At 35.9% G+C, this 71,798-nt stretch overlaps 8 protein-coding genes across 10 annotated transcripts in view; 5 read left to right on the top strand and 3 right to left on the bottom strand.

Annotated features, from left to right (window-relative positions):
• Positions 1 to 2,500, top strand: part of LOC103863518 (uncharacterized protein At4g14450, chloroplastic) — a 6,397-nt gene extending 3,897 nt beyond the window's left edge. Inside the window, exon 1 of the mRNA XM_033290762.1 lies at positions 1 to 2,500. This exon is cut by the window's left edge and continues 3,897 nt beyond it. Within this exon, the coding sequence (XP_033146653.1) occupies positions 1,893 to 2,327 (435 nt within the window). The 5' untranslated portion in view covers positions 1 to 1,892 and the 3' untranslated portion in view covers positions 2,328 to 2,500.
• Positions 2,501 to 17,297: 14,797 nt separating this feature from the next.
• LOC103862663 lies at positions 17,298 to 18,362 on the top strand. Its single transcript, XM_033289297.1, has one exon. The coding sequence runs from the start codon at positions 17,298 to 17,300 to the stop codon at positions 18,360 to 18,362; it is 1,065 nt and encodes a 354-aa protein (XP_033145188.1).
• A 4,938-nt stretch (positions 18,363 to 23,300) lies between these two features.
• LOC103863517 (AT-hook motif nuclear-localized protein 20) lies at positions 23,301 to 24,943 on the top strand. The gene is made up of 2 exons (XM_009141259.3): positions 23,301 to 24,012; positions 24,231 to 24,943. Exons 1-2 carry the CDS (start codon positions 23,672 to 23,674, stop codon positions 24,727 to 24,729), a joined length of 840 nt encoding a protein of 279 aa, XP_009139507.1. The 5' UTR covers positions 23,301 to 23,671; the 3' UTR covers positions 24,730 to 24,943.
• A 9,284-nt stretch (positions 24,944 to 34,227) lies between these two features.
• LOC103863537 lies at positions 34,228 to 35,772 on the top strand. Its single transcript, XM_009141277.2, has one exon. It carries the CDS (start codon positions 34,228 to 34,230, stop codon positions 35,770 to 35,772), a length of 1,545 nt encoding a protein of 514 aa, XP_009139525.2.
• Positions 35,773 to 39,420: 3,648 nt separating this feature from the next.
• Positions 39,421 to 41,750, bottom strand: LOC103863516 (protein DJ-1 homolog A). The gene is made up of 8 exons (XM_009141258.3): positions 41,579 to 41,750; positions 41,296 to 41,496; positions 41,062 to 41,211; positions 40,799 to 40,984; positions 40,598 to 40,678; positions 40,310 to 40,510; positions 40,073 to 40,210; positions 39,421 to 39,979 (listed from the first exon to the last, which is right to left on the bottom strand). The coding sequence occupies exons 1-8, from the start codon at positions 41,597 to 41,599 to the stop codon at positions 39,782 to 39,784; spliced, it is 1,176 nt and encodes a 391-aa protein (XP_009139506.1). The 5' UTR covers positions 41,600 to 41,750; the 3' UTR covers positions 39,421 to 39,781.
• A 10,994-nt stretch (positions 41,751 to 52,744) lies between these two features.
• LOC103863515 (rubredoxin) lies at positions 52,745 to 53,513 on the bottom strand. The gene has a single exon (XM_009141257.3). It carries the CDS (start codon positions 53,408 to 53,410, stop codon positions 52,850 to 52,852), a length of 561 nt encoding a protein of 186 aa, XP_009139505.1. The 5' UTR covers positions 53,411 to 53,513; the 3' UTR covers positions 52,745 to 52,849.
• Positions 53,514 to 59,479: 5,966 nt separating this feature from the next.
• LOC117133760 lies at positions 59,480 to 62,811 on the top strand. 3 transcript variants are annotated; one of them, XR_004457760.1, is made up of 4 exons: positions 59,480 to 59,780; positions 59,865 to 60,193; positions 60,279 to 60,943; positions 62,023 to 62,811. XR_004457760.1 is itself a non-coding variant. In XM_033290754.1 (2 exons), exons 1-2 carry the CDS (start codon positions 59,625 to 59,627, stop codon positions 62,317 to 62,319), a joined length of 453 nt encoding a protein of 150 aa, XP_033146645.1. In that variant the 5' UTR covers positions 59,480 to 59,624; the 3' UTR covers positions 62,320 to 62,811. The 3 variants fall into 3 exon arrangements, 2 of the variants coding, with proteins under 2 accessions (XP_033146645.1, XP_033146646.1); XM_033290754.1 differs by lacking the exons at positions 59,865 to 60,193; positions 60,279 to 60,943; XM_033290755.1 differs by lacking the exons at positions 59,865 to 60,193; positions 60,279 to 60,943 and having other exon boundaries at positions 59,480 to 59,864.
• Positions 62,812 to 66,329: 3,518 nt separating this feature from the next.
• Positions 66,330 to 69,589, bottom strand: LOC117133757 (acyl-coenzyme A oxidase 4, peroxisomal-like). Its single transcript, XM_033290733.1, has 13 exons — positions 69,400 to 69,589; positions 69,008 to 69,112; positions 68,800 to 68,906; positions 68,610 to 68,687; positions 68,389 to 68,512; positions 68,188 to 68,261; positions 68,044 to 68,103; positions 67,847 to 67,956; positions 67,447 to 67,606; positions 67,246 to 67,322; positions 67,010 to 67,181; positions 66,783 to 66,875; positions 66,330 to 66,703 (listed from the first exon to the last, which is right to left on the bottom strand). Exons 1-13 carry the CDS (start codon positions 69,425 to 69,427, stop codon positions 66,572 to 66,574), a joined length of 1,320 nt encoding a protein of 439 aa, XP_033146624.1. The 5' UTR covers positions 69,428 to 69,589; the 3' UTR covers positions 66,330 to 66,571.
• Positions 69,590 to 71,798: the final 2,209 nt, after the last annotated feature.

Raw genomic sequence — 71,798 nt, 5'->3', positions numbered from 1 at the left:
CGATAGGTGGAGATATGGAGAAGAGACAAACAGAGCCACCGTCATCAACCGTAAGCTTTATGCGTACGGTTAAGTTTGCCTTCCTCCTTGTTACTTGTTCAGCAATTATTATTAGTCTAATACCAAGTAACCCTAATCAACAAAACGCTGCGGATCAGTAACATAACAGCGTCACGCGGGATAGGCTGAATATGGTAAATATAATATAAAACCCAAAACTTGAGACAGCAACTATAGATGAAATGGGCTAGATATCGTGAATACAATACGAAGCCCAAAACTTGAGACAACAACTAAAGATGAAATGCACAGTTTAATTAACGCAGACAGGTGTCACAACCAGAAGAGAGTATTTGATGACGTGTCTCTCTCACAGGAGAGAAACATATTTTTATATATATAGACTAGGGTAGGCCCGCCCTACGGACAGAAAGTAAAGAAAAAAATAATATTTAGTTTATCTTCAATTTTTGAAAATTATTTGAAAATATATTTATTATTCAGATTTGTTATTTTTGTTTCCACTTTAATTTTTTATGATTTGAAGGATTTTTTTTTCTTTTGCTAAACTTCATTTTATTTTTAAACTTCATTTTATTTTTGTGAACATAAATGTAATAAAAATTCAGAGATTAAGTTAAAAATATATAAAATTTTCTTACTCTTCTTATTAAGTCTCAACCTTGGTGAACATATGGTTCAGGCGAAGTCTTTTATTTGTTGACAGTTGATTTACAGTTTCAGTTATTGTTGTGTGTATTATTGAAAGGATATATATTAGTTTCTTCAAACCAAAGTCTGTGAGTCAATTTCTCCACTTGCATAACCCAGTTAGTTTTGGAAGGTATCTTCTCTAGTTTTGATTGTATTCATGATTATCTTTTCAAACATATAAATTACACTTGAGGGTTAACTGTGTTATGGCTAATCTATACGAATCTGATTGAACCGTTTTTAAAATAAAACTAGAGATCTGCGTCTCCGCGCGAGTATCTGATTTAACTTTTGTTCAACAGAAACTCATAAATTGCTGATTTTATAAGAAAATTTCATGTATATTCTTTTTATGTTTTGTAATTTACATATAGAATAGAATATATTATTTTATAATATAGAATTTTGATAATAATTTCTTTTATTTGTACATAATATTATATTAAAAAATTTATAACTTGTTGTAGTTTGATGTAATTGTACTATTCATATATTAATCTGTTATGTTTTGTTAATTTATTTTAAAATGAAATAACATGCTAAATTTTTTTTATTTTTTGCATTAGTTTTCTATGAATTATTATTAACTTTTTGATATATTTTTTTCTTGAAAATTGAACTCTCGAAATTTTATATTTGACTACATGTGATTTAGTTAATATTCGTAGAATATTAATAATGATCAATATATGAATATCGATTTGGTTAGAAAAGCTTTGGAATTATAATTAATTTAAAATAGTTTTAAATGCAGTGTTAGAATTTGTAAGTAAAAAAATAAATTCAAAAAGGAAGTACTTAATTTATTGCAAATACAATGGTTAAATGTGTAAATAAAAAAATACTAAAAATACTGTTATATATATGTTTCTAAATAATTATCATTTATAATGTTATTCATGTATCCAAACAGTATCGAAAGGTATTTCAGTTAAAAAATATCGATAGATCTTATAAAAATGTACTTCCTATAAAGATGGACCCGCACCTCTTGTTATGTATCTAAACATTGAAACAATCTTTAGTGAACACATCACAAAAAGAAAGGGTCAACGGACGATTATTCGGGAAGACACGGATATAAGGGAAATGAGTCTTTTTAACAAAGCCAAGACAGCTAATTTTCATCTTCAACTCTTTGAGTCTTTGACCGTATCCCAACCGTGTATGTAGTCAACATGTCATGTCCCACTTTTTCCTATATATTAACTTCACACGAAACATCACACGCCAAAACCAATCTCCCTGATACAAAACTCTTATCCCAACAATATTCACAAATATCTTTCCATATGGCCTCAACAATGGCAGAAACAAGCAGTTCAAACGTCAGAGACGAGCGGCCATCTAACAAACTACAGAGACGGCTTCCGTCTTTAAAGATAGAGATTACGTCCGTTACTACGTGGAACGTAGCCATCCCTCTGCTATCGCCGCTCTATTCCTCCCCCAAATCATCCTTCGACCAATCTGCTGTTGCTCCGTCGCAGAACCAGGCTGAGAAACTGGCGGATGAGGTGAAGAAGACGCCGGTTTTCAAGAAGTGGCAGCATCCGGCGTCGCCTTTCTGCTACGACCAGACGACGTTTGTCCAGCCGTTCATCTCGGTATAGAAGGGTTCATCTTAATAGATTTAACAATCCAAGCTTGTTCGTGTGTCTACGCACGTTTAACTATTTTCACCTTTTGTAGAATCTAACAAATCAGAATGTTCTCTTCTAATATCATTGATATTTATTGTTTTCCAATATCATTAATAAGTCAAAAGACACGCTCCACGTATGAATCTATTCTATTAAAAAAGAAGCAGTCTTGAAAAATTACTTAAACAAGGTTGTTGCAACTATTCATTTTAGTCCAACCTATGTTTTTTTTTTTTTTAAAAGAATTTTAAATTTATTTCAATCAAAAAAACCTTGTTACAGATTTTGCACTGCCTCAATCATAAAACATAAAATCTATAAGTTTCTATACAATGTTCAAATCTCCATTAGCTTCTACTAAACCAAACCTCCATTGCCTTCTCATATTTTCCTCCTTTCTTCGTCCTCAAAGACGTGATCCTTGTTCCTGACCAACTTATCCAGTCGAGCAACTAGACAACGGGCAGGCAAAGAAGGTTCACTCACCCTTCTCACGTTTCGTTCATGCCATAATGCATATGCGACCGCTTGAAAACAATAGCGAAGAAGAAAAGTCACAATCCTACCATGGAATCCATTCACCACCACTTGGACCACACTAGACCAATCACAACTTCTTCTTTTACCTGCTAGGTTCTTGATAGTCTTCAACCACACTTCTTGTGAATAATCACACTCAAAAAACAAATGATCCCTCGTTTCAGGTGCCGTTTTACACAACCAGCATGTAGATACAGCCTGAGGATTCCATCTTAAAATCCTGTCTCCTGTTGATAGTCTATTATGTATTGCAATCCATATGAGGAAAGAAAACTTTGGAGTAGCACCAGGAAACCATACTCCTTTGAACCAAGAGACACTCGGTGACTGAGCTCTAGTAATGTTCCAAGTTTGCGCCGTGGAGAAACCTTCTTTAAAAGCCCCATTTTCTCTCTTCCAAAGACATATATCATCCTGCTGATTCAATCCTCTGTTCTTCAACACCCCAATCTCTTTATCAATCAACTGAAGAATGGATATTCTATGTCTCTTTGGCCGGTATAGCTGTATAGCCCTTTCCACCGTACTATTTATAGGAATACCCAGATCCATTGTGCCTCGTTCCCCTGTTAGCTCAATTAGACTCCCCAGCGGCGACCAACTATCAAACCAGAAGGAAGTGTTGGAGCCACTATTAACATCCATTCGTAACATCTGCTTTGCCAATGGTCTTAGTTTCAGCAACTTCTTCCACATCCAGGACCCTAATGAGCTCTTCTCATTAACACTCCAATAAGATCCTTTCCTGATAAGATACTTCCGGATCCACTTTACCCATAACGAGGACCTCACAGATAGAATACGCCATATTAACTTCAAACAGGACACTCTATTTGCTTCTGCCAAATTCTTCAGACCTAAACCTCCCTCTTCCTTCTGCTTACAGACATCAACCCAAGCTATCTTAGCTTTTTGAGTAGATAGAACCGGCCCAGACCAGAGGAAAGCTGAGCAGATACTGTTAATCTCATGAATACATTGACTTGGTAATCTGAACGCTGACATCCAAAAAGTCGTGATACTGTAGAGTACCGATCCAATGAGTTGAAGTCTGCCTGCAAATGAAAGGTGCCTCGCCGTCCAGGAAGAGATCCTATTCCTTACTCTAGAGATGAGTGGACTGTAATCATGAACATTCATTCTTTTGGTAAGGAGTGGAAGCCCAAAATAACGTACTGGAAGAGTACCAGCTTCAAACGGGAATTGCTCCAAAATAGCTTCACTATCAGCCAGATACAATGACGACTTCTCCAAGCTGATATTAAGGCCAGATATCCTTGCAAACTCTTGAAACACTGCTAGAATACCCTCAATAGAAGACTTCTTTCCATCAGAGAATATCAAAACATCATCCGCAAAACAAATGTGTGTCAAGCTTAACTCCTTGCAGTATGGATGAAATCCTATTTTCTTTTCTGCTACAGCCTTATCGAGGAGTTTTGATAACACTTGCATACATATTACGAAGAGATATGGAGATAAGGAGCAACCTTGACGCAAGCCTCTTTTGCTATTGAAATAGCCTGCCAACTCCCCATTAACCTGCACTAAGAACGAAGCCAGCTCGATACACTTCTTGATCCATACTATAAACTTCTCCGGAAAATTCAGAGCCGCAAGCACTGATAACAGAAAGACCCATTGCACCGAGTCAAAAGCCTTTGACACGTCAATCTTCACTGCGCATCGCTCTGTTACCGTATCTCGATGATAACTTTTCACAAGCTCCGATGCCAAAAGAACGTTCTCCATAAGTAGCCTGTCTTTGACAAAAGCATACTGATTCAAGGAGATGAATAAAGGGAGCAGACCTTTCATGCGGTTTGCCAAAATCTTTGAAATGACCTTATAGATCACGTTACAGCAGGATATGGGGCGATAGTCCTTCATAGATAAGGCATCTGTCTTCTTAGGAATAAGGGCCAAGATAGTAGAGTTAATATCTTTTGGCAGGAACCCTTTATCGAAAAACGACTGAATTGCTACCACGAAATCCCCTCGAACAATACTCCAAGACGCCTTAAAAAATTCACTTGTATACCCGTCTGGCCCAGGAGATTTATCAGCATGCATGGAGAAAATAACTCGCTTCACTTCCTCCTCTGTTACTTCTCTCATTAACATACTTCTATCCTCCTCTGAGCACTCATAGTTGATAATCAATTTCAACTCCTCCACGCTAGCTTCTCTGAAATCTAGGGGAGTGTGAGTTAATAAATTATAGAAGTGATCTACCTCTTCTTTTTTAATATCTTCTTGAGTATCTGCCATCGTTCCATCCAACCTCTTTATCTCTCTTATCGAATTTCTAACCTCCCTTACTTTTGCAGCTCTGTGATAACTCTTGTTGTTTCCATCCCCCACCTCTAACCAGTGAATTTTTGCCCTTTGGCTAATTACTATTTCCTCCAAAGTAGATAGAAATAACCATCTTCTATATGCAGCTGCCTCAGTCTGAATATTTGTCTGATTAGGATCAGCCAGAGTCGTCTCTTGAGCTACACAAAGCGTTTGAAAAGCCTCCCTTGTCTTTGTGATGATATCCCCCACTTTCTCCTTACTTCAACTCTTCAGGACTGGTTTCAAAGCTTTTAGCTTCTTCGATAATCTGAATAAAGCCGAGGTAGAATTAAACAGAGGAGCAGTCTCCATCCAAAAACTTTCAACCCGCTGAATAAACTCTGGCATATCAGACAGAGCATTTACAAATTTAAACGGCTTCTTTGGTTTCATTAGCTCTGTCTTTATTATTATCCTGCATCTTTGGTGATCTGAGCATCCTCCAGCTTCAAATACACAGTATGATTGAGGGAACAACCTCATCCAAACCTCATTCATCAGTGTGCGATCCAACTTCTTGCAAATGAGTCCATTCTCCCTTTTGTTACACCAGGTAAAACGTGGTCCCTGATACGACATGTCTATCAGCGAACAATATTTCACAGTGTCCTGAAAATCCTGCATCCCCAAAGACCCATGATGAACATCCACCACAGAGTGCTCACTTCCACTGAGAATCTCATTAAAATCACCTTGCACTATCCAAGGAGATTTTTTTATTAGAGAAGAATCCTGGTGATCCCTCAAATCCTTCCAAAGCTCCTTCCTTTCTTCCTCCAGATTCAATCCATATACAAATGAACAGAAAATCTCCTCTACCGCTCCCTCCAAAAGAACTGAACATGTTATCAGCTGCGCACTCTGAAAACATGGAGTAATTCTCACCATTGGACTCCATACTACCCATAGTCTGCCCCGACGACTATACTCATAATTTGTAATGTAAGACCATCCAGGAAAAACATCTTCCACTATCCTCTTCACTTTATTCTCCTTCACCCGCGTTTCAATCAAACACCCAAACTGAAAACCACACTTCTTCACCCATTCCTTAACTACTTTATGTTTTGAAAATTTATTAAAACCCCTAATATTCCAGTAAAAAACCAGACATATTATTGGCGATGGGGTTTCTTCTTGTTCAGATAGCTTGGATCCACGTCCTGAGCTTTCTGACCTGGCCTATCTTTGAGATACCGATGATTCATCTTTGATTCTCTAGGGAGCTTCTGCCTGGGAATCACTCCTTCTGTCTCCTTTGATATCTCGTCTATCTCCTCTTCCCTCTCATTTTCATTATTTTCTTCTTCTTGATCCTCTGTTGGCGTCAGCACAGAGAATCTTGAATTTTTAAGTAAGGAGACCTGCCCAAACTCCAGTTCCTTTCTTATAGGGGAGCGACTAGCCTTATCTGGTGAGACATCCAGCCACTCATTTTCCTTTAATAGCGTCTTCTCTGTGTTTCCTTCATTTGTTTCCTCTATCAATGTAACTCCTATAGCTACTACCTCTTCCTTCTTGCTTTTCTCCACTTCAGTTATTTCAACAGAAGAAGAACCTTTCTCCAGTATCTCACTCTGTTCCACTCCTTTTGTTTCTTGATTTGCTTCACTCTCTATCCCCTTCTCCTCATTTTGTTTCTCATTTATTTCTCCATCTTCCAAACTCTCCTGCTTTCCTTCTTGATCTACTTTATTCCTCAAACATGTTTTAGGATTATGACCCCATGTATCACAAGCATGACACTTAATTGGTAACCTCGGATAGAGATACTCCACCAGGACCTCCTCCCCTATTACATATTACATATAACCAAATATTATAACTAACCCCTAATATAGCAACCAAATAATATCTCTAACATTTAAGTAAATCCACTTTAACTCACTCAATCTTTTTACATAAGATCTTTCAATATACCACACGACTATACAAACATTTAATATAAACCTTATCAAATATTTCAAATAATTCACTAAACCTTTTGCTTAAACCAACTCCCTACAGTACTTGATATAAACGATATTAAAAAAATTAACACATAGGGGTCATGTCAATTATATATATATATATATATATATATATATATATATATATATATATATATATATATATATATATATATATCATCCTCTTCCATTATATCAAATACTTGCAATAGGCCGGGTCCTGTTAAAAAAATATTGATCAAACAATATTCTAATACATCAATGTCGTTTATAGAATGTCATGACTTCATAGAAAATTATCGGTTCTTTTAAAATTAATCCGACTTCACAATAATAATATTGATTATTCACGATTTTGAAAATTATTTTTTAGATACTATACTTTTATAATACTTTTCACTTAAAAATGAATTATACTATTAAAATTCTTTAAAAATTCTACTTATAGACCATTTCGTTCGACTTAACTATTTTTTTAGTCTTACTTTATATTACTCTAACTATATAAATACTTTACATAATTTTCTCTAATTTAAATGAACTCATTTATTATTCTTCCATAATCTATTATATAACTACTCTAACAATAAATCTCCATTAATATATGACAGATTATTCAAACATGTTAACACGTGACGTGATCATTACCACATATAGTTCCATTAATAATATAAAATTTTCAATGGTTTAGTTACGTTTAATATAAGTTGTATGAAGAATCCTCTGGTGTATAACATTTTTTTTTTCATTTTTACTGTGAATTGAAAAATAAAAGCCTTAATGTAAACTATTCAACTATGAAACATTAATTTAATTAATTACATGCAATAAATTATTAACATTGGATCTTACATTCTTATATATGAACTAAATGATTAATTTTATCATAAAAAATATTAAATGGTTCTAAACGGGTTGGAGATTTAAATAGAATTAGTAAAAGAAAAGATTGGTTTAAATAGAACATGTTTACTTACTTTACAAATTCTAACAATGCATATGATACGTTTTATTGAATTTTTAAAAATTTAAAATATCTTAGGCTGTTTGAAAAAAGATACAGGAAAATAATTAACTATTAATTATCTGAATAAAAATTATTCGAGTAATTAATTTTTTTTTGCATAACTTGGTTTATAAATAGTATTTTAGGATATTTAGTTATTTAGAAATTAAATATAATTAATATTTGTAGGAATATAATTTGTATTTTAAAAATTAAAAACTCATTGGGTCTCAGTTTGGTTTCTATTTTTTCGGTTCCAAAAATATAAGATATGCTCGGTTATTTATGAAATTCAGTTTAATTTCGGTTTTTTTTTTCAGTTTGATATGATTCAATGCATTTGGGTAAATGTACCCAAACCTATACATTATCTTAGATAGAAATTATATAAGAAGAATTTATATAATTTCAAAAATAAATCTGCGTTTTCTAAGCACGGATCAAAATCTAGTGGATATTTAAATGGAACCGATTTTCTTCTGGCTCCATGCATGGACCGTTGTTTTCATTCATCTAATGGATTTATATCCACTACAATTTAATATTACGAAGAACGAGTTATATTTGCTAAGCACATCAAAATTGGGCTACAAATTTATCATATCCATGTTTTCTTGTAATTTTCATTTGTTCTAAAATACAAATAGAATCTTAAGCATTTCTAAAAAGGTGTTACTTTGTAATTCAAAACGGAAATAAAAGAAGGAAAAAAATCATCTAAATGCATTTGAAAATGTTAATATATACTCCTTCCCTCCGTTTCAAAAAATCCACGTTTTAGAAAAAATATTATTTTATAAGAACAGACATTTTACATTTTCAATGCATAATTTAATGATAAATTGTAAACTTCAAAAAATAATTAGGTTTATTAATATTTTATTGATTAAAAGTTATGAGAAGTAGTTAATTACAAAAAAAATATATTAATAAACACTATTTAATATATTTTCTTAATATGTGTAAAAATTCTAAAACTTACATTTTACACATAGGAAATATATAGGAGCACATCAATGATAACTGACCCACTTAGATTATCATATGAGTAGAATATTTATTGATTCAGTTTTATTTAAATTAATAGTTAAATTTTAAACTAAAATAAAAGTTCAGCGAATGAGACAATGACAAACAGTGTTAGGTCTCTAGTAAAATCTTGAAAGTATTTCAGTAATATGTTTCTCCATTGATCAATAACGCTCTCTCTTTCTTCTCTCTCTCCAATTTTTTCAAAGAGAAAACATTATTAGTTTTATTTATTTTAGATTTTTTTTGTGGTTTAGCATCTTGACCATCAGACTTTTGTCTCTATGAAGCGGTGGTTCCTATAGCACCAGTTTCGCTGGCTTTTGACTCCGGAAAACGGTGTCTCACATAGTTCCGATTTTGCCAACTTTTCTGCAGGGATTTTTTTCCGGGTTTTGTTCGATATTCTTTTTTGTTTTGTTGTCTTAACTAACTCTTGATCTGATCCTTTGATTGCTCTTTCCTCCTCATGGATAGTGCCGGTTCATCTTCAGGCCTATCTGTATCATTTGAGATGTTTAGTCGTTCATGTATGAAAATTGGAGTGTGTTAGATTGATTGAAGACGGTTAAAATATCCGTTCCAAAGCGTCAATCCACCAGAGTAGACTCCTCGACTTGAACTTTTGTGAGGGATATTTTATTTGAGCGGCTGCTTCACCGGTTCGACTTCACTGATAGCGGAGTTCTATCGCAGCTCTTCTCTGACTTTGGAGAAAGGAAGTGGATCCTCGCCTTGACACATGTCTCTTGATTGCTAGACAATCGTACATGTGATGGATGACTGATCATGTGCTATTGTTTCTTCATCTACGGTTTTCAATTGTTAGACCTACAGACTCAATTTGTATTGTATAGTTTGAGTCCAGTTGTTTGGATTTCCTCTAGTGTTCTCGTGTTGTTGGGCCTTCTTGTTAGGTTTCTTTGACTTTTTGTTTTTTTTTTTGCTTTTTTGTAATCAAGATTTTGTTAAATAAAATATTAGTTGTCAAAAATTTATATATGTTTTTCCATTTTGTTTCATTTTTTCTTATATTTTTCAATAGTTTTTTTCAAAAAACAAATACAATGCCCTGATAGGTCTTTTTTCATCCCTAAAGATGACATTATATTTGAATATCTAAATAAATATATAAAATATTTGTAAATGTATTCCAAATTTGATTTTATGTGGTTTAATAATAATGTTTAATATCCTTTACTGCTTTAGACAAGAGACAAGCATGATCATGTCTGCTATTACGTTGTTTGATAGATATATCGTGAATGATTGGTTGGATATAATCTCACTCCTTAGTTTTATTTATATTTTAAATTATCAAACCTTATTAATCATGATTCTGCTTTATTTTCAAAAGTTATAACTTACATCAAATTTTCTATTAAGTTTTACCAATCATGTTTTAGCTTTATTTATAAAGTAAATCAATTTTTTTTTAATATATGTTAACCAAAAGTTCTATATCTTTATTTTTTAAACCGTAGAATTTGTAAGAAAAAAATATTCATAATATCAAAAAATTAGATAATTGTAAGTAAAATTTATTACTATTTAGATATTAACTTTTACTATAATTTCAAACTTTATTGATAAATTTATTTACATTTAAGTAAAAAAATATTATTTTTAAATAACATAAATATTATTAACATATTACATCAAAAATAGTAAACTTTGATACTTTATATTTTATTTAATAATAAAATTATTTAAATGATAAAAATATTTTTTATATCTATCACATGTTTTTAAAAAAAAATATCTACAACAAAAACTCACAAATACAACCAATTTAACTATATCAAAAAGCTCTCCAAAATATCAACAACAATAAACTTACAGTTATAATCAATTTACCTATAATACAACTTTTACAGCTAAATTTTCATAGTTACAGTCTAACCATTCATTCCTATTGATCTCATGTTAGCAACTAGAGATTCATAAATCTTGTAGCCACCAAAGTTAAGCAGTAACGAGAAGCCATTTAGAGTTCTACCAACCTCTTTTGTGAACTATTATACTGTTTTATAATAACTATTATCTCTTTTCTTTTAAAAAACTATTATATTGTTGTAGACTTGTAGTTACTAAATAGCGAATAAATCTTCGTAGCAAAAAAACAATGAAGAGTGAATAATCCAACTCTTACAGCAACCATTATTGGGATGTGTAATGTATTTGTCCCATAACTTAAAAACACATGCATGTTCGAATTCATGTCACCCCTATAACAAAATACAGCAACCATTCGAGGTTTAGCTCTTACCGAAAACACTAGCTGAAAGTAGCATAAAATATGTTTGAACTAAATTTCCGTACGGACACATAGCCATGGATTTATAGTTGCTAATCAAAAGATAATGCGACATTAGCTAATGCGATTTATGTGCAAATATTTCTCTCCAAACAAGAGTTAATTAGTAAGAAGGAAAAAACTTGGTTCCTCATATCATTTCAAGGCTATAATTTGAAAGTTCCAAACCGAAAATAAATTACAAAGATGAATGTTTAAGTTTTTTTATATGCCATCTGCTGATACAAAAGAATTTTTTTAGTGCTACATATTAGATTTGATATCACATTGCTTAATCCGAGTTTGAAATGTTTTACGACTAATATCAGGAGATAGCCATATCGTCTGTTACCAGACTACTATGTAAACGACATTGGCCAAAATGCAAGCCCAAACAGGTCAAATAGCAGCGACTTTGTTCCCAGAGTGTTTAAGTTATTTATGATGGTGTGATTCCAAACAGTTAGAGAAGCATGACGGTCTCTTTATTCTAAACTCTAAAAGGCAACACCGTCGATTCAATCCTTTTTTATGGATCAAGCTAAATCTCAGTCCATGATGAATGAGTGGATATGTCCTCATCAGCGATGAAGACTTGAAATCTTGAGTTAGTGTTTGGCTTCATGTAAAAAAGAGAGGTCAACAGTTTAGGATAAGTAGAAAGAGGTCGCTACACTCCACGTGCACATTGTGGGCAACAAAAGAGTTCAGTGTTTTACAATGAGAGAAGAAGAAAGTTTGTTCTTCAAGTAACACTAGACGGACTGCAAAATTAACGTTTCAGATTGGAATTTCTTTTCTGAGAAAACTATATATTATACAATTCAAAGTAGAAAATGATTGGATTGCGCTTAATCTTCTATGTACCCATATGGGCCGGCTGAGCCCAATCTACACTCCCACTCTCCTTCTGTTTCTCTCGGGACCTGCAAACACGAACTGAATCAAGAATTGAGGGCCCGTTCGCAATGCTCTGATCTTTGTATGATGGTGAGCGAAGACGAAACATATGATGGTGCAAGACATGAATTACCGAAGGTTTGATCTATGCTTCATTTTCTCTGTATCCAATACAGCCATTAACTTGAGGAAGGTCGCTAGAGGGCATCCTCTTCGTATTCTCATGATACAAGTGAACGCCACAATGATGAAGCACTGGAAAATCTTCAGGACAGAGTTTCGCTTCTCAAGAGAGTATGTCCTTTTCATACTCAAAGATCATTACTACAAGCATGAACATTAGGATCTATAAATGTCCTACAAGCTCTAATTCTTGATTGTGAATTGGCTTCTGGTGTTAATGGTGGGGCACTGATCTTAATTGTTAAGAGTTTATCAACATTCCCAGAAGGAATTGACTCTTGAGCTATGATCTTAATGTATTCGAAAATTTAAGTCATAAAGACATGTTTTGACGGGTATCATCTTCCTCCTACTCTTGTCAAATCTAGCTTGCAATAAACCATTAACTTGAGATATTTTTTTTTGAATGAATGTTAAATTTATTCATAAAAAGCCATGCAGTGCAGTACAGCGAGTACTACATTGTTGGAGTGCTATAGACTATACAAAAAGATAATGACTATTGTCTGCTACCAAATCAATACAAGAGAATGTTGTCATATCTCTTGTTATTGGATTGCGTCAATAAACTGAGACCGTTTCGAACATTCTTGTCAATGATCTTTCCGGAGTTTGCTAAGGCATAGGGGCCTCTCCATGTTGTGTCAACAGTGTTTTGAAAACAACATATGATGGTGAGTTGCATATTTCTGTCGAGACTTTTGTCTGAGATGATTTGAACAATTGCTGGCCACTGGTTCGTGAATTTGCGTTGTAATATTTGTTTGCTGAGTGTTTCCCAGATCTGAGAATAGTAGGAGCACTCAAAGAACATGTGGTTTCGAGTTTCCATATTTTGCTGACAGAGAACACACAGCCAGTGTTAACACCTCTGTTCCAGTTTTGAATTTAATCCATTGTAGAGAGCTTGTTGAGAGTGGCAAGCCAGCTGATGAATGCGCATTTAGGTGTGGCCTGAGGAAAGTAGACACATGGAGCCTATTCACACTTCGGTTTCTCTTCTCTTAATAGCTTCCATGTCTCTTGAGTGGAGAATTTGCATTTAAACACTGAGCTTCTCTTCCAAGGGTGCGTGTCCTCAACATTGTTCCTCTGTTTTTGTCTACATAAACTAATATGTCTCTCCACTTCTTGCAAGATACCAGAATGATGTCGGCTACTTCGTCTTCGATTATTGCTTAACACTTCATCCACAGTGGCGTTTCTTCCTATACCCAGGTCGATGATCCCTCGATCCCCTAGAACATCATAAAATATTATAAATTTCAGTTTGTAAGCTATGTTTATTAATCAATTATGGCTTAGTGGTAGGAAAGTGCAGCAATGAATCCACAAAAAAAATTGGTTTGATCCAGCTCATAACCCTTTAAATTACCTTTTTCACATTTACACAAAATTTTATTTATATTGTGAATTTGTGATGCAACATAATTTTCCTGCTAGGTCCGTCACTCGAACAACCTTTTCAAGTTGGTATCTCAAATAGATTGTGTAGTGTTCATTGTCCTTTAACTTTTTTCTGCATCACCCCTTTTGTATTTAGCAATTGAACATATATCTAAAAAAAATGGATTTGAACACCACAGGTCTTTCAGAAGAAGTCTAATCGAAGAAGTTGCAAACTTCATCGCCTGTTTTGTGCTCTTCTTCTTCATACAGTTATCCCAACACTTGACTCCTGACAGTTAGTTTTTACTGTCTGGTTCAAGTCCTTGTTCTCCGACTTGAACACAGCCTCTGTAATTACCATCCCAGACCGGGATATATGCTTATGGCACGAAATTCACTTGCTTTTGCAGGCTATTAGACTATATCACTACTTGTTCCGTCTTGGAATATGAGACATTAGTTTCATTTTTGGGTTTCTCCTGATGAATGATACATTGAACTGGTCAAGGGACCCATATAAAAACACGACAAAGAAAGAGATTGTGAAGGGACTGTTGAACCGAAAGAAAATGATTGACCGAGACGCTTGTTTTTGTCCTAAGCACAATCATCTCATGTCATTTCATGTAATGTAGTAAAATCTTCTTTATGATCTGTCAACTATTTGATCACAAGCAAACAAGGTGTTGGATCGTGTGAACAATCTTGTCTGCAAAAAGCTTAATTGATTGATAAGCTTAATTATTAGGTTTCCGTGGAAAAGTTTAGCGCATTAATGCTAGTGTGAAATCAATCAATCTTCCGTGCATACTGATTTATGCTGACCAAAAGTTTAGTTTTTGAATATTGGATAAAAATCACAAGTTGACAGCACACACTACAGAACAATTTGATTTTTTTTTCCACTTTAGGTAACGAGTTGACAAACATTGACAAGTTGACATGTACATTTTCCAGTGGTTCGGTTTCTGGTCATATCATCTGCACGTTTTACGTAAGCTTATGTCTGGATAGGTAACAACAATAAAAATAGTGAGGACTAAAGAACAAAAGAAAAAAATATGATTCCAATTGGAGTGGTTAAGCTATATCATTCTCAATTAGTTCGGTCCTTAACAGCGTTATAATTCAATTAAGGAGTGAGAGGACAACGGTTGGGCTCAAATCCTGATAAGGCCCAAATAAAACTTTGTAAGAGTCAATGTCGATAACTGACCCAGATGCTTACTCGAGGCACGAGAAGACAGAGCCAACGAAAGCACAATACCTCGGTCTAGAGGAAGAGGATGAGGACGATCTTAAGGAATTATTGGTGGGCCTTTATCCCGAAACCATCAAGATGTCATGCCTCGAGCTAAATAGATCTAAAGGTCGAGTTCGAGCCGGAGAGATGATAAAATGTTCGAGGTTGGGCTCGAGCTGAACGAACATAGAAGTCGACGACCACCGAATCCGAATGAAAGCGATGAGACTTGGTCAAAGAGACGATGCTCCACAAACTCCTGATATTCGCGGCAACCACCAAGTCCCCGAGATTGTCGGGATCACGATGAAGAAATAAAGGAGAAGATATCGGACGTAAACTTGAGAAACTTTAAAAGGAGGGAGAGGCCAGAAGAGAGAGATATTCACAATCGTACACACACTGACACACACTTTACAATCGACCTCGAGCTTTTTCAACCCTAAACATATCGATCTCCTTCTTTTTGTTCTTAGTCTAGGTCTTGTTTCGTTTACCATTAAACTCGTTTACATCAATATGTAAATCTATTTTCGTCCATCTAAGTCTGATTACATCACTGTATTTTAAGATATGGTTGCCCAGGTAGTTTATTTTTCCTAATTTGCAAATACAAACACTACTAAATTTTTAGTGTGGGTTTTAGGATTCACAAAAACCAATCTCAACATTTAAATTTTAGCCTACATACACTAGGGTGATACGGTTATTGGCAAGGCAATAAAAGAAAATATTGCCTACCAATTCATTGTGAACTGTTTGTTATGATAATGTGGATTGCTAGTAACCATACCAAGGAATAACCAACCATGTAGGATGCGTCTAGGCCCAAGTCTAAGACCACATCTGGATAGGAGAGAGAGGCGGCCAAAGCATGGACCGATCTTAGGGATTAGAAGTTTCCTTTTTCTCTTTCATGTTTATCTTTAAGGATATTTCATATTTCCTTTAGCTTAGGATTTGTACTCTTTTCTTTTATCCTTATCTTGTAATCCCCTATATAAGGGAACACTTTGATTCAAGTAATAACACACGATTTTCCCAATTATTCACAACACGTTATCAGCACGATAGCCTCTAAATCCCTGAGACATAAAATCGAAACCTAAAAGCCTAAACCGGCGACTCAACCAAAAACCCTAGACGGTCCCTGTTCGTTCCAAAACCTTGACGTCCTCAACACCGAACGTCCTCAGCTTCCTGATCGCGTCCTCAGCTCGCACACGATAAGAACGCGTCCATCCGAGAACACCTCGCACCCGAGACAGCTCGCATCCGTCCTCAGCTCGCGTCCGACTACATCCGCGACCCGATAGGAGGCAGCAAGCATCCGTTCGTCTCAGCTCGAAGTTTCATCCATTCTCAGGTGGTCCGGTTCTATACCTCTACGAAACAAAGGTATAAACATAATCTGAGAACCTAGATAATGAACATAAACCCTAAATCCATTATTATGGAAAATATGCTCATGATGAAACCTAAAAGAAACTACACGATTAAAATCGACAAATCTTAAAACTAGAAAGATATATGATTCCAACTAGAACATGATTGTATGTTTGATTGATTAAATCTGAAACATGACAAACCCTAATGAAGGAATCGAAAACCCTAAACCCTAAAGAAGCTAGAATCCGATTTTAAGATTGTTCTTGCTTGCTTGATTTCTTGTTCTGAGGTTTAGGATTGTTAGATTGTTTGAAATAATCTAACTAAGTATACAAATACTTAAGGCCTTGAAACCTTAACATAAGGTTGATAGATTTTAAAAGATTGAAAACCCTAGGTATTATAAAAAGAAGTAAGTATAGTTTTGATTGCTTTACATGAATCCGAACATGGTAGTGCATTCATAACTGATTATAACAAGATCGACATGAACTTAGGTTGCTTGCATTAGTAAACCTATATGGCCGTGTGGCTTATGATTGATAGCACCATGGTCGATTAGTATTGTTTTGAATATCATAAATGCGTAAGACATGTTCTGGCCGAGCTTGCTTATTATCCTGCGGCCACATGATCACATTGTGAACCTAAAACCTTAAATGATAATGTGATTCAGATGTCGAAAATAGCAAACAGAGACTATGCAGCCCTTAATCTCTCCGGAGACAATTACTTGCAATGGGCGCTAGATACAAGGATCAGTCTAAAGTCTAAGGGACTTGGTGATACTATCACCGAGGACAACAATGAGAATGAAAAGAATAGATACAGGGCCATAAGCTTTATGCGCCATCATCTCATTGAAGGTCTGAAAGATCAGTACATGACAATTGAAAATCCACTAGACCTTTGGAATGCTTTAAAGCATAGATATGATCACCAAAAGATGGTGTTACTTCCAAAGGCTAGGCACGACTGGATGCATCTAAGATTCTTAGACTTCAAGTCAGTGGATGAGTACAATTCAGCCTTGTTCAAGATAGTTTCAATACTAAGGCTTTGTGGTGAAGAAGTATCTGATATGATGATGCTTGAAAAGACCTACACGACTTTCAATCAGTCGAATTCAGTGTTGCAAGAGCAATATAGAACAAAAGGTTTTGCCACATATACTGATCTGATCTCGTGTCTACTTTTGGCCGAGGCAAACAATGAACTCCTAATGAAGAATAGTGGAGCCAGACCGGTCGGGGCAGCACCATTACTCGAAGCCCATGAGGTTGAAAAGAAAGATCCCAAAGAGACCTACTACGCCCAAGACAACAGGAGACCACACGGCAATGGCCGTGGTGGATACAAGAGGCGTGGGCGTGACAACCCGAACGGCCGAGACAGCTACTCGACCGGCCGAAAACGAAACCACAATAACCGTGGTCGTGGTTCCAATTACGGCCGGGGTCGAGGCAGTTACAGCCGCGGACGAGGTGGCATATCCAAACCATCTTACACGTCCAAGTCAGTATGCCACAGATGCGGGATGGACAACCATTGGGCCAAGAATTGTAGAACTCCGAAACACTTGTGCGACCTCTACCAAGAGAGCCTCAAGAACAAGAATCCGGAGGTAAACATGATCCAAGAAACCGGTCATGATGACAAAGGACATGGATATGATGCTGACAAAGAATCCGACCAAGATGATCTAATAGACTTTGAGACTTCTGATTGTCTAAAGGACTAGTTTTTCGAATCACTTGTCTTATTGCTTTATGTCTTTGATTTGGTGTTTTTTTTTTATTTTGTGTTATGATATTTATAATAAAGAAAGTTATAAAGATCTTATGAAGTCTCTAAGTTTAGAAATTTTATTTATAGAATGAATGATGAGATGAGTATACTTGTGGTGGATAGTGGCACAAGTCACACAATACTTAGACACAAAAGGTACTTCATGAATCTCATAATGCAAAGTGCAAAGGTACATACCATTGCGGGTGAGGCTAGCCTGATTGAAGGTCACGACCAAGCCTATGTGTTGATGCCTAAGGGCACTCACCTAGAGATCAAAACCGCCTTGTATTCCCCAAGCTTTAGAAGAAGCTTATTGAGTTTCAAAGATATGAGATTGAATGGTTTCCATCTTGAAACATGGGAAGAAGGAAACAAGGAGTTCCTTAATATAATATCGATCACCAAAGGTAATAAGAAGATCCTAGAGACTATACCTGCAATGTCTACTGGTCTATACTATGCAAGGATCAGTATGATCGAGGGCACACGTTTAAAGGAGTGATCCCACAAAATCTCACATGTGCAGCATGTGCACAAGGGAAACTCATAACTAGGCCATCACCAGCCAAGGTTAATAAAGAAACCTTAAACTTTCTGGAAAAGATTCAAGGAGACATATGTGGACCAATACACCCACCTTGTGGGACGTTTAGATACTTTATGGTCCTCATTGATGCATCGACCAGATGGTCGCATGTGTGTTTACTATCCACACGGAACCTAGCCTTTGCACGGCTGCTTGCTCAGATGATAAGGCTGAGAGCACACTTTCCAGACTTCCCTCTTAAGACTATACGTCTAGACAATGCTGGTGAGTTCACGTCCCAAGCGTTTAATGAATACTGTATGTCCATGGGGGTAAGAGTAGAATACTCCGTGGCACATGTCCATACACAGAACGGCTTGGCCGAATCCTTCATTAAACGTATCCATCTGATAGCCCGGCCATTGCTAATGAAGTCTCAACTTTCGGTATCAGCATGGGGACATGCGGTTTTACATGCAGCGGAACTGATTCGCATCAGGCCATCTAGTGAGCATAGATATTCACCATCCCAACTACTTACGGGTCATGAGCCAGACGTGTCCCACATCAAGACATTCGGATGTGCCGTCTACATTCCAATTGCTCCACCACAGAGAACTAAAATTGGACCACAAAGGAGGATGGGAATATACGTAGGATATGATTCCCCAAGTATTAAAAAGTATCTTGAGCCAACAACCGGTGATTTGTTTAAGGCCAGATACGAAGACTCACAGTTTGATGAGTCCACATATCCGTCCTTAGGGGGAGATAACAGCCGGTTGATCATTAAAGACTTGGAATGGTTTAGACCATCAACATCTTGGCAAGATCCTCGGACTAAAGATTGTGATATAGAAGTCCAAAAGATTATACATCTTCAAGAGCTAGCTAACCAACTGCCAGATACATTTGCTGACCCAAATAGAGTAACAATATCACACATCCCGGCTTATATCGCACCTATAAGATTAGACGTCCAGAAGGGACAATGTCAAGTGGCTACAGAGTCTAAGCAACGTTTAAAACGTGGTAGACCAATTGGTTCCAAAGACAAACAGCCTCGGAAGTCCAAGAGAGGTGATGGATCCGAGAGCATCAAGGAAACCGTCTAGGACATAGAAGGACCGGTCGAGCCGACCAGGACGGCCGAGCCAAGCGTACCGGCCACACCCAATGATCCGGCTGTTCCTCATAGTGAGGTCGGGACGCTGGGCTTCACGGGACACAAGAGCCGGACAACCAAGAGATCTCTATAGACCATGTAATGTCTGGAAAACAATGGAACAGAAAAGATATCAACGTTGATGATTTATTTGCATACAAGGTAGCACTTGAGATCATGGATAAAGATGAGGATCTAGAACCCACGTCCATACAAGAATGCATGCTAAGATCAGATTGGATCAAATGGAAAGAAGCTATAAACGTGGAGTTAGAATCATTGAGAAAGAGAGGCGTTTTTGGCCCTATAATTCTGACACCAAGTGATGTCAAACCAGTGGGATACAAATAGGTCTTTGTAAGGAAGAGAAACGAGAGAGGAGAAGTAGTGAGATACAAAGCATGGCTTGTAGCACAAGGATTCTCACAAAGACCAGGAATAGATTATGAGGAGACTTACTCCCCTGTGGTAGATGCAACTACATTAAGATATCTAATCAGTCTGGCCGTGAAAGAGAACATAGATTTACGCCTAATGGATGTAGTAACTGCATACTTATACGGACCGCTGGATAATGAAATTCATATGAGAGTTCCAGAGGGTATTGAGCTCAAAGATAAGAAAGGTTCTCGAGAACAACATTGCATTAAGTTGAATAAAGCCTTATATGGCTTAAAGCAATCAGGTCGAATGTGGTACAACAGGTTATCCGAGTACCTAGTGAAAGAGGGTTATAAGAATGATCCAATAAGTCCATGTATATTCATAAAGAAATTCGACAGCAAGGGCTTTGTGATAATGTCAGTTTATGTGGACGACCTGAATATAATAGGAACCCCTGGAGAGATTTCCCAAACTGTTGAATGTTTAAAGAAAGAGTTCGAGATGAAAGACTTAGGGAAAACTAAGTTTTGTTTGGGATTACAGTTTGAGTATATGGAGAAAGGAATCCTTGTGCACCAAGAAACTTATACAGAAAAGATACTCAAGCAATTCAATATGGACCAGGCTCACCCCTTGGCGAGTCCTATGGTCGTGAGATCCTTAGACCTTGAGAAGGATCCATACGGACCTAAGAAACCGGACGAGGAAGCACTCGGACCGGAGGTGCCTTACCTAAGTGCCATTGGGGCCTTAATGTACTTGGCTAGTCATACTAGACCGGACATCAGCTTTGCCGTGAGCTTACTATCTAGATTTGGCTCATGTCCGACCTTAAGGCACTGGAACGGAGTGAAACATCTGTTCAGATATCTGCAAGGAACAAAAGATCTCGGTTTGTTCTACACCAACCAGCCATGAGAGAGTTTCGTTGGATATGCAGATGCTGGGTACTTATCTGACCCACACCAGGCTAGATCTCAATCAGGTTATGTGTTTATACACAGTGGAGCCGCAATATGCTGGCGTTCAACAAAGCAAACCTTAGTGGCCACATCATCTAATCACGCCGAGATCATAGCCATGTATGAGGCAAGCCGTGAGCTTGTTTGGTTGAGGAACATGACCGGCCATGTCTTAAGAGAGAGTGGTCTGGCCGTGGGACAAGAAAATGAAGAGCCAACGATCATCTACGAGGACAATGCAGCGTGCATTGCTCAGCTCAAGGAAGGATACATCAAGGGAGACAGGACAAAGCACATCCTGCCCAAGTTCTTTTTCACCCACGACTTGCAGAAGGCAAAGGAGATTCAAGTAGTTCAAGTTCGATCCAGTGACAACTCAGCCGACCTCTTCACCAAGTCTCTGCCAACCTCAACGTTCAGGAAGCTGGTTCATCAGATAGGGATGCGCCGGCTGAAGGATCTTCAGTGATGCCTTCATCAGGGGGAGTGTCATGCGTTGTACTCTTTTTCCTGTCTATGGTTTCCATTTTTTCCCACCTTGGGTTTTTGGTTTTCCTATAGAGGTTTTAACGAGGCAACATCATGCATGATACAAGTCCATATGGTTATAGCATCCAAGGGGGAGTGTTATGAATACTGTGGATTGTTAGTAACCATACCAAGGAGTAACCGACCATGTAGGATGTGTCCAGGCCCAAGTCCAAGACCACATCCGGATAGGAGAGAGAGGCGGCCAAAGCATGGACCGACTTTAGGGATTAAAAGTTTCCTTTTTCTCTTTCATGTTTATCTTTAAGGATATTTCCTATTTCCTTTAGCTTAGGATTTGTACTCTTTTCTTTTATCCTTAACTTGTAATCCTTTTTAAGGGAACACTTTGATTCAAGTAATAACACACGATTTTCCCAATTATTCACAACACTGTTAGCTTTCTTTAAATATTGGATAATAATTACGTCTATAATCTCTAATTCTATTAGATATAATGATTTATCTCTAATTCAATTCTATTTGTTAGGCTAGTTCTTCTACCGATTCAGTGTGAACCGTTAGCTAGTTAAGCTAGTTCTTCGATTAGATTATATTACGTCTAACAAGGCCAGACTTATCATGATTAGACGTCAGTTAATCGGATCTGATTATTCAAACGTAATCATGTCCGTCATATGGCATTAATTTAGCAAAATATGTGAATATCTTATTATAGAAATAGGGTGCGACTTGGCGAGAGTAGAGAGCCGTGGGTGCAAGGGAAAATGACGTGATCCCCACCTTCTCAATGCTCACGCGCACTATACCCCACTTAACCCTAATTGGGTAATTTCCAATGTTTTTTGTCAACAGTAATTTCCAATCTCAATCGTTTAATCACACTTTCGTTTGAATTAAGTGTAAAATTTGGTATTACATTCTGTACTGAATTTATCCTTAAATTTTAACATTTATGTACGTAAAACGCTAACGCAAACACCGCGTTTCTTGCTATGTTAATTCAGTCGTTTAAGGGTGTAACTTGGGCTTCACGAAGCTGTATCAGATAATCAATATGCTTTCTGGAATTATTTCCCCACGGGAATTTTAAACATAAGTAACCTTTCCTTAATATTTTACCATTTGACTAGAAATGGGAGGAAACCCAAGACTTGTTTAGACAGTCTCAGTAATAGGAGTGTATGATATTTTTTTTATCTGAAAGTTCTGGTAAATGCTGTCTTTTTGGAGCCTAGGACTTTGGCATAATCGGTATTCAATTCCACTGTTGGTTTTAAAATAGACTCATAAATGGGTCCAGCGTACAGATATAAAAGAAATTGTACATATAGTCGTATTGCGTTCTTGGATTCTATATAAATAATAATACTTGATCGTCTAACTTGTAGAAAATTAATTATTGCCCACTTTCTCTCTGTGCCTCTTCTTTCTGGGAAGAGATTGATTCTTGGAAAAAAAAAAACAAAGTTTCAAATAGCTTCTTCTTTTTTTTTTTTCTTTTTTTGCTTTGATTCCAGTTCCATTCCATAATTGCATCTAATTCTTCTACCATACTATTCAACAATTCCTTAGTCCACATGAAGTTAGAGAAAAAAAAATCCAAGAAATAGCTACAAACACCCTCTAACCTTCTGAATTTGTAACCCTAAAATCCAAGCCTTCAAGAAAAACCATCGGGGTGTCAATTCTTTGACCTTTCCTTTAGTTAATTTCCAAAATTTTCGGGGATTATGTCAAATCCTTGGTGGACGAACCAAAGTGGTTTAGCCGGCATGGTGGACCACTCAACCTCCTCCAGCCTTCACCACCAAAGTCTTCTTACAAAAGGAGATCTTGGTATAGCTATGAATCCGAGCCAAGAAAACGACCAAGATGACGAAGACGACCCTAGAGAAGGAGCGGTCGAAGTGGTCAACCGTAGACCAAGAGGCAGACCACCAGGATCCAAAAACAAACCCAAAGCTCCAGTCTTTGTGACAAGAGATAGCCCGAACGCACTCCATAGCCATGTCATGGAGATCTCCGACGGCAGCGACGTCGCCGACACAATCGCTCACTTCTCAAGACGCAGGCACAGGGCCGGCTGAGGCATAGGGGCAAGGGGGGCGTGGGCCCAGGGCCCAATTTTTTTTTTTGCATAATTAGTGTTAATATGGGACTTGATTTTCAAAAAAAAAATTTTAAAAGGGGCCCAAAATTTTTATGTTATCCATAGAGTATATGTAAATTTTTTTTTGAAAAATTATTTTGCCCAGGGGCCCATAATTTTCTTGAGCCGGCCCTGCGCAGGCAACGCGGCGTTTGCGTTATAAGCGGAACAGGCTCAGTAGCTAACGTCACCCTCCGTCAAGCTGCCGCACCAGGAGGGGTCGTCTCACTCCAGGGAAGGTTCGAGATCTTATCTTTAACCGGTGCTTTTCTTCCTGGACCTGCCCCACCCGGATCAACTGGTTTAACGGTTTACTTAGCCGGGGTCCAAGGGCAGGTTCTTGGAGGTAGTGTTGTGGGCCCTCTTGTGGCCATAGGGTCAGTGATGGTTATTGCTGCCACTTTCTCTAACGCTACTTATGAGAGGTTGCCTATTGAAGATGAGGAAGACGGTGGTGGTGGCGGCTCAAGACAGATACATGGAGGCGGAGACTCGCCGCCCGGAATCGGGAGTAGCCTGCCTGATCCGTCGGGGATGGCTGGACCGGGATATAATTTACCGCCGCATCTGATTCCAAATGGAGCTGGTCAGCTAGGGCACGAACCGTATAATTGGGTTCATGCACGACCACCATACTGACTCTGTGAGCCATTTCTATATTCTATATAAATAATAAATATAGAGATGGATATAAGTGATTTGAGGTACAGTTTTGTGGTCTTTGTATTCTAAACCTTGTTAAAATAAATAACAAAGCTTGTTCTTATTGGAAACATGAGGCCTGGAAGGTAAAAAAGGGACGAAGGGACTATCGGATTTCAATGAATAAACAATGTACTCAAATTATAATATTTATCATTTTATTTTTGTTTCGGAGTATTAAACTATAATATTTGTATGTGTTTGCTTTTCTGAACTTTAGATACTTTACATTTTGATTTGTACAAAATCATAAGTTTGTATATATATATTGTTTTTTTTTTTTTTTTGCCAAAATGTGAATTTTCATATTAATGAAGCAGGATTGTAAAGATACAATAGTTTTTAAACATTCTAGAATTTGCCTTGGCAAAAATAATAAAAACAAGGCTCGGTCTAGTCAAAAGAGCTTCCACATGAATGGAAGTAGCTGGTGTTGTTACTCAAAAGCGAGCCAATCTTGCATTAGGCCGCTGAATTTCCGTTGGTGCCGATGTCCCAGAATGATGTCTCGGACTTGGCGGTCGATGATCTTGAACACTTGGGCTGGATTTGAGTTGTTGTTGTCATGAAGTCTTCTGTTCCTTGCAATCCAGATATTGTAGATTGTTGCTTGGGAGACCAGACGTTTAAGGAGCCTAGAGCAATGCGAGCTTCTTAGCTTAAGCCACTCCGAGAACGCCGTCCATGTGTGGAAAGCTAGTTGTCTTAGGCCCAACCTTCGCAGGATCATATTCCAGAGTTGCTCTGACCAATTGCATCTCAGGAAAACATGGTCTCTGTTTTCAACCATCGAGTTACATAGACAGCAGCAAAGAGGAACTTGTAAGCCCCAACTTACCAATCTTTCCCTTGTAGGGAGACGATCGTACTGAGCAACCCAGTGAGTGAAAGCTTGTCGTGGTACAGCACCTTTAAACCAGATGGATGCGGCCCAATCTTTTACCTGCTCGCGTGGACGGAGTACCTCCCAAGTCTCCTTTGTTGAGAAACCTTTGGTCTTGGACCCTGCAATCTCCCAGTAGTAAGAGTCTTCATTGGTTGAATCTTGGGATGGTTGGGGCAGGTTGATAGTGGTAAGATGAATCTGGAGCTCCTCAGCAGCAGGAGAGCGCGCTCCCCTAAGGCGCCAACCTTCATCTACATAAACATCTGAGACAACTGCATTTATTGGAATAGAAAGCTCAAGAGGACCCCTGAGACCAAAACGCTTAATCAAAGGCCCTAGAGGAGTCCAATGATCCCACCAGAAACTGATAGTTGCACCGTTACCCAGTTCAGCCCGCAGGAACAGAGCTGCAAGAGGTCTCAGTTTTAATAGACTGCACCATGTCCATGATGTCGCCTTTTTCTCATCAATCTCCCAAAAGTTCCGACCCGACATTCTGTTTTCTTTTATCCAATCAGCCCAGAGCGAGTCAGTACTATCGAACAGCCTCCAAATCAACTTCAGACAAAGTGTTTTGTTCCACAAGCCGAAATCACGAAGGCCTAATCCCCCTTCACGTTTTGGTAGGCAGACTGTAGTCCATGAAATTTTGACGTTAGCGTTTCCTGTGATCTTACCACTCCACAGAAACGTTGAGCATAGGGACTGGATTTGCTTCAAACACCCTTTTGGTAATAAGAAAGCAGATGTCCAAAAGTTGATGGTACCATAGATGACAGAGGACAGTAGTTGTTTCCTTCCTGCAAAAGATAGAGCCTTAGTGGACCATGCAGTGAAACAGCCCTTAAGCTTATCAAGCAGTGGTCTATAGTCGGTAATCCGGAGCTTCCTGTGCATCAGTGGCAGCCCCAAATACCTTATAGGTAATGAACCAAGTGTGAATCCTAGACTTGCCAAGTCGTTAGATTCATTATGGTTCAGACCTGCCGTGTATAGTTCCGTCTTCGCTCTGTTCATTGTTAGTCCAGACCAGTTTGCAAAAGAATCGAAAGTCCTTGCAATTGCTTCCAGAGACGGTTTCTCTCCATCAAAAAATACCATAATATCATCTGCGAACGCTAGATGTGTGACACACGGTGAGGAGGCTTTTGGATGATACCCAATAGATCCATCACTGAACTTCCCGCGTAGCTTCTGAGAAAAAACTTCAAGAGCTAAGACAAAAAGATATGGTGAGAGGGGGTCACCTTGTCTTAGTCCTTTAGTTCCCTTGAAATAACCACAGAGTTCACCGTTTATTGCAACCGAGAAACGTGTTGTCGTGATACACTGCTCTATTAGTTTCCTGAACATAGGAGGGAAATCCATTGCCTCGAGAGTGTTGAGGATGAAGCTCCAGTTAAGCGTATCAAAAGCCTTTCGAAGATCTACTTTAAGCATGCAACGCTTTGAGATTGCCTTCCAGTTATAACCCTTCACAAGCTCAGTGGCGAGCAGGACATTTTCTACAAGCAAACGACCTGGTATGAAGGCAGACTGGGCATTAGAGATGAGCCTTGGGAGGACCTGCTTTAGGCGGTTTGCAAGAAGCTTTGACGCCACTTTATAGACTGAATTGCAACAAGAGATCGGCCGGAAGTCAGAGATCTTGCAGGCATTCGTTTTCTTCGGGACTAAAGTGAGAATAGTGGAGTTCCATTGCTGCAGTAATTGCCCTGTCTGAAGGAACTCGCCTACTGCCTTGATCATATCTGCCCCAACAATGTCCCAATGTGCAGTAAAAAACTCCCCTGGATAACCATCAGGCCCTGGTGCCTTATTTTTAGGGAGAGACATGAACGCCAGCTTGATCTCCTGAGCACTGAAAGGCGCCTCAAGGAGAGAAATTGAAGTCGAGTCACATTTGATTGGTACCAATGCTGCAATATCTTGCGGGGACGAGATTGTCGGGACCGAAATACCTCCGAGCATGTCCTGGTAGTAGCTTACAGCATGGGCTTTTATGGCATCGAGGTCGTCAATGATAATATCATTATCATCCATAAAGAAAACAATCTGGTTCTGGTCTCTTCTTGCCTTTATAACTCTATGGTAGAAAACCGTATTGGCATCACCTAGAGTCGTCCACTGTATCCGAGAACGCTGTCTGAGAAACGAGTCTTCTGCTTTTGCAAGAGTAGACCATTTTTGGTGAGCAGCTTTCTCAGCTTCTGCATTTATCGGTGAAGGGCTAGCCAGAGTTAAACGTTGGCAGCAGATTAGAGCCTCAAAAGCCTCAGAAACTCGCTTCTCTAAATCAGAATAATTTTCTTTGCTGAAGTTCCTAATCACAGGTTTTAACTCCTTCAACTTTTTTGAGACTCGGAGCTGGTGAGATCCACTGAAAGAGAAAGCATTCCAGCACTCTTTGATTAGAGGAGAGAAATCCGGGTGCTGGGCCAGGTGGGCAAAATACTTGAAGGGTCTCTTCTGTTTTGGCTTATTTTGATCCAAGAATACACAGCAGGGGCTGTGATCTGAGATACCAGGCTCCCCAAACACTCCAATGCTTTGTGGGAAGGTCTGCAGCCATGAATCATTGCCAAGAATCCTGTCAAGCTTCTTGGAGATATGTCGATTAGTCCAAGTGAAAGCGTTCCCACAGGAGGGAATGTCAGAGAGGCCGCTGCGATGAAGGCAATCACTGAAATCCCTCATGCCCCGTTTGCTTGTGTATTGATCATACTTGGAGTGCTCGGAGGGTGATATGATTTCATTGAAATCACCCATTACAAGCCAGGGTCTTCCTGATATTTGAGGGTGACATGAAGATGTTTCTATTTCAGACCAGAGGGCGCGTCTTTCCACCTGGTCATTTGTACCATAAGCAATCGAGACGATCAGCTCCATTTGATTGTGGGGGAGCTTAACTTTGCAGTTGACAAGTTGCAGTGATTTGGAAAGAATTGTAACTGTGACAGAAGGGTGCCAGATGATCCAGATTCTTCCCATGTCTGAAAGCTCATAATTGTTTTCACAAAACCATCCCGGAAGCGTGCGAGATACTATAGTCGCAGCATTAACCGGCTGTACATGCGTCTCTATGAGACCTCCGAAAATAGGGTTATATTTCTTCATCCATTTCCTAAAACCACGCCGCTTTACATTATCATTAAATCCTCTTATATTCCAACAAAAAAGATCCATAAAAGAGGTAAAAATTTAGAGGGTTGGAGGGCCTCTAGCCCTGGCCTTTTCCTTATACTTTGAATGCTTTTTAAACCTTTTAGAGATCACCTCAATATATTTGTCATGACCGTCATCAGATTTATCTTCGTCTTCATCCCCAGATCCAGTTAGAGAGTCCGGCAGCGAGTCCTCACTTGATGAAGAGGTGTGAGAGTGGTGTGATCCTCCAAATCCAGTGAGATCAACACAGATTTCTCCTTCCTCTAAATCCTCGCCCGAGGCAGAGAAAGGGTTAGCACGTAAAGCATTGTTGATGGAGGACTTGGAACATTCTCCCTTTTCCACAGCTTGAGGCTGGTTGTTTGAGAGAGGGAGGTTCTTCTTCACTGAGATGTCCTTTGCTTTAGGCCGAGTATCGTTGTTTTGGTTCACAATAGGTTTGTAAACCAAGTTTCGAGAAGGGGGGTGAGGTCGCTTTAAGATCATTTTTCCTTTGGCTGCCTCGTTGTTTTTCCGTGGGCAGTTTGCTGTTGTGTGCTTAGCCGAGTTGCATAACGTGCAGGTTCTCGGAGCAGACTTACACCTGGAGATCGTGTGTCCGACCTTCTTGCAATATGAGCAGAGTGATGGCAGCCACGGACTTGATACTGAGATACGGGATATGTCTCCACTCTCGAATCTCGCATTCACATACTCTGGGATGGGTTTCCTTGGATCGATAATAGTGTAAACCTTCGCTACTTCAATGTCTGTCAGGTTCTCTGTGGAAGGGTGGAGGCGAACAGGATGACCCACTAGACCAGCAATTTCCTTGAGAGCGTCCCGGTTGAAAAATTGTAGTGGAACACCCGTGAGCTCAAGCCAGACAGGAACCATTTCAAGCTCCGGTTTATTCTGCTGAATGCCGGGGGACCACTTTGCAACGAACATCGTTTGTCCGTCTATTTGCCAGAAGCTCTGTGCCAGGATTCTTCTTCTTGCGTTCGGGCAGGGGACTCGGAAAAGGAAAGCATTCCCTTCCATCTTTGATACAGAAATATCACGCCTTTGTCTACTCCAAATACCGTTGACAATGGCATGAACTGCTCCTTTAGGGGGTGAATCCTCATAGAATTGTCCAACAATAAAACATTCCCATGCTTTCTTGTTTTTCTCGACAATGGCGTTTGGGATAGTCACACACAACTCCCCTGATTCAAGAGTAAATGGAGTTTCCTTAGGGTGGAGATTTGTTGAGCTTTCTTTGACAAAACCTTTCCAAATATCCGCCGCTATCTGGCCCTGGGTAGGGGCAGTATTGTGCTGGCTCTGGATAGCGGAGGCTGCGACATTCTGACTCTGAGTAGAGACATGAGTTTCATTGTTCTGGCCCTGAGCAGAGGCAGAAACTGCGACGATCTGGCCCTGAGTAGAGGTAGAAGCGATAACATTCTGGCCCTGAGAAACAGAGGCAGATAGGTGGGTTGTTGGTGCTGTCTCAGCTGCTTTAGAAGCGGTGAGAGAACAATCCTTTGATACATGAGATTCCTCTCTAGGCACAGAAAAATTCACTGTAGCTAGGTCAGATGATTTGGGGCTTTTTGCTTCAGAGGCCTGGACAGTCGGGGAGACAACGGTTTTAGCGTCTGAAGGGTCAGATCTCGTGGAATCCTCGACCAAAAGAAGGTCAAGAGAACCAGGAGGAGAGTCAACTGCGATTGACGCAGACGGAGAGCTGCGGGGAGGGGACGAGGTAGAGCCGGAGCCAGTGGGGCTACGCCTCGGGGAGCGATTCTTGGGTGGTTTCTTCTTTGCCATGGGACCGGATTGGAGCCCCCGCCGAGATCGGCGAAGGTGAAGGGAGAAGGACGAGGATCTCAGTTTGAGAGAATTTCACTCAGGCGCGTGATATGCCACGACTTTATCTAAGCTTGTCTCTATATATATATTGTTCAACGATGAAAGAGCATCGAGAGCATTGCCTAATATCTGTGCCTTTAGATTTTTATTCTATATTAGTTCTGATTCGTAAGTATTTATAATTAAGGGTTGCAATCGACCATTAGTGATTATCATAGTGGTTGAGCTTTAATCTTCGCGTAATAATGCTAGTGGGGGATTGTTTAATGGAACTTTTGTTTAATATGACTTTACCAACCAAATAATGAGAGTAGGTATTACGAATTTTGTTGACTAACTAAAGGATATACTCTCGATCGTCCTATCATCAATACAGCCCAGTGTTAAAATAACACATAAAGAAAATAAACACAGAAATGTGTAAATCAGTGAAATGATCATATATGTCATATAATGAAACTATTTGTTTGAATATATCAGTTTTTTAGGAATTACAAATGTATATATACGTTAATGTAAATAATAAATAAATTTCCATATATTTCGATAATATATATATATATATATATAAAGTATTGAAGTTTATCAAAAGTTTGTGACTCCTTAAAAATATTACAAAGCCGGGTATTTGTATGAGAGAACATATAATAACAGGGAAGGTAATAGCCCAAATAGGATTCGTTTTGGCTAGAGCTTATAAAAAGTAGCATATTCTTCATTATACGCAATTAACTTTACAAATTTCTATAGTTGGCTTTTATGTATGGGTAAAAACTTACCATGAGATAAGAAAAGTTTGGATTTTGGCTACTCACATGGGAGGCTTCGGGTGGATCTTCAAGGATCCATATTCAGGTTCACCACGATCTATGTGTTCAAACCGTAGCCATGTCGGCTCTGCTCTCATGGCAGAAGCTCTTGCGGTTAAAGCTGTTCTTGCGGACGCAGCACTGTCGGGGCTTACTTTGGTCACCTTCTGGTCTGATTCGAAAACACTCATCTCCGCCTTGTCTTCTAAGGACAGGCACATCGACATTCAAAGCATTCTTCACGACATTTCTGTCCTCTGTCAATCCTTTGTCTCTATTTCCTTTAAGCATATCCCTAGACTCATGAATTGTGAAGCTGATTCTCTTGCTAAATCAGCATTATATGTTCCCTAAACATTGAGCCTTTAAGTATTGAAGTATGGTTTGTTCAGAAAAAAAAAATAGAGATAAAAAAGTTAAATTTTGCATTTGTTTGCTTAATGAGTTTTGATTTCTATTTCTTTAACTCAAAACACAAACTTGCATTCTATGCATTATGTTTAGCACGACGTTTATTGGTAAAGAATTTGTGGATTTGTGTAAAAAAAAAAATTTTCTGTCATGTGTTAAAAACGTTATTTTACAGTTTAACAATTAGAATCGTTAATAATAAATTAATGTAACTTAAGAAAACGACAACTTAAATGAGTAAACTGTTAGGGTTGTAACACACGGCATCGGTGGATTTCTCGACATCACTAACTTATTTTGATAGGATTCTCTTATCTCCATCTCTAGTCCGTTTGACTGACTGCATGTGTGGTCTTCTGGTTCGTATTTCCTACGTAATCTGTGTGCGTACTTTTAAGTTCTTAATTTCTAGCTACCTCTTAAAGTTTGTCGGATCTCTGCCTTGTTTCATTTTTTATGTGGATCTCGGCTTTTCTAGCTCTTGCTATATGTTCTTTTAGCATGGGTCTAGGTACTGTCACTTATATATTTTGGTTTTATAATGAAATTTATTTTCACTGCCCAGTGCCCATCCTATACGTCCTATATACAATGGGCAACCCATCGGGAGTCCTACGCCGTGGAAGAAATTAATCCAGACAAGACGACGTCGTGGAACTGGAAGATGATATGATCGGTATTAATGCATATTGGATTCATGACTTCTAATTTTCTTATGCCTATTAATGCATATTTACATTTTTTCTTAATTTCATTACTCATTTTCTTATGGCTTAACAACAAATAAATGAATAATTTTTAAACTTAGAGTTTTAACGTTAAAACCCCTCAATTAAGTTTATTTTAAGTAAAAACTCATAAACTAAGTATTTAGTGAAATAACCTATAAAATAACTTTATTTAATGAATTAAATACTATGTGTACAGTGCCGGTCATAATTACCACTACTACAAGTAAATCTTTAGTTTAGAGTTTTTTACATTAAATAAACATAGTTCAGGGGTTTTTCCATTAAAGATCTAAAAAATTCAAAAATATGTAAAAATAAAAAAACATTATTTAACAACTAGTAACTTAAAATTTTAAAATTAGCATTTTGAGAGTTTATGCAAATATATGAGTATAATTTATTTTGAAATCTAACATTTATGTTTAAATGAAATTTAAAAAAAATAGAAAATATAATAAAAATTATCTAAAGATTTTCCAGTAGAAGTGGTTCACTACAAAAAAAAGGATATATTGTGACTACATCTTGAGACGAACTGTCTCGGTCACAATTTAGTGACGTTTTTAATACGTAGTTGTGACTGTATTTTTTCGTCTTAATTCTGTAGTTGTTTCGTCACTATATTATGACGATGTAAGTCGTTGCTATATTTAGTCACAACTACAGACGTAATTGTTACTATAGTGATAAACGTAACGGTCGTGACGGTATTATGACTATACGTATCATCACAAATTGGATACGAAACGGTGACGGAAAGATACGTCTCTATTTGGTACGTAAATGTGACTCACCTTTAGTCATTAACTAATACCGACGAAAGATATATCTATTGTTGCAAACTTTTACATAAATGATGTAATAATTTTGTAGTTAATTAAAACCAAATATCTGATGTTTACTTTTTCACCATTTGTGACAAACCTTTGAGTCTATAAAAATAGTTGCATAACTATATTTAAAAATTAAGAGAAATTCTTTTACAAACATATGTCAATGTTACTTTTTTTTTTATTCAGTGCATACCTATTTATAAGGACTAAGTCCTTATCTAATATGGAATATACTTTATTATTTCCTTTTTATATTATAAATTAGAATCCTAATCTCTTTATACATAGCATACGTACGAGACTTAGAAAAACAGAAAAGAGTCCAATTTGATTCTCAAGCCATCTACTGTCGAGGAGAAGGAAAAAGAAGCTCTCTGCTGTAGAAAATAATGTCACTGAATAATGATATTAAAATTGCAAGAAAGTGGATGTATGAAAGAATCGATGGCTCCACTAATCAAGTTTCAGAAACTTTTTGTCAAGGTTTAGAGAGTTTTATGGAATTTGCTAAGAAACAACCTCTATTTCTCGAGAATGGCAAGCTTTTTTGTCCATGTTATAAGTGTGACAATGGAAGATTATTAGAAGAAAAATCTGTGTGGAGTCATCTATATAATAGGGGTTTTACATGCAACTACTGGGTTTGGATTTCTCACGGAGAGAATTATAATATTCTAAACAATCCTGAGAATATAATTGCTAGTGAAGATGCTTCTGGTTTTGACTCTCAAACCGAGACAGTAAATCCTTACGTGTCAATGGTATCAGATGCATATGCAGATGGTAATCAGGAAACTTCATTCGATCAGAATATGGAACAAGAGCCTAATGCTGAGGCTAAAAGGTTTTACAATATTTTGGATGCTGCCAAACATCCAATTTATGATGGATGTAAAGAAGGTCTTTCACAACTTTCTTTAGCAGCTCGACTCATGAGTTTGAAGACAGATTATAATTTGCCTCAAAATTGTATGGATTCGATTTCTCAGATGATGCAAGAGTATTTGCCACAAGGTAACAATTCAATGAATTCTTACTATGATATAAAGAAGCTTATGCGGTCTTTAGGTTTACCTTATCAGAAAATTGATGTTTGCCAAGATAATTGTATGCTATTTTGGAAGGATTCCGCAAACCTAGAAAACTGTCTATTCTGCAAAAAAGACAGATATCGACCTACTCAAAAGTCTGGACAGAAAAAGGTTGCATACAACAAAATGTTTTATTTGCCGGTTGGAGATAGATTGAAGCGATTATATCAATCTAATAATACTGCAAGAGACATGAGATGGCACGCAGAACATACAATGAATGGTGGAGAAATGTGTCATCCTTCAGATGGAGAAGCATGGAAACATTTTCTTGAGGTATATCCTGAATTTGCATCTGAGTCGAGAAATATTTACCTTGGGTTATGCACGGATGGTTTTAATCCATTTGGTATGTCTGGACATAATTATTCGCTATGGCCTGTTATTCTGACTCCGTATAATATGCCACCTGAGATGTGCATGAAACAAGAATTTATGTTTCTAACCATTCTAGTCCCTGGTCCTAATCATCCTAAGAGAAGTCTTGATATATTTCTTCAGCCACTGATAGAAGAGTTAAAGGATCTGTGGGTTAATGGGATTGAGGCCTATGATATTTCTACTAAGGAGAACTTTATCTTACGAGCTGTGCTTATGTGGACAATAAGTGACTTTCCTGCTTATGCTATGCTTTCTGGATGGACAACTCATGGTCGATTGGCATGCCCTTATTGTATGGACCAGACTGATGCATTTCAGTTGAAGAATGGCAGAAAAACAAGTTGGTTTGATTGTCATCGTCGTTTTCTACCAGCAGATCATAGCTATCGGCGCAATAGGAAAAAATTTAAAAGAGGGAGGGTTGTGACTGACGATCCACCTGAGTTGCTTACAGGCGAGGAAATATGGAACGAGGTAAATGGTTTGCCAAAAACAGTTGATTGCGGAGGAAACCATGGGCGCTTAAAGGGTTATGGTGACATTCACAACTGGCACAAGCAAAGCATTTTTTGGGAGTTACCTTACTGGAAGAACCATAAACTTCGACACAATCTTGATGTGATGCATATAGAAAAGAATTTTTTCGATAATATCATCAATACTCTACTGAATGTTCCAGGAAAAACAAAGGATGGCATCAAATCACGACTTGATTTGGAAGAGTATTGTAACAGGAAAGATCTACACTTAACAACTGATGGCAAGGTTCCCATTCCAATTTTCAGACTACAAACTGATGCAAAAACAGCTTTCTTAATGACTACGTATTAGTCCTTAGTTGTGACGATTGGAGACCAATGTTTCGTCACACCGAGTTACGAAAATGAGACGGTGTAATGGTCGCGAAAAATGACGGTTTTGTGACATGATTATTAGTTGCTAATTGTGGCTGTTTTGTCACTTACATATATCGTCACGACTTGTGTCGGACTTGTTACGGTCTCAATACGTTGCAAAATTGTTACGTTTTTGATACCAAAAAAAATTTGTGACGATTGTATTGCAACCGTTTGCAAACAGTTACAAATACGTCACAATGTCAATATTGTGACGAAATATTTTTTATTGTGACAAAACATTTCGTAACAATACACTCATTTTCTTGTAGTGGTTCTTTTGACCGACAGTAATGATAAACTAATTATTTAAAAATTTGTAACAAACATTTTAAAAATTGGCACTTCAAATAAATTATGTTGCATAGATGAGATATATTTATTTTAAAATTCATATTATATGTGGGAGCTAAAACATGTAACTAATATTTTAATGTCAATATAGCCTAGCTAGTCTGACTAAACCTTACTCGATTCACATTAAAATTATAATTGCTAGTTTTGAAAATGTTAGTTACTAATTGTTTAGATAATTAGTTTATCTTTAGTGCCGGTCAAAAGAACTATTACTACCAGTAAATCTTTAGATCATATTTATTATATTTTATGATGTTTTACATTTTCAATTTATACATTGATAATGTTGATTTTAAAACAAATCAAACTCATCCATTTGCATTAATTATTTTTTAAAATGCTAATTTTGAAAATTTTTAAGTTTCTAATTTTTAGTTAATGTTATTATATTTTTATATTTTTGACTTTTTGAACTTTTTAGATCTTTAATAGAAAAACCTCTCAACTATGTTTATTTCATGTAAAAACCCTTAAACTAAAGATTTATCGGTATTATTGGTAATTATGACCGGCACTGTAAACATAAGATTTAATTCATTGAATAAAATTAGTTTAGAAGTTGTTTCATTAAATACTTAGTTTGAGGTATTTTACCCAAAATAAACGTACTTGAAGAGTTTTAACGTTAAAAATCCTTTAAACCTTAATGTGATTTTTGCTGTGTGGATTCAATTTCTTTATTTTATATTGATATGATTATTTTACTAACAAAACTTAGGTTCACCCCTTAGGGTGTTTTTCTGATGGCTCATGGAAAGAGGGTGATTCCTTTTCAGGAAAAGGTTGGTTCAGCACCTTAGAAGGATTTGATGGATTGTTGGGGGCGAGGAATGTTAGGGCTAGTCTTTCTCCCCTTCATACGGAGATGGAAGCGTTACTTTGGGCAATGGAATGTATGAGGAATTTACATCAATTTAAGGTTACGTTTGCAACGGTTTGTTCTCAATTGGTGAAGATGGTTTCAGAACCAGAAGAATGACCAGCTTTTGCAAATTATTTGGAAGATGTCATGATCCTCAAAGAGAGTTTCACCCGATCAGAGATTATTTATGTACCAAGGACGCAAAATGCAAAGGCATATAGACTAGCACGTAGTGGTAAGAAGCAACCGTCTTTTGTCGTTCACATGGATGTAAATCACCCAGTTTGGTTTATAGAGTCAGTATGAGTCTCTATAAGTTGATGACAAAAAAATACAGAGTCAGTATGAGTCAGTATAAGTTTGATGACAAAAAAAAAATCCCCTATATATTAATCCTGGAGTATTATAACATGTATCCGTAGCCACGTGTCATCACTAGGATAAGTCTTAGAATCCTTAGAAAAATAAGTTAGTCCATATAAATATATATTATACTTTTTATTACACTAACTATCAAATTGATTAGTAGTGTACAAAAAAATATTCTCAGTTATTTCTTTAAATAAAAGCTACGGAATTACCTAATATGATTAACATATATATAACAATTAATAATTATGAATAATACATATTTGATAAAAAAAAAATTGTATCTTCTCCATTTTTAAAATTTTATATTATTAAAAGAAATTTAAAAAATCACATTAATGATGTAATAAAAAATTATATTTTTCTTATATGTTATATTTTGAATTTTTTAAAACGACTATAAATTACTAAAAATGTTAAAGTCCCACATTAAAAATGTGATCAATGGTTTAACTTTTTTTATTCAAGCAAGATATAAATGATCATAAATCGTATGAATATAAAGTCTCATTAATAGATATTCATATATATATATATATATATATATATATATATATATATATATATATATATACAGTGGCGGAGGCAGTTCATTGTGAGGTGGGTCATATGACCCATGTGAAATCAAAGAAAAACAAAATTTACTTGTGCTTTTACTGAGAAAACTGAGAAAATATTGTAAAATAGGCTTATTGACCCATGTAATATATATGTTGATTCTAACAATGACCCCGGTAAATACTTTGGCTAGCTCCGCCACTGTATATATATATATATTAATATCATTTAAATTAAATTATATACTATATAAAAATATAAAAATATGCTAATATCAAAATTTGCAGTGAAAAATTATTGAGATCTTAATATTTTAATTTTGAAATTTGTATTGAAAAATCTTACGTTAAAGATTTTGTAATTAACGGTTTAAATTTTTGTTACAGCAAATATACAAATTTTAATAAAATAATATGAGCAAAAAATGTCAACAATAAATATTTATATTAAAATATACTATATATATCTACGTCAATATCACTAAATTTAATTATATACCATATAAAGTAAATAAAATGATTATTTTGATTTATTTACCAAAAACATGATTATAAATAAACAAAAGGTATTGATTTTTATTTATGTGCTTACTCTAATATAAATAATTTTTTTTATAAATTATTATTTTAATAAGTAGTTTCAAATATGTTATTTGATCCTGACAATCTTAAAATACACTTCTTTAATTCGAAGTGATTTAATATACATATTATTTCATTCAGATTAAATAATTTTAGTCTTGATTTTTATTCCTAAAAGTCTTTTAATGAAATATCATGACAAGATTTCAATCATCTCCTTTTGAGTTTATTTGAATAATGAGAAATTTGATCGTTTGTATATATTATATTTGAATACTAACCTGTGAATAGAGTTTGCCAGTGATTTTCTTTAAAAAAAAATTGATTTCTTAGATATGTATTTGGAGTGAAACTAATTTTTACACATGTCTATCTTTTTAAATTGATACTTATATAATTCATAAAAGTTATAGAAGAAATTTAAAAAAAAACTCATATCAGTGAAACAGAAGCGAGAACAAAGACACAATTTTATAGAGGTAGAAAATGAAATCACTTATGCAGAGTTAATAGTATATAAACCGAGAGCAAAAAACCTAATCCCCTTTCGTCATTATACAATCGATGTTGCCTATTTAATTTTTGGTGATTTGTGTAAGCCGAAAAACTTAATTTATAGAGGTGGAAAATGAAATCACTTATGCAGAGTTAATAGTATATAAACCGAGAGCAAAAAACCGAATCCCCTTTCGTCATTATACAATCGATGTTGCCTATCTAATTTTTGGTGATTTGTGTAAGCCAAAAAACTTAATTTATTTTTGTGCAAATGAAGTCTTAAAAATAATTAAAATGAATTGCAATATGTTAACTCTCCAATAATGATGATATATTTGAGAGACCAACATTTCTATTCTTTATGTTTCAATCGATAAATATTGTAGTGTTACAAAATATTAAAACCATTTTAAAAATAAATATTAGTATAAAAACTCACTCCACTTATGCGTACAGATTATCATCTATAAAAATTACTTGAAAAAAGTTAACCAAATATTAACACTGATGTTTTGCAGAAAAAGTCCCTTCCACCAGCGGAACTCTCTTAAGCTTTCAGATGTTTTAAAGCACATATCGACCATCTACCACAACCCAGCAAAGGATTCTTGTTTCTTTATGGGTAATAAGACATAAATTACACTCACATCCAGTAGCTCATATTACAAAGTAACTCAGCTCACCAGAGAGATACATATCTTCTTAAAGGCTGAGCCTTATCAAACAAGCGTTGCCTTTGCAAGCTGAAGTGCTTTCTCTCGCCCGTAAAACTTCTCCACAATCGCAAGTGAGAACTCCATTGCAGTCCCTGGAGCTCGGCTCGTTATAACATTTCCGTCCACCACGACTCTGTGATCGATGTGGCTCTGGTCTGAAAGCTCGTTGCTCACCCTTGGGTGAGTAGTTGCCTTCTTATCCTATACAAAAAAGTCCCTCTTATATCTATAGTGACTCAAGATCTAAATAAACAAGAACCTATAATTCAAGTACTGATTGATTGATTAATGCACCTTGAGTAAACCATTATGCTCAAAGACGTAAACAGGCGATTTACAGATTCCTCCATATGGTTTGTTTGCTTCTGCCTGTTTGTTTAACATATTCACCAGTTTCTCACAGCTTGCGAATCTTTGAGCACCATTACCGCCCTGTAGTTTTGATTATTTGTCATTGTAATATATAATTCCAAAATGTTCTTTCAGACTTATTAATAAGTTGTCATGTTTTGATAGTTAAGCACTACTCACAGGCAACACAATCAGATCAAATGACTTCTCTGCAACCTCATCAAGAAGTACATCTGCTACTAGCTTAGCTTCGCATGATCCTACAACTTCCAAACTATTACCAATGGCAGCAATCACGACATTTGCTTTTGCCCGCCTCAGGATATCTACAAGCGCTATAGCTTCAGTCTCCTCTGAGTCCTCTGCAATGGGCACAAGAATCTGAAATGGGAAAACATTATCTAAAACTGAGTCTTGTCTGGGAAAAATAAAGTACCAAGGGGGAGAGGCAACTGAACATATACATACCTGTGGCGTATCTTCAAATAACCACTCTGTTTTGTTAAGCTCAGTAAAAGTGTACTCCTCACCAGGGTTAGGACGAACCAGCTGATTTCAAAAGGAGAGCAGGTAAGTCTAAGAGAATATCTGACATAAACAAATTCAAACACCATAGCATATATAATTACTATACTGCTCATTAAGATCTTTGTTGAGACAAATCATTACCAAGATACTAGAGACTTCATCCGCTTTCTCTTTCCCATACAACTGCTCTACAAGGGTGATGGAGAATTCTATGGTGGTTCCCGGTCCACGACTGGTCACTATTCTTCCATCTATCTGCACTCTTGACTCAACAGCAGTGGCACAAGTAGACGCAAGTTTCTCCATAAAAACCGGGTAACCCGTTGCCTACAAGAAAACACCATATGTAAATCAAGACATATATAAGACAAGAACTCATGAAAATAAGATTCTTGGATACTTACTTTCTTGCCTTGTAGTAGACCCCAAGTACCAAGAGCCAACGCAGGAGCACAACAGATAGCTGCGTTAAGCCGTCCATCTGTGTCTTGTTTCTTTACCATATTCTCTAATGGTTTACAGTTTTTAAGAGTCTCTCCGCCGGGAAGCCCTCCCTTTTTACCAATCATATATATTTTATATTTAGCAAAATAATTATCAAGCAAACATGAGAGGCAATAATCTATAGAGAGACTTACGGGGAGCACAATAAGGTCAAAAATAGAATCGGTAATATCAGAGAGGAGAGTATCAGCGACCATCTTGATACCATGACAAGCATCAACGCCAACCTGAGTCTCGACGGAAGCCACCGTCACGTCAGCGCCACCTCGCCTTAACGTGGTGATCATCGCCACCGCTTCTAGAGGCTCCGTACCATGCGCAATAGGAATCAAAACCTAAAGAGACGCCCAAAAAAACTCGTTATGTACGAGAAGCGGGAAAAAGTATATGATATGGTGATCGTGAAACCCCACTGACCGTCTTCGTAGATGGAGCCATGTGTGCGAGGCAGATGGAAAAGTAGAAGAAGAGAAATATGGAGTTTAGTGGAGAAGAAAGGAGTGTCACTTGTGGGGTTTAAATAGTGGAAAGACTCCAGTAACGACGTCACTGGTTTGTGACGTATGCAATTACGTAAGCATAAAGATAAGGAACCGGGTGGAGAAACACTTCTTTTCGATCCTTCCACGTATTGTACTTTCTTTTCTCGTAAGCCAAGGGATACCAGCGCAAACGCATATTTTGCGGTTGGTATCGGCTATTGACGTTGTGCAACAATTACTCAAACAGTTTCTAATCGTTTCAAACTGTTCTAAATCTCATAAATTCAAAAGCTGGTTTCAGCTATCGTTTACGGTTGCGGGAAGATAATTTTTTTTTAAAACAATAAAAATACAAAAATAAAAATATTCAATAAAAAGTTTAAATTACAATTATAAAATACTAAAATATATCTATTATATTTTAATTAATATTATAAAAAAATTAAAAAAAATTTTCTATATTTTTAAATATTTAAAACTATAACTTTCTAAATATTTTTTTTTTATATATTTATTATGATTTTTGCTATTTTGGAATTATATAAAATGTAAATATTGTTAATTTATTATTTAACCGCTGCTGTATTTGGTAATTAATCAGTCATAAGTATTATACAAAAACACCAATTTCTAACCGTAAATCAATCGTACAAATATTTTAAAACTGCTAGAAACCGCAACCACGCGCAACTGCGACTACAACCAATTACGTTTGAACCAGGCCCTAAGACGGCTTGAAGTTGTTGGCGAGAACGACATCACGTCCCGGTTCTTAATTTTGTGCAACCACGCGTAGTCGTTTTTGATATTTGTAGTAGAGTAAACCGGATGAAGTTCTGAACCGGAAAATGCTTTCTTTTAGTCATCATTCGTTAAATAACTTGAGATATCTTAATTAGTGAATCTCTAAGAATAATCTTACTTTTATAATTTTGTACAATATAATTAAAGTTCACTGTTCAAACCTTTTTTCTATTTTTTTCATTTTTCTAAAGCACATAAAATAGTATATTAAAATTTTATTTTTGAAATCATATTTCTATAGAGCATTATCACCGCTAACAGTTTTAAATTGATTATCTCATATATAAGTATTATATTATTAAATTGATGTAATTTATTGTCGTAACTAAAACTAGATCTTGACCCGTGCAACCGCGCAAATATTTTTTTCAATTTATATACATAGATATTTATTTTAGATCATTGGTGGTATATATTTTTAACGTTAATTATATATTTAAATATATATATATAACTATTTCAAATACAATAATTTCATAGTTTATAAGTTATAATTAATCAATTGTTTAAAATCATCACATGCATTTATCACTTCTTATTATATATTTATCTTATTGTATTTGCATTTAGTTACTGAAAAAAATATATGCATGAAAAACATATGTGAAAATTATTTTGTGATTAGTTTATACTAAATTTTGACCCATCGTCCTTCAAAACTGGATTTTCTTTTAGCAATATATTTTACGTTTATTCATTATAGAAAATATATTATTGTATATACAAAATTTTAAGATATGTAATTTTTTTATACATGTATTATATAGTTTGCCAATATTAAGCCGTTATGTCATCATATTATAATTTTATCATAAATATTTATATTTATGAAAATAAATTTATAAATTTATCTATTTAATATAATTTAGCATATTTAGTTCAATATAACAGTTTATTTTAACATAATTTATTATTATTATAAAATATAAAAAAAATAAAATAGAATTTTTATTTTTCATTTTATAAACGATAACTGAATATATATCAATGCATAATAATAATTCTATTTAAAATTAAAATATATCATTATTAAAATAGTTACAAGTATTTTATATTATTAGCTTTAGTGAATATATGAAACTTACCAACATAATTTCTGGTTTTATTTCTAAATTTTAAATTTATATATGGAAGTTAAATTAAATTGGACTTACATAATAGAGAAGAAATATTTTGAGATACTGTTAAGAAAATAACAAAAAATATTTATAAAAGAGAAACTATAATATATTGTACTTACAAACTAATTTTGTAGTAAATATTTTTATTTGAAACAGAAATAATATTTCTTTCTAACAAATATTTTTAAAGATCTTCATAAAATGTATTTTGAAAATTAATAAATATGAATTGTTATTATCATTAAAATATTTATATGATTTTAGTGTTCGTTCATCGATCAGAAATAAATTTAATTTGAAATTCTAATTATATTTTATGATAACTTAAATTTAAGTTAATTAACTTTCATAAATAAAATTTATCCTAATTCTGAAAAGATTTTCTAGAATTTTCTTAAACAATATTTATTTGTATTTTAAATAAAAGATAAAGATATGATGATTAATTTATATAAAATTTGATAAACTTTCTACAGGATGGTCCAAAAAAAAAAAAAAATCACACATAAACTAAGTCATGATTTCTGTTTTAATACATAACTAGATCTCGACCCGCACAACCGTGCGGGTGATTATATTCATTTTTGTACACATAATTATTTATTTTACATGGCTAACTATAATATTTAACATATTACAAATTTTTTAATATAACATTTTAAAACACAACAAATTTATAGTTCACATACAGTAACTTAATTTATATGTTTTGAATTTTAAGTGATAACATATATTAAATCATGTGATAAAATTCTAAATTGAAAAATCTTATTGATTAAGGAACAAAAGTTTAATTGAAAATTATTATATTAAATTAGTATCGTTAATTTAGTAAAATATTGTACATGAGATTAGTTATAAGTACAAAAATTAATTCGATTTTGTTTTAGTTAAAATGAAATATATATTTAATTTTCAAATAAACATGAAATTAACAAAAAAAAAAAATTTAAGTGAAAAAATAAATACACATTTATTTTAAACAAATACGAAATTGATTGAATATTTAAAATCGTTATTTTAATGAAAAATTAAATATATTTTATATTGTAAAAAGGATATGAAAAGATTTTTATTCAGATACAATTTGAGAGAAAATATAGGAATATATATTTGATTTGTTTGTTATAGAATATTCCAATATCTGAAATATTTATACAAAAAAATAATTTAAACAACTTTCTAAGGGTGGTCCAAATTAAAACAAAAAATCACACAAGAATTAAGTCATAACTTCTGTTTTAATAGTATAGATATTTAAATATATAAAGTTCAACCAATTGTTTAGTCCAAATTCTTTCCCTTGGACATTGCTTACCAAGGGATTTAAAAAAAGTTATGTGTTATCATGAGTACTTTTATTTAGGAGAATTTCAATTTTATGATAAGTTTGATATCATTTTTAAAATTTAATTTTTAAAATATAACCATTTTCAAAAGGTACCTTTAATGTGTAACAAAAAAAATTAAATTAATTCTCCTAAGTAATTTACAAAATTTTAAAATAATTTATAAAACATGTGTGTAAGTTTACAGACTCAAATTCACCCCCTAAACAATAATCCTAAACCTTAAACCCAAAATGTTAAGATATTTTTCATTGAATGTATTTTTGAAGTGGTACCAAACTTAGAGCATTTTAGGCAATTTATCCTTTTATTTTCAATAGGAAAATATGACATGATCTACTAATAAATATAATATGGCTTTAAGCTAATTATTACATAAACAATTGTATTTATTTATTTTTATTTACATTAAAAATTTAAAATATTATAATAACTCCATAAATTAATAAATATCATAGTCCCAACATTATTAATTTATAGAGTTTTTAGTGTATCATAATTAATTTAATTTAATAAAAGAACTCTAAAATAAAGTAATAACAGAAATATAAAAATATTTAGTTATAATAGATAAATGTTTTCGGCAAAATTATAGGTTTAAATACATAAATATCTGCTCACTAAATGTAAGTATAAGATAAATAAAACTGTTTATTATTTTACTAAATTTGGTCAAATAAAAACTAAAATTAAAATATTTTTAAAGAATAATAAATAATAATTTTTTATTTAAAAAATAAAGTTATATTTTAATTTTAAAAATAAATTAATTTTGAAAATATTTGTATGAATGGCACAAGAAACTTTCTAATTTTTAAAATTAATTATCTTTTCAGTCAGACTCCCAAATCTCTGAACTCATTGTTTTCCTTCAAAGCACAAAGCAACAAATACAATTATTGGAGCAAACTACAAGCCGAGAGTAAAGGAGTCGTTGGAGCTAATTTGTTTTGAATAATTCTTGTTCTTAGTTTATGGTTCAGTAAGGACCGAGTATTTTGGTCTTAGTTTATAGCTTGAATTCAACATGATTTTAGGATCTTTGTTAAGGTTATAAACCTATATAAAGCCATTTGTCAATAATTGTATAAAAGCAGAGTATTTTTAGACTAAAATAAAGAGCGTTGGTTCTTTCAAATTGGTATCAGAAATCTACTTTCTGAAAACAAAAGAGGCCGAAAATTTGATCATAAGTGATAGAAAATATGGGAGACCAGAAGATGAAGCTTTCTCAGTTCTATGGGCACTGAGATCACTAGAGTGAGGTTAGTGAGAACTTCTTCCGTGCTAGAGGTTTATGGAACCTGATCGAAACCGGATATGAAGAACCAGCAAACAACGCTTATGTCAAATGAACAAAGGTAACAGTTGGAAAACCCCAAAAAAAACGACCACAAGTTAAAACACTATCTCTATCAGAGCATCGATAGGGTTACCATTGTGAGAAATCATAGATCAGGATGTGAGAGTATGAAAAAACAGAGTATAGGTGTGTGTAGTGATGAAGAGAGTAAAGAGATTTGTGTAAGAATCAAATAAAGAGTAATGGAGAGTAAATGAAGAATAATGTGAAGAACAGGAGAGAGAGATGTTGTTACAATGAGTAAAGAGAAATGAAGGATTGATTTTCTTAATTTATTATCTATACATACAATGATATTTATAGAAACATAATAGAGAAGTGAGATGGTAAGGCTGGATAATAGGATGCTCTAAAGGCTTCACCAGATTTGAATTCAAATATGTGTTCACACCTTAAAGTCAACACTCTCCAACAACTCTTTTCGTCTCAATAAATCAGCCACATCATGTCGTAACTCAGCCACCTCATGTCCTAACTCAGTCGTCGTAACTCAGCCACTTCATGTCATAACTCAACCGTCATAACTCAGCCACCTCATGTCATAACTCAGCCATCTCATACTTCAATCCATATCTCAACCACCTCATGCAATATCTCAGTCACCTCTTGGAAGGTTTGAGGTGTGGGTGAAGATCCCAACACTTCTCCTTGGTATGTCCCTCCCTTTTGCAGTGCTCACACCTGAGTCGTCTCCCCTCCTCCTTCTTGTACTGAGCCTTATGTGGCTGAGAAGGGGTCGCTGCTTGATTTGCAAGAGAAAGAGGCTCCTTTCCTTGAAACAAATCGTGTGACCCTTGCTCCTTTTAGATTTGAGAGCACACTTCTTCAAGAGATGGCAGCTTGTCTGATCTCAGTATATGCTTCACCAAATCATTGAAGGTTGGATGACGAGTGAGAAGCAGCCCAAACACCTTGTTTTGCTCTCTTCTTTCATTGAGTAGGTTTGGGTCTGTTGTAGATGGTCTCAGCATATCCAACTCGGCCCACAGGGACCTGAACTTGCCAAAGTGCTCATTAAACTCCATCTCCTTCTGAGACAGGTCGTTTATGGCCTTCTTGAGCTCACACACTCAGCTTAGGTTAGAAGAGTTGCCAAAAACCTTGTAGAGAGTCTCCCAAAGCTATTTAGCACTCTCACAATATGAGTAAGCCTCCATAATGGAAGTTTCAAGAGAGCTTTGGAGTATGAACAAGACCATGAGGTCTTCTTGTTGCCATTTGTTTATATCTTCAGATTTGGAGCCGGTTTGCTTTGGAGCTTCTTGTATACAATGGCTCCATAAGCCTTTTCCTCCAAGAGCTGTCTTCAGAAGTCTGGAACGGAGAAGATAGTTTGACCCCTTGAGAAGTACATGAATAGCCACACCCCTAGTGTTCTCCATCTTGAAGAGTTTTGGATTAGTGGACTATAGAATGCTCCCACTGGTTTGTAAGAGACTGAACATCAAAACTGGACTTTGGTGAAGCTTTCTTGAGTTCCAGAGACTGAGGACCTCCTTTATCTTGAGTTCTTATGAGTCTCTTCCCTCATGGAAGAGCTTTGGACCAGAGGATACAAGGATGAAAAGAAACAGAGTTTTTAAAGAGAGATTTGAACTGGAAATGGTTTGCGGAATCTTTATAGGTTCTCAAGATCTTGTTGCTCTGATACCATGTGAGAAATCATAGATCAGGATGTGAGAGTAAGGAGAAACAGAGTATAGGTGTGTGTAGTGATGAAGAGAGTAGAGAGATTTGTGTAAGAATCAAAGAAAGAGTAATAGAGAGTAAATGAAGAATAATGTGAAGAACAGGAGAGAGGGATGTTGTTGCAATGAGTAAAGAGAAATGAAGGATTGATTTCCTTAATTTCATTGTCTATACATACAATGATATTTATAGAAACATAATAGAGAAGTGAGATGGTAAGGCTGGATAATAGGATGCTCTAAAGGCTCCACCAGATTTGAATTCAAATATGTGTTCACATCTTAAATTCAACACTCTCCAACACATTTTTTCTTCTCAATAACTTAGCCACCTCATATCGTAACTCAGCCACCTCATGTCATAACTCACGTCGTAACTCAGCCACTTCATGTCATAACTCAACCGTCATAACTCAGCCACCTCATGTCATAACTCAGCCATCTCATACTTCAATCCATATCTCAGCCACCTCATGCAATATCTCAGTCACCTCGTTCCAATGAACTCACGGACTTTGGTACTTGCTCCCTTGGTGAAGATATCAGCTAGCTGGAAGACTGAGTTGGATGCTATGTGTATGGCAGCCTGGTTATCACAGTGCATTGTGATTGATGTTGTTGTCTCAATGCCCAAGTCTCTTATCAAGTTCCTTTTGCTTCTTGCTCTTCATGCTTGGTCTCTTCATCAACTCCAGCTTATTTACCTTCATTCTAACAACCATTGAGCAGATCTTGGACAGGAAAACATCCAAAATCATTTGGAAATCGATGAAGGCAAAGTTTGGCGGAAACGCTGGACCGAAGAGGTCACTGTTGCAGAAGTTGAGAAGAGATTTTGAGGTTTTAGAGATGAAATAATCCGAGAATATTTAAGCGTACTTCAAAGGATGAGAAACAATGGAGAGACCTTGAGCAATACAAAGGTAGTGGAGAAGATCCTCAAAACCCTAAGTGAGAAATTTATGTGTGTTGTGCTCTCAAGGAGTCAAAAGATATTGAAAGCATCACTCTAGATGAGTTACAGAGCTCCCTTGCAGTCCATGAGCAGAAGTTCAAGAAGCCAGAAAAGGGAGATGATCAAGTGCTAAAGGTAACTTACGGGAGAGGAATGAGTGCTAGAGGAAAATGATCTGCAGGAAGAGGTAGAGGGTGTGGTTGAGGCAGAACATTCAACAAGAGCATTGTTGAATGTTATAAATGCTACAAGATGGGCTTTTTCAAAATCAGAGTAGTCTGTTTCCTCATCCCATTTTCAAAATGGGATGAGGAAACAGACTACTCTGATTTTGAAGCTCAAGAAATGCTCCTGATGGAATACATAGATGAGAGGATGATGAAGGTTCAGACGTGAAGGACACTTCAACCCGGGTGTTAATGGCTAAAACTGAAGAACATGGAAGTGGGAGAAGACGAGCATGGTTCCTTGACTCAGGATGCTCCAATCACATGAGTGGAGATCATGAGTTATTGTCAAATGTTGACATGGAGTTCAAGGATTATGTGAAGCTAAGTAACAATAAAAGAATGGAAGTCAAAGGCAAAGGGAGTGTCTAGCTAATGGTGAATGGTTCAACCTACACCATCAGCAACGTCTACTACGTACAAGATCTGAGAAACAACTTGCTGATATCTTACGTAACTTGGTCAATAATAGAGAGATAAGTCCCTAGCATTGAAGATCACAAGAGCAGGTGGCTGATATCTTTACAAAGGCCTTGAGTTGTGACACATTTGAGAAGCAGGCATGGAATTTGCTCAGCTAAAAGATAAGGTAAGATTTCACTAAACTTAGTTTAGGGAAGGTTTGTTGGAGAAAATTACGAGCTTAGAATAAAGGAGTCGTTGGAGCTAAGTTGTTTTGATTAAGTCTTGTTCTTACTTTATGGTTCAATAAAGACTTTTGAGTCTTGTGGTTTTAGTTGGAAGTTTGTATTCAGCATGATTTTAGGATCTTTGTTAAGGTTGTAAGGCTATAAATCCATTTGTTATTAAAATACATATCATTGGTTCATTCAACAATCTCCGTGGAAAAGTATCATCCGTCTTTTGCTTCTACTTCATGGTTTAGGTTTTGGGTCTACTTCTATGTTCCGAGTTTGTTAGGATTTCGCTTGATACAGTGAGTATTTTGGTGTGTTTCCTGAGAAATCACTTTGTGATTTAGGAAGCATGAACTTAGATTTACATAAATCATCTCTGCTGTTCTTGTTCATGTCGAAGTAACGGGAAACTTTGTCGGTTGAATCTGAGAGTGGTAAAAGGGGTTTAATTAGGGCTTCCATATGGATAGGATCAATAATCTTCTCTCGGATGATTTGCTCTTGAAGATGGTCTCATAACTTCCTACCAAAACTTGATTTTTGATGATTGTTTCGTACTCGAGCATTCTAAATATGAAGGATTTCGGACAGATCAATGGTATTGAACAGAACTCCTGTTTAAGAAGCTTTGAGGTTCCACGTTCTTGTTTGTTGCAGTTGAAAATATGGCAACAATGGGTCAGAATGGGAATGGCTTTTGGTGTCCGTGAACTTGAAATTCCTCACTGCGAAGAAGATTTTGAGGAATATACATCATTTAAATTGCTAAAGACTCTTTATACTAATGAGAAGCTTCAAGTTTTGAAACCCACTTACACTGTTACTTTGGATGTCTTGAAACCCACTTACACTGTTACTCTGGATGTCCCACTTTATACTCAAGGATCTACAGTTTTCAAGTGTATAGTATCACACCAAACAATGTCACCTTAGGCTTTTATCATGTTCTTGAGAAGTTGTTTTGGACAAAACTGAAAACTTTTTTCGTCGAGATTTAGTTTGTTATTAAAATACAGATCATTGGTTCATTCAACAATCTCCGTGCAAAAGTATCATCCGTCTTTTGCTTCTACTTTCATGGTTTAGGTTTTGGGTCTACTTCTCTGTTCCGAGTTTGTTAGGATTTCGCTTGATACAGTGAGTATTTTCTTGTGTTTCCTGAGAAATCGCTTTGTGATTTAGGAAGCAGAAACTTAGATTTATATAGCTCATCTCTGGTGTTCTTGTTCACGTCGGAGTAACGGGAAACTTTGTCGGTTGAATCTGAGAGTGGTAAAAGGGGTTTAATTAGGGCTTCAATATGGATAGGATCAATAATCTTCTCTCGGATGATTTGCTCTTGAAGATGGTCTCATAACTTCCTACCAAAATTTGATTTTTGATGATTGTTTCGTACTCGAGCATTCTAAATATGAAGGATTTCGGACAAGATCAATGGTATTGAACAGAGCTCCTGTTTAAGAAGCTTTGAGGTTCCACGTTCTTTTGTTGCAGCTTTGAAGATATGGCAACAATGGGTCAAAATGGGAATGGCTCTTGGTGTCCGTGAACTTGAAATTCCTCACTGCAACGAAGATTTTGAGGAATATACATTATTCAAATTGCTAAAGACTCTTTATACTAATGAGAAACTTCAAGTCTTGAAACCCACTTACACTGTTACTATGGATGTCCCACTTTATACTCAAGGATCTACAGTTTTCAAGTGTATAGTATCACACCAAACAATGTCACCTTAGGCTTTTATCATGTTCTTGAGAAGTTGTTTTGGACAAAACTGAAAACTTCTATTTTCCCAACTTACAAAGATTATCTATAGTTGATACATGTGATACAATAAACTTGGGTGAACATGGAATCCACAAGTTTTTGATCAATGTCCCATCTTTGACGTACGTGAACTTTCGAGATATCTTTAGGACTTGTGTTTGTGTGAGAATATGCTTGACAGCAAATGTTAAAGTTGGTTACGAAATTCCCGAAAAGCTACTGTGATCTCTTCCATCAGTCAAGCGTATCAACTAATGTATATCCGCTTCACTGGAAATTATTAAATCAAAAAGAATCTTTATTTCCTGTAATTTATTACATATGTACTGTTGTCCTGATGTTTTTTTTGTAAAAAAGAATTCTATGCAGCTTCAGAACCACATTGTTATTCTATAATCTTGTTCATTTGGAGCTATGTATAGATTCCAGAGGGAAGTGGGATCTACTTACTTGGATGCTCGAAAGTTCTCAGAATCGGCAAAGGTATATATTTGACTGAACCTGCAGATGGCTTTAGTTTCTTTATTCAATTGTTTCATTGTCTTCAGTTATAATTTTAGGGTCTAGCACACGATAAAAATGTATTCTATTAGTGCAAAGAACACCCTTTTAACACCATGCCCACTGAAGGTTACTGGACAGGACCAAATTCAGTTTCCTGAATGTTTGATGTTCCATTTTCATACTTTCAAGGAGGGGCATCCCTAAAATATTGAGAGCCATAAACATTTTAATAAAGTTTTAACAAAAAAAAATTATTTTATAAATTTGGAGACTTTTTACATTGTAATTTTTTTAAAAAAAATTTGGGAACCCTAGTCCAATGTTTCATTTCGACTATGCTCAGTACCATCCTGTTTTCAAGTGGAAGAATTACAACACAAAAGACTAAGAAAAGAAAATAGTGGCTTACATCCATGAGAGCACAAGCCAGTTAAAGATTGCGGATATCTATTCTTGTAAAAACTATTGGAATGTCAAGGAAGAGCAATCTAATAATAACATGATTAACATCTAAAGAGTCTACAATATACTGTCATTAAGCATCTAAAGATTCTAGATGAAGGCAAATCAAGTGCTGTTTGAACACAGTTGGCACGCGAATTTAAGAAAGAATAGTTCAGTGTTGTTTTATTGCCCCATTGTTTCTTAATAGTTGTAATTCTCTATTTCTCCAGCGTCTTGCTGAATCCAAATGTATAATGTAGCTTCCGTTTATAAAGGAGACAAATGGTGTATGATAAGATAATAACATGATTAACATAATAATAATAATAATAAACATGAGCAGTTATTGGATGAAATAGCCACTCAAGAAAAGCAAGAAGAAGAGGAAGAGACTCCCGAAGATGAGAGCTGTCTTCTGACCAGAGGTAAGTTGATTACCACCAAGTCCATATTGTTGATTCTGAGCAAAACCAGCGATCTCAACCATTTTACTCTCGAAGAAACTCTGAGCTGCTCCACAAGTTGGACATCTCCAGTCTTCAGGCAACTTATCAAACTGAAACCCAGGAGGGATCGGGTACGATGGGTCACCCGCGGACTCGTCGTACTTGTACCCACACGATCTGCACTCGTAGATTCCAGTGTTCAGAACAGCGAATTTCTCCTCCTCTCTTCTCCGTTTCTCAACCGCGTCTTCTTCGAGTTCGGGCGTTGTGGCGGAGTCGTCTCTTGAAACGGCTGAGCAGCGGGAAGGTGTGGATTGGTAATTTGGGGTAGTGAAGACTTTGCGGTGAAGCTGTTGTTGTTTCTTGCCATATCTGAGAAACTGTGTCCGTTTGAGGGAAAAAGAAGAAGAAGAATGGAACTGAGCGATAGGAGAGAAGGAGGACGTAGCAGTCGCCATGTTTTTCTTCGTTTAGTTTTTGGGTTTGTTCATTGTTTGGAGAGAAGAACGGGATCCACTGGACAAGGGGGAACTGAGAAGAGGTAGAGGAATGAAGGCTTGGATAAGATTTTTGAAAAGCATCGTGGCACCACGTGGACCAAAACTCTTCATGATAATCTTATTTCTTTTATTTTTCTTTGTCACACTGATAATCTTATTTCTCTATATACTTAAAAATATTCCTTGATTCCTTCCTATTTTTTACTCTACTTTATCAATAAAGATATAAATATTACGTTTATTAAATAATTTTTATATATTTGGCTATTTAAAATTAAATATAACATATTTAAATACATAAATTGCATTTTGGATACTTGAATATACATCGATTCTCAGTTTGGCTTTGATGTTTTCGTTTTTTTCAGATATAGAAAAATGAGAATGGTTCCAAATATTTTGTGCACTAATTTGGTTTCAGTCAAATTTTTTATTCAGTTTGGTTTGGTTTTTATCTGAATGTCCTAGTTTCACCATGTTCATTATAGGTCACTGGAGAGAACCAAGTTCAGTTACTGAACGTTTGATGTCCCATTTATATACTTTCAAGTCGAAGAACTACAACACTATTGAAATTTGAAGGAAGTGCATTCTAAAAAAACTCAGTGAATTGGTTTCACTGCCTAGAGCCTCAAGCTCATGTCAGCTTTGGTTGGATTGGGGAACGATTGTAGTAGCATGTTCATAGAATTCCAGAAGGATTATGACTAAAAGTTAGATGTGTTTGAAGCTCTTATAGCTTTTTTATGTTCTTGCTCTTGCATGTTTTCAAGAAGATTAGAGGAAAGAGATTGGATTGTAGTTCTCTTGAGGATTTGGTTTCATCACCTCAACACTATCATTATGAAAATATAAATTTCTCCTCTGTTTTTTTCTATCCAATGCTATATTTAAAAGAAAATTGATTCAAGCAAAACACATTAATGTGGACTTCTATTTCAAAAATGGATAAATGGTTTTTGATGAAAACTCGTTTTATATAGAAAAATCTAATAAATTTGTTATATACTTCTCTAGTATAAATTAATCATATAGCTACGAAATAGTCACTATGGGTTTGTGACTGAATTTCAAAAAACAAATCACGAATATATACGAAATACATAAACAGTGAAAAACATGACTAAACGTGTCACACTGATATAGAGTTTCAAATCTCAAATTTAAAGTGGATACTAGCCATGGGCATTCGGGGTCACAATTGAGTTTCGGTTTTGTCCAATCAGGTTATGGTTTTTCGATCAGCCCCATTCGTATTATATGAAAGTTCGGTTTGGGATCGGTTCGGGTCCTATCAAGTTTGGGTCGGAGTTAGTAAATTTTCAAAAAAAAGAGTACAATCTGATGTACTTTCGGGTTCAGGTCCTAATCGGTTTTTCGGTTTAAAAATACTTGATTTGTACCTTTTTGTAACCAAAACATAAGTAAAAACGGTTCTTCGGTTTTAAAGTAACAGATTTTTACCTATTTGTAACCAAACCATAAGTAAAATCGATTCAAAAATAAGATATGAACATCACATGTGATCATTCAAAATCAAATGAAAGGTAAACATATTTATTGATAAAAAGAAATCAAAAAAATAAAAACATAAAACGAAAGCCAAGTTCTCATGAAATAAGAAACATTATTCAGTGAAAACAAAACCGAAATCTAAAAACTTCAAGCTTCAACCATCAATCTTCATATAATAAAGACACCAACATTCATGTAATAGATAAATATTTTAGATGTTCAATATATCTTAGTGTATTTTGGATACATATTAGGAACTGAGATCATGTTTACTGCAAGATCATTTTGGGATTTTGAATGTTTCGGATTCTATCGGATATCCAATTAGGTTCGGATTCAGTTCGGATAATACCCATAACCCGAAATACCATAAAAAAATATTCATTCGGTATTTATATCGGGTTCGGATCGATTCAGATTAATTTTTATCGGATTGGGTTCGGTTTGAGTTTCCAGGTTCGGTTTATTTGCCCCCTAGCGAAGATGACCAAATTGGATTATGCTGACTCCGATCTTGACAGATCCATGGTTACTGGCTGAATTAATAAGGTTCGTGTATGGAAAGCTTCTCTTGCTTTGACATGGTGTGGTGGCGCGTAGGAGGTGCGTGGAGAGCACGATCAAGGTCTGATGGCGAATTTTAGTTGGAGGGGACGTTTTGGTTCTCTCATTTTCACTTAGATTACCATCTAGGGTTTTTAGTCTTTAGTACTTTCTAGTTGCTTGGATTTTTCTTTAAGCTCTGTTCGTTTGTCTTTGAGTTTTGAGAAGTCACTATTGTGTGGTCCTTGAGATTTCAGTGCTTGCAAGCGGATTCCGAAGCTTAAATGCGGGTTATAGCGATTTTCGTGATGGTTGAGTTGTTTTAAGTCCTTGTAGCTTCAATAAACCGGAAGCTTCTCATGACTGACATAGACCTCAACCCTTTGTTTAACCATGCAAGTTCTTTGAATTGCATTCGTCTTTGGCGAGTCAAATGTATATGATTGATTTGGAGGTTTGCTTATGGTCGTGGTTTTTTTAGCAACAGCCGGCTTGTGGCTTTGGGTTCAAATCTTGTCTAAATTGTCGACTTGGTTTATCTCTTTTTGCTCTTTAGTTCTGATGTTTCAGACTTGTAACCACTACAAGAAAACAGCGGTATTCTGACGGACATTCCGACGGAAAATGAAATCCTCAGAATATCCCGAGGAATTTTCGAGGATATTCCGAGGAAACACAAAATTTGGTTTCCTTAGAATTTCGTCGGATTATACCGACAGAATTCCGAGGAAATATCATTCCGTCTGAATATTCTTATGGAATACCGAGGAAAATTGTATTCTTCGGAAAAAATCGATGAATTCCGAGGATATATATAGCCGTTAGAGAGCCGTTGGAGAGCCGTTGGGGGATTTTAAAAATTCCGAGAAAATTCCGATGAACTAGCCGTTGGCGTCGGAATTTCGTCGGAATTTCCTCGGTGTGTCGGCAGGATTTCAACTATAAATACAAGAACCCCTCTTCCTCTTCATTCACTCCATATCTTCATCCTCCCTCTTACTCTCTTTACACACGAATTTGATTCATAAAAAATATGTCTTCTTCAAATTATTTTCGTTCTTGGATTGATCGACCTCATTTGGATCCGAACACGAGATTGCTTACGGAAGAATACCAACGAGGTATAACCGAATTCATGGGGTTAGTTCACCGACAACCGGAAGCAAAAACAGGTATGTTAAGATGTCTTTGCTCTAATTGTAAGAAAGGTTATTAAAGAGTGGGATGTTTGGACTCATCTATATTTGAGTGGGTTTACACGAAGTTACAAAATTTGGTATCATCATGGGAAAACTGATTATGAACATGGTAGTACTAGCGAACCTCAGCCAGCGGTTAGATTAGAAGAACCAATTAGAACGGATGTAGATTATGGTGTAGGTACTGAGCATATGGTAAATGATCATTTTAGAGGGGAAGATTTACCCAATGCAGAAGCTAGGAGATTTTATGATATGTTGGATGCTGGAAAGCAACCATTGTACGAATGTTGCAGAGATGGTCATTCAGCTTTATCATCTGCTACAAGATTGATGGGCATTAAAACAGATTATAATTTGGCTGAAGACTGTGTGGATGCGATTGCTGATTTTGTAAAAGATATTCTACCCGAGAATAATGTAGCTCCTGGTTCATACTACGAGGTTTGGAAACTCGTAGCTTGTCTTGGTTTATCGTATCAGGTAATAGATGTATGCAGCGATAACTGCATGATTTATTGGAGGGCGGATGAACAGCGGGTTACATGCAAATTTTGTGGGAAGCCTCGTTATAAAGATACGAGTGGAAGAGTTCCAATGCCATATAAAAGGATGTGGTATTTGCCTTTGACGGAAAGGTTGCAGAGGTTGTATTTATCTGAACGCACAGCACAACCAATGAGATGGCATGCGGAGCACTCAACAGATGGTGAGATCAGACATCCTTCAGATGCAAAAGCGTGGAAGCATTTCCAATCAAAGTATCCCGACTTTGCGTATGAGAGAAGAAATGTCTACCTTGGATTATATACTGATGGTTTCAGCCCGTTTGGCAAGAGTGGAAGACAATATTCTCTATGGCCAGTCATTCTTACACCATACAACCTACCCCCAAACTTGTGCTTGCGACAAGAGTTTTTGTTTCTCTCGATTCTCGTTCCTGGACCAGAGCATCCTAAGAGATCACTTGATGTGTTTCTTCAGCCACTAATATATGAGTTGCAACAACTATGGGCTCAAGGTGCTGAAACATACGATGTTTCGTGTAAAGAAAACTTTCAAATGCGGGCAGTACTAATGTGGACAATAAGTGATTTTCCAGCATATGGTATGTTATCTGGATGGACAACGCATGGAAGGCTATCATGTCCATATTGTCAAGATAACACTGATGCTTTCCAACTAAAACACGGAAAGAAAACGTGTTGGTTTGACTGTCACAGGAGATTCCTACCACCAGATCATCCATATCGTAGAAGTAGGAATTTGTTTACGAAGAACAAGAGGGTGTTTGACAGTCCACCTCCGGAAATTTGTGGGAAAGATTTGAAGACACAACTTAGAGATTTTGGTGCAGAAAGGACGCTAGACGTTGGTGGACATATGCGTTTTCCGGTAGATGGTGTTGGAGACCTACATAACTGGCACAAAAAAAATATTTTCTGGGATCTGCCATACTGGGAGGATCATCTACTAAGGCATAATTTAGATGTCATGCATATTGAGAAGAACTTTTTTGACAATCTCATGAACACGATCCTTAATGTTCAAGGTAAAACAAAGGATAATTTGAAGTCAAGACTGGATTTAGTCGATATATGTGCTCGTTCAGAACTTCATGTTGATGAGAATGGTAGGGCTCATTTTCCCATATACCGACTTGATGCAGCGGGAAAAGATGCGTTCTTTGATTGGATTTTAAACGATGTGGAATTTCCAGATGGTTACGCATCTAATTTGCGTAACTGTATCGACAGAAAGGAAGGAAAGTTTACTGGTTTGAAAAGCCACGATTGCCATGTAATGATGCAGCGCCTCCTTCCGTTTGCCTTCAAGGAACTATTACCACGAAATGTTCATGAAGCAATTGCAGGGATAAGTGGTTTCTTCCGTGATTTATGCACGAGATCAGTGACTCTTGAAGGTATTGAAAATTTGAAGACTAACATAGATGTGATTCAGTGTAACCTTGAGAAGATATTTCCTCCATCATTTTTTGATGTTATGGAGCATCTTGTTATTCACCTGGCAAGAGAATTGGAACTTGGTGCTTCTGTGCAGTATAGATGGATGTATCTGTATGAGCGGTATATGTTCCATTTGAAGAAGATGGTGAAAAATTTAAGTAGGGTGGAAGGTTCTATAGTCGCACAGATGATCAATGAAAAAACTTCAAACTTTGCCAAGTACTACTTTCCAGCAGAAGTTCAGATCAAAAACAGAAGACCTGCTCGGCATGATGATAGAGGCGAACGGGCAACATATCATGTTACGGTTCCAGACATTTTCACAGACATTGGACGACTTAGCAGAAAACCAAAGGACCGTCGACTTACTGAGCAGGAGCGTAGTCATTTGCAAACATATTTGCTCACCAACTACGAAGATGTTCTTCAATATGAGAGGTAAATAAATTAGCTTACAAATTTTTATTTTAACTAGTTGAAATTTAAATCTTAATTAATTACATTATTGTCATCATATGTACAGGATTTTCATGGCAGAAAAGCGGTTTGAATATAGATACGCCATAGAGGACGAACTAGAAAAAATGATGCAGAGAGAATTTGCTGGATGGATGTTTACTTATGTGAGTGCTTTAAACAAATTAAAATATTATTTATCACATATTTATACTAATTCACATTTATTGATATAACATATATATGTGCTATTAATAGGTATCTGCTGGTTTGGCCAGAGGTGAAACATTTGACGATTGGATACGCGAGATGGTCGTTGGACCAAACTTTGTTGTGAAGTCATATCCGAGATTTTGTACTCGAGGATATGCATTCACAACTCAGAAGAGGAGACGTTCGAGTACGACTTATGATGCTGGCGTTTGTTCTGCATCAGGAGATGATGTATACTACGGACACATACATGAGATTTTGGAAATCAACTATTTGGGCATGGTTGGATTGCGCTGTACTGTTTTCTATTGTGATTGGCACGACAACACTCCAGATCGAGGTGTGAGAACAGATGTATTTGGTGCTACATCAGTAAATTCGAGGCGAAAGCTGCAATATTATGATCCTTTCATTCTTGCTTCTCAGGCCGATCAGGTAATTAAATGTTAATTATTCAGAAGGATTCATCATCATGTGTATTAATTTATAATTTTACTAATAATTTTTTAAATGTTACAGGTTTGTTATATCAAGTACCCCCGGTTAAGGAACATAGATGATCCATGGGTTACTGTTACAAGACTCTGCCGAGTACAGATGATCAATGAAGAAACTTCAAACTTTGCCGAGTACTACTTTCCAGCAGAAGTTCAGACCAAAAACAGAAGACCTGCTCGACATGATGATAAAGGCGAACGGACAACATATCATGTTACGGTTCCAGACATTTTCACAGACGTTGGACGACTTAGCAGAAAACCAAAGGACCGTCGACTTACTAAGCAGGAGCGTAGTCATTTGCAAACATATTTACTCACCAACTGCGAAGATGTTCTTCAATATGAGAGGTAAATAAATTAGCTTACAAATTTTTATTTTAACAAGGTGAAATTTAAATCTTAATTAATTACATTATTGTCATCATATGTACAGGATTTTCATGGCAGAAAAGCGGTTCGAATATAGATACGCCACAGAGAATGAACTAGAAGAAATAATGCAGAGAGAATTTGCTGGATGGATGTTTACTTATGTGAGTGCTTTAAACAAATTAAAATATCATTTATCACATATTTATACTAATTCACATTTATTGATATAACATATATATGTGCTATTAATAGGTGTCTGCTGATTTGGCCAGAGGTGAAACATTTGACGATTGGATACGCGAGATGGTCGTTGGACCAAACTTTGTTGTTAAGTCATATCCGAGATTTTGTACTCGAGGATATGCATTCACAACTCAGAAGAGGAGAAGTTCGAGTACGACTTATGATGCTGGCGTTTGTTCTGCATCAGGAGATGATGTATACTACAGACACATACATGAGATTTTGGAAATCAAGTATTTGGGCATGGTTGGATTTCGCTGTACTGTTTTCTATTGTGATTGGCACGACAACACTCCAGATCGAGGTGTGAGAACAGATGCATTTGATGTTACATCAGTAAATTCGAGGCGAAAGCTGCAATATTATGATCCTTTCATTCTTGCTTCTCAGGCCGATCAGGTAATTAAATGTTAATTATTAAGAAGGATTCATCATCATGTGTATTAATTTATAATTTTACTAATAATTTTTTAAATGTTACAGGTTTGTTATATCAAGTACCCCCGGGTAAGAAACATAGATGATCCATGGGTTACTGTTACAAGACTCTGCCGAGTACAGATGATCAATGAAGAAACTTCAAACTTTGCCGAGTACTACTTTCCAGCAGAAGTTCAGACCAAAAATAGAAGACCTGCTCGGCATGATGATAGAGGCGAACGGGCAACATATTATGTTACGGTTTCAGACATTTTCACAGACGTTGGACGACTTAGCAGAAAACCAAAGGACCGTCGACTTACTGAGCAGGAGCGTAGTCATTTGCAAACATATTTGCTCACCAACTGCGAAGATGTTCTTCAATATGAGAGGTAAATAAATTAGCTTACAAATTTTTATTTTAACAAGTTGAAATTTAAATCTTAATTAATTACATTATTGTCATCATATGTACGGGATTTTCATGGCAGAAAAGCGGTTCGAATATATATACGCCACAGATGACGAACTAGAAGAAATGATGCAGAAAGAATTTGGTGGATGGATGTTTACTTATGTGAGTGCTTTAAACAAATTAAAATATCATTTATCACATATTTATACTAATTCACATTTATTGATATAACATATATATGTGCTATTAATAGGTGTCTGCTGGTTTGGCCAGAGGTGAAACATTTGACGATTGGATATGCGAGATGGTCGTTGGACCAAACTTTGTTGTGAAGTCATATCCGAGATTTTGTACTCGAGGATATGCATTCACAACTCAGAAGAGGACACGTTCGAGTACGACTTATGATGCTGGCGTTTGTTCTGCATCAGGAGATGATATATACTACGGACACATACATGAGATTTTGGAAATCAAGTATTTGGGCATGGTTGGATTGCGCTGTACTGTTTTCTATTGTGATTGGCACGACAACACTCCAGATCGAGGTGTGAGAACAGATGCATTTGGTGTTACATCAGTAAATTCGAAGCGAAAGCTTGCAATATTATGATCTTTTCATTCTTGCTTCTCAGGCCGATCAGGTAATTAAATGTAATTATTCAGAAGGATTCATCATCATGTGTATTAATTTATAATTTTACTAATAATTTTTTAAATATTACAGGTTTGTTATATCAAGTACCCCCGGGTAAGGAACATAGATGATCCATGGGTTATTGTTACAAGACTCAACCCGAGAGGCCGAGTTCAGGGAAGTTCTGAGCTGGAAGACCCACTACAACCAAGCACATCCGACAACATCAGTGCAGCAGAAGATTTAGCTGGAGTTGGCCTTGTAGTCGATTTAACCGACTTCGGAGAGGAAGCCGCCGTTCACGTAGAGGATGAACCAGTGATTGGAGAGTTTCACCAAGATCCAGATTCAGATTCATCTGGTGATGATGACTCGGAAACAGAGTAGCGTCGACTTTTTTTTTTTAATAGAAATACCGAGGAAATTCCGAGGGAAGATAGGTTTTCCTCGAAATTTCCTCGGAATAGACTTTGTCGATTTAGGGATTTGATTATAGAGTCCTTTTCCTCGGAATTTCCTCGGAATTTCCTCGAAATATTCCGACGGAATTCTTAGGAAGGTAGGGGTTTCCTCGGAAATTCCATTATTTTCCTCGGAATTCCCTCGGAATATTCCGAGGAAATTTCGAGGAACTAGGGGTTTTTAACCGAAAACAACGTTTTGCGGATTGAATACACGTATATAACCTTCATTAAGTGTCTTAACCAGATTATGAAGTCAAACTTTGGTGTTTTACCCAATAACAAACACTTTTACGATTGCATGAACGAAAACCACACAACATAAGAGAAACACTTATACACTTTAATAAACGGTAAAGGGAATACTTACAATTATTTTTGAAATTTTGTTATTTCATGGTTTATGATCATCTATACAAAGAATCCTCAATGGTATGCATTATAATTGTATAAGAAATGAAATACGGCGAAAAAAATCGATGTTTTGAAACCCCAAACCCTGGTTCCTCAGAATTTCCTCAGTAATTACCGAGGGTATTCCGAGGAAACCTGATTCCTCGGAATATTTTCATTTAACCGGGTAAACCAAGCCGTCAAATATTTCGCGAAAATTGAATTAATGATTTCCGAGGAAATTCCGACGGATATATTAAATAATTCCGAGGAAATTCCGACGGATAGTTACCGTCGGACGCGTCATTTATTAGGTCGAACCAGATCTTCTTCCCCATTTCTCTCTTCCTCTCCGCCGAACACTCTCTCCTCTCTCGCGAAATCCGGCGACTCCACCCTTCTCTCTCGACGATTTCCGGCGAATCCGCCCTAATCCTCCTCAATTTCATGTATGAACCCTATCACACCCTCTTAGGTTAGATTTGTTAAGTTTTTAAGTAGATTTGATGATTTTGGAATGAGATTTATAGATTTTTGTTAGGGTGAATGGTAGGATTGTGTAAAATCGAGTTTGATTATGTATTTCACTTGATTTGGATTTTTTTTATAGTTTTTATTAATTTTGTGGTTATAAAAATCTAACTTGTAATTATATATATATAATATGAAAACGTTTTTTTGTATATAAAATCTATTTTTTGCATTATAAAATCATTTGTATATTTATTACACATTTTTAATATCTATAAAACTTTTTTTGTGATTAAAAATCATATATATAATATTTAAAATCATTTTTTGTGGTTATAAAACGTTTTATGTATTTTTATATATATAATATAAATTTATATATTTATTAAACATTTTTAATATTATTAAAACTATTGATTATTAAACTATTTTTTATTTATTAAAACTATTTTTGTAATTATTAAATTATTTTCTATATTTATTAAACATTTTAAATATTATTAAAACTATTTTTTGAAATTATTAAACTATTTTTGGGATTTATTAAAACTATTTTTTGTAATTATTAAACTATTTTTATTTATTAAATCTATTTTTTGTAATTATTAAACTATTTATATTTTTGTGATAAAAAACTATTTTAAAACTATTTTTTAAACTGTTTTTTTATTTATTAAAATTATTAGAACTAATTTTTAAATATGTTTTTTTTAATTTATAGGTCTAATGATGATCAGACCCGGCCTCGACAGCGTCGTGGTCGTGGTGGTACGGGGAGTCAGTCTCGGGGTTCGTCCAGCCATATTCAGGATTCCGCTTCGCCCCACAGCTCCTACCATGCATCTCCCTCTCCATTTCCCGCTCCTGCTCCTCTCGCTCCCGCTGCTGCACCCGCTCCTGTTCCTCCGGGTCTTCCGGGAGTGATGAGTGTTGCGGAGTTGGTTCGACAGCCCGGTCGTGACCATCTTCCCTATCTTACTCCGTATCACATGGACGGGGTCAAACATGGTAATTAAACGTATTTTTTTTTTCATTAAAATTTGATTCATTATTAATAATTTGTTCTTTTTTTTAAGTTTAACCGATCCGGAAACGGGATCAGCGCATGGATCAACCGTATGATGTACTCGGCCCTCGACAAGGGACATCCGACTTTCACTGACTTCCCTACCGAGAAGCAGCATCTGTGGTTTCGTCAGTTTGCGGTAAGTATTCTAATTTTTTACTTATATTTTTAATCTTTAATATAAATTTTCTACTAATTGTGTTTTTTTTCAGCAAGAATTCAACTGGAATTCCGATGATACGCTCTTTATCTATCACCACTTCGTCCATAAAGTTATGGACAACTATGGGAAGCAGATCTACGAGTGGAAGAAGAAGTGGGAAATAAACAAGGTAGTTTTTAATTTATTAAACAATTTTTTAATTTATTAAACTATTTTCTTTTCTTTTTTTATTAAAAGGTCCCAAAATCGATGAACGACACGGTCTGGAAGGAGTTGTGTGCGCATTGGGATAAGGAAGAGACGAAAGAAACTTCTTCCACCAACTCCAACAACCGCAGGAGCGACCGTAAAGGGAAGGGCGTCTACAAGCATAACTTGGGTGCTCAATCTATTGCCACTCTCGGGGATCGCATGGTAAGTTCAGCCGCTTTTTCTTCAATTATTTAAGTTTTGAAATTTTATTTTTTGTGCATTTCTTCTAATTTCTAATGTTTGTTTAATTTATATTTTTTTCAAGGCGGAAGAAAATGATGGCGAGCCGGTTGATGATCCCGGCCTAATGAAAAGGGCGTATACCAACAAGAAGACCGGCCAGATTGATGATGGTCTTGTGAGGGACGTGGTCAGCCTGGTCCAAACTCAGGTGCACGACGAAGTGTCTCAGCTTCAAACCGATGATGACGATTCCACGGCTTCGACCAACTTGTCCCGGGTTCGAATCAACGAAATCGTTGAATCGGTAAGTTCTTTTTTTTTAAAGTTCAATTCATTTATTTCTTGATTTTTATTTTATCATCTTTTTATATTATTTAAATTTGGCTACTTTCTATTTCAGTCGGTTCCAAAGAAGAAGGGACGTTTGGTCGGTTTGGGTCGTCGCTCCCGGTCGGCTGCTCCTTCTTCTGCACCACCGCCCTATGTTGATCCAGAAGTACTTACGGCTCAGTTAAAGGACAAGGATGATCGCATATCTGCGTTGGAGACCCAGATGGCAGCTCAACAGGCGGGCTATGAGACACAGAAGAGGCTGAACGAGCAAATGATGGAGATGATGAAGAGGATGTACCCGAACGAGGTGTTCCCGAACATTCAATACCCGTAGTTTTTTTTTTTTTCAAAAACTCGGAATGTTTTAATTTTATTTGTACAACTTTGAATATTATCTAATATGTTTTCAATTTTAATTTTAATTTTATATTTTCGAATTTAAATTTCAAAAATTTTAATTTTTTAAAAAAAAATTAATTTTTTTAAAAAAATTAATTTTTAAAAAAAAAATTAATTTTTTCGAAATTCCGAGGAAATGAACCCTCGGAAATTTCCGACGAACGTTTCCTCGAAATAAGTCGTCGGAATATACCGAGGGACTAATCCTCGGAATTTTCCGAGGGCCACGTTCCTCGAAAATTCCCGATGATAATTCCGAGGAACGTTTCGTCGGAACTTCCAAGGATTGGACCATCGGAAAGTCCATCGAAATATTCCGAGGAAGTCCTCCCTCGGTATATTCCGAGAACTTTTTCGACGAACTGGTGGTCCTCGGAGTTTCCTCGAAAATCCGTTTCCTCGGAATTCCGTCGGAAATTTCCAAGGGATTTCCGAGGAATAATGAATTTCCGAGGAATTTTTTTCGAGGACTTGTTTCGTCGGTATATCGTCAGAATAGTGTTATTCCGACGACATACCGACGATTTTTTCCTTCGGTATGCTGCTGTTTTCTTGTAGTGAACCACCTATGTTTGGGTTTGTAATGTGTGTGAATAATAAATAAAATTTTCACATAACAGAAAAGTACTGCCAAGCACTTGTTCAATGTTGGCAACCAAAAACACTAATAAGTAAATAACTAAAAGTAATTTATTATTTCATCCTTGAACTAAACTCACAAAATGTTTATGGAAGGATTATTCCCACCAAACTAGATGCCGTATACAGCACGGATCCTTTATTGCAATACAATGGTTGCATATGTCCCTTTATGCCAATATTATTTGGCGCACTTAGTGTCTCCAGGTAAATGTAAAGCTCACACATTACATTTTACCAAAGTAACTAACTGCCAACAACAACAAACACTGCACAATCTTAAAGACGGCTACGGCCCCGTGAAGCTGGGGGTTTGAAACTCGCAATCCCGGTAACTTCCCTCCCCGTCACTAAGGTGTTTATGTCGTACGTCCCTTCGTATGTAAAAATGGGTTCAAGGTCACCGAAAGCCTGCAAATAAATTTTCACGTTTATATCAATTTATCGGTTATTAGCCAACCAAGTCAGGTATGAAGATTAGCTCGCTCACCTTTGCCACCAGAAAATCCCCTACAACTCCATTCCCACCGAGTAACTCCCGACCTAGCGAAGCAGTTTCCCTTGCCTTGGATGAAATCCATGCCTAGTTGAACCACATCATTGGTTATACAAATAATAGCTATGTTTGATTCCTCAACTCACTCGAGCTAAAAGAATAGCTCTCAGTGACTGTATTACATAATCAGCGAAGATGAACTTGAATGGTTTGTAGGATACCTTTCCTAAACTGGCTTGACCTGGAGTCATCTGACCCGACTCATATAGCTTGCAGAGGCGCCAACCCATCATAAACATTGCTTGAACATTGCCCAGCATCTTCACAAGCTTCTGTTGGTTTAACTGGAATGCAGCCAACGGTGCTCCAAACTGTTTCCTCTCCATTAGATACCTTGGAAACAAAACACATTCAATGAGAATTCCTTTATAACTAACGAAATGAATGCTCATATTACCTGTGACACATATCGTAGACTCCCATTGATATACCAATTGGTTGCCAGGCCACCATTACACGTGAGACAGCCAGGACCTATTCAAGTATAGTGTACAGAAAAGCAGTTATAAAGGAATGAAGAAAAGAGAAAAATGTATTTTGCTTGTGGTAGAATTAATATTGAAGAGCATTTCTGGATTATTTGGAGGCAAAACAGTACCTTGCTTGTGTCCTGAAATGAATTTACCCCAGGTAACCGCTCCTCATCCGGAACAAAGACATTCTTTAGTAGAATGTCTCCATTCTGAACAATACGTAAACCTATTTTATTTGGGATCTTCGTAACCGTTAGGCCAGGCGCATCTTTCTGGACTAAAAATCTGTAAAACGGTAGCTGATCATTTTATAATTCAGAAAATAAAGTCTATCCGAATGAATATGGAGCCAGGTATGCTATTGATTAAGGTCCGTACAAAAGTTATTCTTCAGTACATCCAATCATAGAGCAACCTAGTTCAGCATATTAGAAACTAGATTTTCATGTTGAAATCAAGAGCCACTTTATTAACTTCAAACGACCTCTATACCTAAGATCTAAGAACCCCTAGAACCTAACATACCCGTTGACTTGGTTCGTTGTCGTATTCCTAGCAAGGATGACCAAAAGATCTGCAAAAGTGCTGTTTCCAATCCAACGCTTTTGTCCCTCAAGCACCCAACCTCCTTCCACCTAATGAAGTAGAAAATTTGAAACAAGTCAAAACAATGAAACATTCTCGTACAAGCAACTGAGTACAAGGGCACAAGAAGGTTAAACCTTTGTGGCAGTTGTTGTTAGAGCACTTGCATCGCTTCCATTGTCAGGTTCTGTCAAAGCCTTTATACAAGTGCAATATATGTAATGGTATCAGCATCAGGTTTACATAACACAAAGGGATGCAAATGGTCTCGACGTACTCACCCAACAAGTCACAGTTTTCATCTGAGCCAAATCAGGCAAATATTTCTGCTTCTGTGCTTCTGATCCACAAAGAGCTATTCTTGACAAAAAAAAACATAAGAAAATATGCTTATACACATCACAGTATGCTTGCTGTTTATCAGGAAAAAAAAAAAACTGAACATTAAAACAAGCTACAAAAGAAATATTAGGACGTCTTACCAATAGTAAGCATGCCCAAAGAGGTATGCACCAAATTAAAAGTCCCACAGCTTGCATCAACTCTAGATATTTCCGCTGTAGCAATAGCATTGGCTGTGATGGAGAGGCCAGGACAGCCATAACCCTGAGAAGTCAGACCAAATTTAAAAAAAAAAAAAAATTGAAACTCTGTCCATCCACATAATCAAAGAAAATCCAAGAAACAAAGCACTGGAAAAAACCTTGATGGAGCCACCAGCAACACCCAAAGCTCCAAACTTTGGAATGATATGGAAAGGAAACTCTGCCTTCTCCCAGTACTGATGAGTAAAAAATCAAAACAAGAACAATTATGTGACACAATGATAACTATCAAATAAACAAAGAGAAAAAAAGCATCCTGAACATGAAGATGTCTATCAAAACATTCACCTCAGTCATTATGGGAGCCACTTCTTTCTCCATGAACTCTCTCACCCTCTTCCGAACAGCCTGTTCCTCCGGAGTCAATAGATCATTGAAATTATAATAATCTGAAGCTGTATCAAGTACAGAAAAAACAAAAAAAAACAGTTTGAGGCCACAAAAGAACAACAAACTAAAAATGTATAATAATATCTGGAAGAGAAGAGATCCTTACTGCACGGTGGAAACTTAGAGGCTGGTGTTGCTTGAGGAAACGCTGCAGATATCTCCATAGGCGGCAAATCAAAATACGAACTCTTCACCTTCTTCTCAGCATTATCTGCAACACGGTAACATTCTCAACTCTCAAATCCAAAACTAATTCAATTACTCGTTTTTATCTCCTATATAACAAATGAAAACAGTCTGCGAATTTGAAATCGCAAACTTCGCCAATCTCTAAACATTGTGAATTTGACGGAGCCAACGATGTTACTTGTTCGATCGGTGATCGACGAACGAATTGCACAGAACGAAGAAAATATTGTGAATTTCTGGAGGATTGAAAGAAGATCACAGAGGACGAGACGTGCAAATAACGATGAGAAGAAAGGAAGGAAGACGAACCACGATCTGCAGATGAGAGCACAGTCATGGCGATATGGAAAGCTTCTTTGGCTTCGTGATAGGAACGAAAATCGATGCAGTGAGATAGAATGAAATGTTACATAGATAATAATCACGCGTCCTGATTCAAGACCCGACCCGCTTACGTGGATCTTTATTTAGATTTTTTTTTTTCAGATAAGCTATTATATCTGCTTTTTTTAGAAAAAAATAACTTTTTATAGAAATGTTTACTGAGAAAATGTATTTTTATAGATTTTTTTCCTTAGAAATATAATTTATCTTTCTCGAGTTTTTTTTCATACGAGTTATTGACTAATCACCGGTTTCTATTCAAATAAAAAAAATGTTTTTTTAACCGAAAGAACGTTTTTAAGATTAATATTTTACGAAAACAGATTTTTTTTTAAAATAAAAGCAGATTTTTTTTTTTTGGGGGGGGGGGGGGGGGGGATTGGTGAGTTAAGATTATATATATCTTTTTCTCAGAAATTCAAACTACTAAAATAAAAGAAAAAGCTAAAAAGTTGTTATTTTTCTTGACGAGATACAAAATAAAGATTACACTTAAGGCTCCGAATGGGAAACACGGATCAAGCGTTGCGGATCTAGTGGATCGAGTGGAACAAGAGTGGATCTAGCGGTACAAGTGTGGTTTAAGCGGATCTAGCGGTCTAAAATATATGTTTGAATGGTGAAAGTGCATAAAAAGCGGTCTAAAATACTGTACAAATTAAAAATATATAAAAAATGTTGTATTATTTATTATTTTCATAGTGAAAAGTGTTTTTAATAATTTAATAATGTAATAAATATAAATTTCTATTCATATTATAATAATTTATGTAAGTATTATTTATAAATTTTATTAAATTTAAAACTCATTAATTTTTTTAATTATTTTTGTCATAGAAATAATTCATTTATTATTTACTCATATCATTTAGTTTTTATGTACATTATATAATATTAATTTTTTGTAAATTAAAATAATATAATATATACAGAAAACCACTTGTACCACTCCAAATATGAAAAATGTTTATTAGTGGTTCTTACTAAATCATAAAAATATTTAATAAGACCATCTCCAATAGTTCACTTTATTTTTTTTTCAAAATAATGTAACTCTATAATAGAGTTGAATTATATTACAGTGGTATTATATTTTAGAATAAAAAGTAAAGTGATTAACAAAAAATATTATAGCATTTTGCAAATATTAAATTATTATAGATGTAAAAATAAAATAATAAATATATATCTAGAACAATATAATTTTTAAATACTGAATAAATTATAAAATATTTTTTTTGTTTAGTTTTATTAATTCAAATAGTAATAAGAAGTAAATTGTGGATATATGATAGTTTGAACAAAAAAAGATGCAACATTAACAAATCATGATATTTCAAATTTATTTTTAAAAAAGTTTAGACTGCTTGTTACATTCCCTGTGTCTTGTAAAAGCAGTCCTCCACTTTTTTTTGCTAAAAGACAAAAAAAATCTGATACACTAGTGTATCTTCCACAAATGTAATGTGTTTAGAAATTTTTGCTGAATAGGATGAAAAAGTGGAAGGTTCACTTGAGGTGTATGGCACACCATTTGCTCCATCTCTCATTCATTGGCTTAGAAGAAATTTTTTTTTAAAGCGGGCCTTTAGATTTATTGAGTTTTTCTTTTGTTGCTAAAGTAAAATGTAGACGTTGCGTACGGGCCCCGTCTAGTCGTGAACAATAAGGCGACATATAACGAGATGTCTAGAATTTTTAGCTACGAATGGTCGACGTATTGTGTCGTTAACATTTCATCAACGACAGCAGCGAACATACATTGTTGCTATTCGTTTGTTGTTATCGCATGAGAAGACTATTATTATGGAAGCTTTGAAAATTAGTTTGTTAGAGGATAAAAAAGATTACAAATAGCTTCATCACGTTGTCATTGAATGGTTCCACATCAGTCAATTATCGGTCCTTTTTCTGATTTTTCAATACTAAGGGTTTGAACGGTGACCACAGAATTGGTAATATTAACGGGACGGAATTTAAATGCAGCATGATTTAACTGCGGTTCGTGCGGTTTGCGGAAAAAGTGTGGTTTTGACAAAATTAGCGGTACAGAATTGTGTTAATTGTGAACATGTATAGTTTGCGGAATTGAACAATAAAAAAAATAATGTTAATATAGTGAATATTTTGATAAATATTTAGTGAATACAAAAATAAGTGAATTTCCAATATATTTTATTTTTGTATTGATTTGGTCTTAAAGATAAAACTAGATTTTGATCCGCGCTTGAAAGCGCGGATTCTTTTGTTATAACAAATTTTGATATCAATTAGTATTGTGTGATTGTTTTACATTATTATGTTACAAAGTCGAATTATATAAA

The sequence above is a fragment of the Brassica rapa genome, chromosome A04, assembly GCF_000309985.2.
Source record: "Brassica rapa cultivar Chiifu-401-42 chromosome A04, CAAS_Brap_v3.01, whole genome shotgun sequence".
Lineage (NCBI taxonomy): Eukaryota > Viridiplantae > Streptophyta > Magnoliopsida > Brassicales > Brassicaceae > Brassica > Brassica rapa.
Note: the sequence above shows the minus strand (reverse complement) of the source record. Positions and strands in the feature narration are given on the sequence as shown.

Coding starts and splice junctions, on each gene's coding strand:
- LOC117133760 (XM_033290754.1), top strand. CDS start 59,625: ATGGTTGGATTGCGCTGTACTGTTTTCTATTGTGATTGGCACGACAAC. Junction 59,781..62,022: donor TTGCTTCTCAGGCCGATCAG/GTAATTAAATGT, acceptor TAAATATTACAG/GTTTGTTATATCAAGTACCC.
- LOC103862663 (XM_033289297.1), top strand. CDS start 17,298: ATGTCGAAAATAGCAAACAGAGACTATGCAGCCCTTAATCTCTCCGGA.
- LOC103863537 (XM_009141277.2), top strand. CDS start 34,228: ATGGTATCAGATGCATATGCAGATGGTAATCAGGAAACTTCATTCGAT.
- LOC103863515 (XM_009141257.3), bottom strand. CDS start 53,410: ATGGCGACTGCTACGTCCTCCTTCTCTCCTATCGCTCAGTTCCATTCT.
- LOC117133757 (XM_033290733.1), bottom strand. CDS start 69,427: ATGACTGTGCTCTCATCTGCAGATCGTG. Junction 69,113..69,399: donor GCTCTCATCTGCAGATCGTG/GTTCGTCTTCCT, acceptor ACCGTGTTGCAG/ATAATGCTGAGAAGAAGGTG. Junction 66,876..67,009: donor GTCAAGCCAGTTTAGGAAAG/GTATCCTACAAA, acceptor TGGTTCAACTAG/GCATGGATTTCATCCAAGGC.
- LOC103863517 (XM_009141259.3), top strand. CDS start 23,672: ATGTCAAATCCTTGGTGGACGAACCAAAGTGGTTTAGCCGGCATGGTG. Junction 24,013..24,230: donor GCTCACTTCTCAAGACGCAG/GCACAGGGCCGG, acceptor GGCCCTGCGCAG/GCAACGCGGCGTTTGCGTTA.
- LOC103863516 (XM_009141258.3), bottom strand. CDS start 41,599: ATGGCTCCATCTACGAAGACG. Junction 41,497..41,578: donor TGGCTCCATCTACGAAGACG/GTCAGTGGGGTT, acceptor GCGTCTCTTTAG/GTTTTGATTCCTATTGCGCA. Junction 40,679..40,798: donor ATGAAGTCTCTAGTATCTTG/GTAATGATTTGT, acceptor TTTTGAAATCAG/CTGGTTCGTCCTAACCCTGG.